The 64651-nt window shown below is 44.0% G+C and overlaps 2 protein-coding genes across 2 annotated transcripts; one reads left to right on the plus strand and one right to left on the minus strand.

Annotated features, from left to right (window-relative positions):
• Positions 1-10829: 10829 nt before the first annotated feature.
• On the minus strand, positions 10830-26985 carry LOC311233596 (peripherin-2-like; the record flags this gene model as incomplete). Its single annotated transcript, XM_084320563.1, has 4 exons — positions 10830-11031; positions 19170-19421; positions 21448-21635; positions 26965-26985. 4 exons carry the CDS (start codon positions 26983-26985, stop codon positions 10830-10832), a joined length of 663 nt encoding a protein of 220 aa, XP_084176689.1.
• A 767-nt stretch (positions 26986-27752) lies between these two features.
• On the plus strand, positions 27753-39806 carry LOC311233823 (N-acetylneuraminate-9-phosphate synthase-like). Its single transcript, XM_084320855.1, has 6 exons — positions 27753-28060; positions 28214-28429; positions 29982-30081; positions 31104-31258; positions 32253-32519; positions 39465-39806. Exons 1-6 carry the CDS (start codon positions 27929-27931, stop codon positions 39648-39650), a joined length of 1056 nt encoding a protein of 351 aa, XP_084176981.1. The 5' UTR covers positions 27753-27928; the 3' UTR covers positions 39651-39806.
• Positions 39807-64651: the final 24845 nt, after the last annotated feature.

Here is a 64651-nt window from a genome sequence, read left to right on the forward strand (position 1 = left end):
TTTTGTCAGACCATTTGTGCAGTGTGGAGTTTTCTCCTGATTGGATACAGTGGGAGCAGGATACCAGGAAATGTATTTTATTATTTGTATTATTATTATTATTATTTATTTTTACTGCAGAGTGGAGGGACTGAGAGACCCATGTTACTGACCAGACACACTATATCAGTGATGGCTGTTTACTGCAGAGTGGAGGGACTGAGAGACCCATGTTACTGACCAGACACTCTATATCAGTGATGGCTGTTTACTGCATAGCAGGAGGGACTGAGAGACCCATGTTACTGACCAGACACTCTATATCAGTGATGGCTGTTTACTGCAGAGTGGAGGGACTGGGAGACCCATGTTACTGACCAGGCACTCTATATCAGTGATTGCTGTTTACTGTAGAGTGGAGGGACTGGGAGACCCATGTTACTGACCAGACACTCTATATCAGTGATGACTGTTTACTGTAGAGTGGAGGGACTGGGAGACCCATGTTACTGACCAGACACTCTATATCAGTGATGGCTGTTTACTGCAGAGCAGGAGGGACTGGGAGACCCATGTTACTGACCAGACACTCTATATAGTTCTTTTTACATAATGCAGAGCAGTTGTGCCTCATCTCTCTATAATCAGCTTTTTACAGTTGCCTTATTTTGTATGCTAAATTAATAACAGGTATAATTAAGAGGTGGATCTCCTCTCATTGTAAACGAGCTTGTGTTCTTCACCCTGTACAATATCAAACATAATCTCATTATTTGTTATTAACAGGCAAATACTTTTTTTGTTTGTAGGGTCTTGCCGTTAAATAGCAGTGCCTTTATTTACCATACCAAAATAATGTTATTGTAGACACATGTCAAGTTGTAACAAAATAGAACTATTCAATTACATAAATGCATGTGAAAGTAAAACGTGGATACAGTGTACTAATTATTTTGTTACCACAATTGTTCATTTGAAGGGTTGAAATGTAACTTGTCAATTGTTCATTTGAAGGGTTTAAGTGTAACTTGTCAATTGTTCATTTGAAGGGTTGAAATGTAACTTGTCAATTGTTCATTTGAAGGTTTGACATCTAACTTGTCAATTGTTAATTTGAAGGGTTGAAATGTAACTTGTCACTTGTCAATTAAGGATTTAAATGTAACTTGTCAATTGTTCATTTGAAGGGTTTAAGTGTAACTTGTCAATTGTTTATTTGAATGGTTGAAATGTAACTTGTCAAGGTTTAAATGTAACTTGTCAATTGTCCATTTGAAGGGTTGACATGTAACTTGTCAGTCATGGACCACATGTCGTGACTCATGTTTGGGGTTAAGATTTAAATATACTTGAGCCTCAGAATAGAATGTACTGCAGGGATCTTATCCATTTTGAACTTCAATCAATCAGAAATGTAAACAGAAATGGCTATTTATGAACAGATCATTCATCATTACTCCTCCTGACTTGATTAAATGGAAAGTGAATTGACCTTGATGTGTTCTTCTCACATTCACATAATCACGTACAATAAAAAAGAATGCATTGTGTAGAAAATGCAACCATTCAGAATGAGGACTGTTACGAAGGATCAGATTAAACCGAATATATATATTTATTGATTGATATATATTGCATAATATTTGTATATCGTTTGATATCCCTTGTGTATTCCTTGTACATATACACGGAATATCCCTTTAGCCTAGTACAGACCATAATATTTCGTTCTCCTATTGGACAGCGGTCCCTTGGGCGCCATTGCCATACCTCCAAGGTCTGGTTCAAAGTCACCGCCAAAGACTTGCTTGGACAGGAACGGTTCTGCGCAAGGATATGAGACAGGAATAAAGCTGGTACTAGTTTGTTCACCTAACGTATAAATACGGCGCAGGTGAATACAGAAGCACTTAGTCTAAGAGTTACCCAATAAGTTGAAGCCTCACCCACGATACAACGTGCGGTGAAGTATGGCCTGTTTGGCCCCAAATAGAGCATTGAGACCGCGTGCGAATTAATAACTGAAGTATCAGAGTTTAACGCTGTACCGTCGAGTTCGACCTATTCTATTAATTCAGTAATAGTCTATTTATGTATAGTGTATCGTGCGGCTACCGTTCTACAGTGACCAGCATCACCAACGTTTCCTCGTACCAGCTAGTGTGCTTATCCAGGCTGGGCTGCTTACCCTGGCGCTTTCACCCGAGGAGCCCTAGACAAGGACCGTGTGGATCATGTACACTGGATAACCTACCGACGACTGCATAGCCCTTTTCGGCTGGATTATATTTGCTTTTGGTCCTGTAATTGATGGAGCGGAGAATCGCCTACACCCACAATTGTGTGGGATTTACCCTGTGAGGAGCCACGTCGAGCCCGCCTCTCAGAAGCCTGAGGCCGGCTAGCTTTCTTCCATGCGGAGCTGCATGCTACGGAGAACAGCTGTATTCGTCTGCGGATCAAGAGATTATTGCACCGTCTCCTGTACTTGGAGTCTCTTTATCATCGTTGACCCAGACTCTACTACCGACAAATCCTCTCCCCTTGCTGGCTTACGACCGGAGGGACCCTACCAGTATCTCCCGCTATCTTACCAGAGTACCATAGATATAATTCCTAAGATTCAGGTTGTATTATTATCTCCTGCGTAATATGAGAATGGACATACGTTATTGATTTGCCTACGCACATTCCTTTGCCTTATAAGTGCATCCAAAGTAAAGTATATTATGTACTATCATTGCTGCTAATAAATACTTAAACCCAGTTTTGTGTGGAACCGAGTCATTGTGGGAAGTGTTCATCATAAGATTCCTGTGTACTGTATGGCCAGTAGTAATGTACATAAGACAGTAGTGGTTTAATGATACCATACTTATTAATACAGTCAGGGAATTGTACCCCTCAGTTACAATTGGTCCTTCGAGCCGGAGGGTAACTAGCGTAATATTAATATAGTGGTATTAATATTGACATGGCCAATGATGAACACTCCACAAAACGGTTCTCCTAAAATAGATCGCCCGCAGCGTAGACGGCAGACACCTCAGTACTTAGAGGATTACGTTGCCAGTATACTACCTAGCTTTCTACAGACGTTAAACGCGGAAAAAGTAGATAGTAAAATTATGTCCGACCCTACCGACCAGGCTACCCCGCCAGTAGAGACCCTAGTGGGTTCTAACGTAACTGACCAAGCTCACGGTGGGGACCAGGAGGGACCTGACATGACTCTACCCCCCGCCAAGACCGAAGAAGTAGTCCCCGGAGAGCTCCAGGATAAAGAAAGCCCTCCAGGGATGGAACCCGACCCACCACAAGAAGGGACGCGCACCCCGGAGATGGATCTCCTCGATACGCCACAGGAGAACGGATCTCCAACGAGTACTACCAGGAGCAGATCACCTCAACCAGCGTCTTCCCCCAGCGATGCGGACAAGATGCTGGCGCAGGCCTTTAACGCCAGCCTGGCAGCCTCAACCGAGCGCGATCGACTCCAAGCACAGACGCTTAGCGAGCGCGAACATTCTTCCATGGAAAGAGAACGCCTTCAAGCGCAGCAACGGAGTGACGAAGACCGCATACGCCTAGAGATTAGACGCCTCCAGACGGAAGAGAATATGGGAAGAGACCGCGCCGAAGCCCAGCGCGCCGCCGCCGAAGCCCAGCGCGCCGCCGCCGGTGCCCAACGAGAAGCAGAGCGCGACCTCGCTCTCACCAAGCGCGAAGCCGAGCGCGACCGATTACAAGCGCAGATAATGGAGCAGCTGATTACCAGGGCAACCCCCCCTCCCTCCGCACGGGGCTCCAGGGCCTCGTCAAGACAAGGGTCAAGGGCACCCTCCCCTACCCGATCAAGCGACCCTGAGCCCGACCACCAGAGAGAGCCTATACCCCTCTCCGAACCCCTTCCCCGACCGGTCCAAGCGAGACCCAGCTACAGGGAAGAACCGGTCTATACCGCGGAGAGGCTAAATAGACGACTACAGGATCTAGATGACCTGCCAGAGGAAGAAGAAGAGGGAGAGGAGGAGAGTCAAGCCCAACAGCATCACAGTACTCCACAGGACCAGGAGGTCCAGTACAGCCCAGACTTTACCCCCGCGGCTCTGCGCTACAGACCCCCGACTCAATTCACGGGTGAGCTTGACGCATGACCAGCCTCGAGGAACAGCACCTGGGTACGCGGGCCTTGGTACCCAGCAGGTACCAGCCCACCACGACATGTAAGAGGAGACTCGCCTAGGAGGCCTCTCCTCCAACGCTCACCGATGTGCCAGCCATCCATGGCATCGTACCTTGGCACACCGACGTTCCCGGACTTCACACACGAGAACAGAGCACAGTACACAGAGCTACGAATGTGCTTAGAGACAATGATGTCCGATGTAGCTGATGAACCGTACAAATATGCTATCCTACTCAAGCACCTCAAGGTGCCCCGAGCGCACAATATAACGCTGGCATATTCCACCTCTACTACCCCATACACCGCGGCTCTAGCAGCACTCGACCAAAGATATGGACGCATATGGGACTACGTAATACAAGAGATAAGGAATATTGACCGTCTACCCCCAGCCACAGACAATCGTTCACTAGATGACCTGTCTATCAAGGTACAATCCCTGGTAGGGATGCTGGGGGCGCAAAAGGAAAAGGGTATGTACGAACTGCACGCAAACTCTAATGTCGAGAGGATTTTAGAGAAGCTTCCGCCCGCCCGACAAGAGCGCTTCAGGCGGCAAAGAGACCACCGTGATCCTAACGGTCCCGAGCCATCCCTCCTAGACCTAGCCGACTTCCTGGCGAGAGAAGTCAACAGCCTACGGTTGGATACGTTCGTGCGGAGCACACCAAGCTCCAGAGAGGGACCTAGGAGAGCAAACGATGGCCGCAGACTGGTGACCGTCATGCACCAAGCAGAATCAGTACCGAGCAACAAGAACCACAGTACCCCCTCGATGAAAGAGAAGTGGAAGATGGTGTGCCCGTACTGTGAAAAGGAACACTGGCTGTCACACTGTGACACGTTCAAGAAGATGACCACCGACGAGGTGAGTCAATGGATAAAGTCCAACCGACGCTGTTACCGATGTGCGCGCAGTCACATGGCAGCCGATTGCCGCTTAAAGAAGAGGTGTAGTCGGTGTGACGGAGCCCACTTGGACGTCCTACATGACAGTAACAGAAGAAAGCCTGCACCCTCAAGCAGCACAAAGGCAAGTGTTATGTTCATTGACCCCGCCAGCAGCGGGGGCGCCCGGGTGCTCTTGAAGGTGGTCCGCGTAACATTGAGTTACCAAGACAAGGTCATGGACACCTACGCCGTCCTTGACGACGGGTCAGAGAAGACCCTTCTCCTCGCGTCCGCTGCGGCCCAGCTGGGGCTGCGGGGGAGCGAAGAAACGATGACGATTCGGACAATAAGAAGAGACCTAAAGACGATAAAGGGCGAGAATGTCTCCTTCACTATCGCAGCAAGCGGGCAGCCAGAGAGACGGTATAGGATCACTAACGCTTTCACCAGCCAAGACATAGGCCTGTCGCAGTACACCTACCCCATCGCCAAGCTGATGGATAAATATGTGCACCTGCGTCAACTACCTATACCGCTCATAGACGGTGCCACCCCGACCCTGCTGATAGGATCCGACCATGCACACCTCATCGTCCCGATGGACCGGGTCCACACTGGGCCCAGAGGCTGTCCTGCAGCAGTCGAGACCCGCCTAGGATGGACACTACAAGGCCCCCTCGCTAGGTCTCCTAACCGAACAGCAGCCACTAGCTGCCTCCACTCCAGAGTGACAGAAGAAGACACCACCCTCCTACAGCATGTCGAGAGGCTATGGACACTAGAGACAATGCCCTTTAAGAACGAAAAGAAAGACATTCGTTCCAAGGAAGACATTTATGCTATAGCCCTCCTCGAGCGGGGGACAAAGAGAGTCAAAGTCAACGGAGTGATGAGATACGCAACTCCACTCCTGAGGCGAGAGGGTATGCCTACCTTCCACGCCCCAAAAGAAGCGACGGAGTGGTATCTATTGAACACAGAGCGGCGCCGAGCCAGAGACCCCGCTCAAGAGACTGTGTACTGCGCTGAGATTGACAAGCTAATCACAGCGGGACACATAAAGAAAATTGACATTAAAGAGGCCGATCAGACGAACGAATCATGGTACGTGCCGCACCACAAAGTCCACCACAACGGCAAGGATCGTATTGTGTTTAACTGCAGCTACCAGATCGGATCACAAAATCTGAATAAAGAGCTCTTGCCCGGCCCAACACTCGGCCCCTCTCTACTAGGCGTGTTACTACGTTTCCGCCAAGACAAGGTCGCCATCAGCGGCGACATCAAAGGGATGTTCCTGCAGGTGCGACTAGTGGAGGAGGACAAGCCCCTGCTGCGGTTCTTATGGAAAGAGAGGATCGGGGACGAGCAACCATCCATCTATCAATGGGAAGTTCTCCCTTTCGGAACCACATGCAGCCCATGCTGTGCTACGTTTGCACTGCAAAAACACGTCGCAGAGGACCCAGCAGCTGATGAAGAGGTCCGACAGAGTGTAGGAAATAGTTTCTACGTGGACAACTGTCTGCAAAGCGTCTTGACGCCAGAAGAAGCCGAGGCCCTCCTACTCAAGCTCCGCGCCTCCCTGATCAAAGGCGGCTTTGATCTCCGGCAGTGGGCCAGCAGCGACCCTCAAGTATTGCGCAGCCTCTCCCCCGAGGACAAGGCAGCAAGCAGCGAGACCTGGATGGCGACCATCCCAGGAGAAGCCCAAGAAATGACATTAGGACTAGTCTGGCGCTTCAAAACAGACTCGCTCCATTATAAACACACACCCCTGACCAAGGAGCAGGGAAGGTCGACTGCACTACCGACCACAAGACGGAGTGTATACAGAACACTCGCCAGACAATATGACCCGTTGGGATGTATTCTACCTTACACCACCAGGGCAAAGATGATTGTAAGAGCGTTATGGGACAAGGACCAGGGCTGGGACGACCCCATACCCGAACACCTTGCCTCCACATGGAGAGAGTGGGAGACAGAACTCAGCTCACTCCCAGGTGTCAACATACGCCGCAGCTACTTCCCACCCACAGTGAGGCCGGAGACGTGCCAGATGGACCTGCACGTCTTCAGCGACGCCTCCGAAGTAGCCTACGGTTCGGTGGCCTACTTGCGTGCCCGAGAGGAGGGAGGAGAAATACATACTGCCTTCATCCTGGCTCGCTCAAGAATAGCCCCCCGCAAGCAACAATCTATCCCGCGTCTAGAGCTCTGCGCAGCCCTAGCAGGAGCGCAACTCGCCACGTTAATCCAACGTGAACTCACCATCCCGGTGCAAAGAACAATCTTGTGGTCAGACTCCATGACCGTACTCACATGGATCCAGTCTGATTCGTGTAGATACAAGGTCTTCGTGGGAGTCAGAATCACAGAGATCCAAGATTTAACAGAAGCAGCAAGCTGGAGGTATGTGGACACAAAACACAACCCAGCTGACGTCATCACCCGGGGAATGTCCCTGGATGACCTCACCCGCCACAATCTATATAGTGACGGGCCCGAGTTCCTCAATCTCCCGGAAGAAGAGTGGCCTACACCCACCCCACGGGAGGCGAGTGAAGAGGAGGCAGAGAACAAGAAATCTATGTTCTGTGGGTTGACACACACACTCGTCCCCACAGACCCCAACATAGACGACTGCCTCACCCTTGAGAGTGCGCAGCTAAAGACATTCCTGTGGCACCACCCAGAGGTTCAGCCCACTACTGACATTACTGCAGCTAACTACAAAGAAGCAGAACTTCTTCTGCTACAGCGAGCCCAGAGAGACTCGTTCCCCGACGAGCTAGACTGTCTACAGGGATCAAAGCCAGTCCCGTCAGACAGCAGATTGCTCCACTTAGCCCCTGAGAGCGACGCCCATAATCTCATCAGAGTGGGTGGTCGTCTGAGGAGAGCCCCAGACTCACCGGATGACGTCAAGTACCCGATAGTCTTAAACAGCCGACACAAGGTCACAGAGCTTATCATAAAGAAATACGACGAGGACGTGCATCACGCCGGGGCAGAGAGAGTCTTCGCGGAGATCAGACGCCGTTATTGGATACTGCAAGGGAGAGAAGCAGTACGACGTTTCCAGCGGACTTGTCTAGACTGTCGTAAATGGCGAGCACAGCCCAGTATACCCCGGATGGCTGACCTACCCCCCTGTCGCCTCCGACTCGGCGACAAGCCTTTTCACTCCACCGGTATGGACTGTTTCGGCCCGCTGTATGTAAAGAAAGGAAGAGGGACCGAGAAGCGGTGGGGTATTGTATTCAAATGCATGACCACCCGAGCGATACACATAGAACTCCTTCCAACCATGAGCACAGACTCATTCCTTATGGCCTTCCGAAGATTCACATTGCGGAAAGGGAAACCGTCTATATTATTGTCTGATCACGGGACAAACTTCAAAGGCGGAGAAAGAGAGCTGAGAGAGAGCTTCCAAGCTATGGGCCCAGAACTTAAGACCCACCTCGCTCCATACCAGATTGATTTCCAGTTTAATCCCCCGAATGCACCTCACTTCGGTGGAACTTGGGAACGAGAAGTACGTTCAATAAAGACAGCCCTGTACGCCGTGCTTGGGGCCCAGACCGTGGCGGAGGAAGTCCTAACGACAGTGCTCACGGAGATCGAGGGAGTATTGAACTCAAAGCCCCTCGGTTACGTCTCAAGTGATGTAGCAGATGTCGACCCAGTCACCCCCAACACTCTCTTGATGGGGCGGCTGGACCCCGCGCTACCACAGACAGTGTACAGGCCTGAAGAAGCGAACGGCCGAAGAATGTGGAGGTACAGTCAAGTATTGGCTGACAAGTTTTGGAACAGTTTCCTACTCCACTATCTACCGTCTCTACAGACCCGCCAGAAATGGGTGAAAGAAAGAGACAATTTGACAGAAGGAACAGTCGTCATGATTATCGACCAGTCACTACCCCGAGCTATGTGGCCGGCCGGCCGCGTAAGCAAAGTGATCACCGGTGCCGACGGAAAGGTCAGAGCGGCAGAAGTGCTCGTCCAAGGGCGGATATACACCCGGCCCGTGGCGAGGCTAATAGAGTTGCCAAGGCTCCCCGACACTATTGATGATGACCATGACCCCCTGACTTTGTGAACTGCCCTACCCTCACAACAGACATTGAGTAGTGGACAGTGCGGTTAATCTGTCTCTGCTTATCTAATTAGGTGGGACTAATTAGGAGGCGGCTGTTACGAAGGATCAGATTAAACCGAATATATATATTTATTGATTGATATATATTGCATAATATTTGTATATCGTTTGATATCCCTTGTGTATTCCTTGTACATATACACGGAATATCCCTTTAGCCTAGTACAGACCATAATATTTCGTTCTCCTATTGGACAGCGGTCCCTTGGGCGCCATTGCCATACCTCCAAGGTCTGGTTCAAAGTCACCGCCAAAGACTTGCCTGGACAGGAACGGTTCTGCGCAAGGATATGAGACAGGAATAAAGCTGGTACTAGTTTGTTCACCTAACGTATAAATACGGCGCAGGTGAATACAGAAGCACTTAGTCTAAGAGTTACCCAATAAGTTGAAGCCTCACCCACGATACAACGTGCGGTGAAGTATGGCCTGTTTGGCCCCAAATAGAGCATTGAGACCGCGTGCAAATTAATAACTGAAGTATCAGAGTTTAACGCTGTACCGTCGAGTTCGACCTATTCTATTAATTCAGTAATAGTCTATTTATGTATAGTGTATCGTGCGGCTACCGTTCTACAGTGACCAGCATCACCAACGTTTCCTCGTACCAGCTAGTGTGCTTATCCAGGCTGGGCTGCTTACCCTGGCGCTTTCACCCGAGGAGCCCTAGACGAGGACCGTGTGGATCATGTACACTGGATAACCTACCGACGACTGCATAGCCCTTTTCGGCTGGATTATATTTGCTTTTGGTCCTGTAATTGATGGAGCGGAGAATCGCCTACACCCACAATTGTGTGGGATTTACCCTGTGAGGAGCCACGTCGAGCCCGCCTCTCAGAAGCCTGAGGCCGGCTAGCTTTCTTCCATGCGGAGCTGCATGCTACGGAGAACAGCTGTATTCGTCTGCGGATCAAGAGATTATTGCACCGTCTCCTGTACTTGGAGTCTCTTTATCATCGTTGACCCAGACTCTACTACCGACAAATCCTCTCCCCTTGCTGGCTTACGACCGGAGGGACCCTACCAGTATCTCCCGCTATCTTACCAGAGTACCATAGATATAATTCCTAAGATTCAGGTTGTATTATTATCTCCTGCGTAATATGAGAATGGACATACGTTATTGATTTGCCTACGCACATTCCTTTGCCTTATAAGCGCATCCAAAGTAAAGTATATTATGTACTATCATTGCTGCTAATAAATACTTAAACCCAGTTTTGTGTGGAACCGAGTCATTGTGGGAAGTGTTCATCATAAGATACCTGTGTACTGTATGGCCAGTAGTAATGTACATAAGACAGTAGTGGTTTAATGATACCATACTTATTAATACAGTCAGGGAATTGTACCCCTCAGTTACAAGGACCGTGTGTAGACTCAACCACAATTATGTTGGAATAACCGCATCATTTAGTGGTCGAGTCTATATGGGCCTCATTCGACACGGCCCTGCGTCCGCTAAATTCCCGCGCTTGTTCCAACGTGATGGTGAGCGGCTGAGTCTACACACACGGTCCTCATTCTGAACAATAGGACATCGCACACAGCGGGTTTCGCGCTGCGGAAAAAACCAAAGGTTCGCTTCCTGTCCTCCTAGCTGGCGGGAGACTGGGCCTCGGGGGTGACCTCCTCGCCCAGCAGGAAGAACTTCAGCACGGGCTCCAGGTACTCCTTTAGGGTCTCCTTCACGCCTCTCTCCAGCAGGTATCCCTCCGTCTCCATCTCCGCGTTCTCCTCGCCGGACACGGCCTCCATGGCTGTCTGCAGGTACCGCAGGCCAGGGACGTGCACAGGACTTTAGAGGGGCAGGTGCTCAAAGGCTGAAAAGGGCACTACACTTGTGTGTATATATTAACCGAGCGCGCGTAGCGCGCAAGCACGATTTTTAAGGGCCCTTTTCGGGCGGGGGGCCCCCTTTTTATGCTTTTTTGGGGGGTTTTGGTGATCAAATATTGAATATTGAACTATAATAATCAGTGCAGGAGCTCACTTATCCTTGAAAGACACTTTTATCACTGACTTAAAAGGCCCATACATCTCCATAAATGTCCAGGGGGGAGGGAATAAGTGCTTACCCTACAGCCCCAAGAAGTGCTGTATATTCTGTATTGTTTAATATAAATGCATTTTTTATTCCAATCCCGATTTGTATTTGAGATTCCCAAATCCCATCGGACTTGACTTCTTCGTGTCCCTCAATGAGTGTAATACCAGCATTCAACTGTATGCGCCACAGTGGTTTCTATCATCATCATCACCACCCACGCTATGCATAAAATATATAGGTCCGCGGAGGAGGCCGTGCAAACTGCAATGGAATATGGGGCATCTCTCTCTCTGTCCCTAATATTTTGATTCTATCCTGACATTTTTCAGTTGGAAGGGCAGTCTATATGCGTAACGGTAAAAAAAAAAATATATATATATAATTTTTTTTTTCAAAAAGGGCACTTTTTTGATGAGGCTCAAAAAGGCAGGTGCTCAGGCACCCCTTGGCCTCTATGTGTGCACGTGCCTGCCGCAGGCTCACCAGCACCAAGGCCTGGGGGGGGGGGGGGGGGGGGGCAGGTTATATACAGAGTATAACTACGCTACAGAGGATATAGTCTATTTGCCAACACAATGAACCCGGAAATTTTGGAACCACCAAACTTTTATGATAGATATGGATAGTATGGGTCACCAGCACTTAGAAACTGCCGGATGCTAAGTTGTACATGTTGGGCAACTTTTTTTATTTGCATAATTAGCATACGTTTGTATAATCACCTAAATGGTCAAATCTCGGAAACTACTTGATCAATTTCAACAATGTTGGAGTGGTTTTGGGGGTTATTCGGGATGCTGAATCCATTTATGATACTCAAGAGTTTCGGAATTGCAATATTTACTGGAATTTATCAAATTTCAATTTCAAGAGAAATTCTGCTGAATAATATTATTGGGAAACTTACTCCTTGCTTACAAGTCTTGCTTATCATAGACTCAGGTCTACTGTAAGCTTTAAGTCCCACATTAACAAGGTGACAAAAACATAATTCTTCCACCTTAGAAACAAAGCTAAAGTACAACCATTTATAAATCAAAAGGATGCTGAAAAACGGATCCACGACTTTATTCCAAGCCGACTGAAGAAAATACTTCAGCTTATTCAACTCTCAGCTAGGCTATTACTGTAACTAGAACCAAGAGGAGAGAGGACATTAGTCCAGTGTTAGCTACCCTGCACTGGCTTCCGGTAACATTTAAAATTGATTTGAAGGTCCTCCTCCTTATGTACAAAGCCCTAAATGGAACCAGACCAAGCTATATTGGCAATTTTCTTGTCAACTACATGCCCCCAAGAACACTACAATCATCTACTTCTTTTTATTTTCTGCATTGCATTTATTCTGTCTATTTTATGCTCATTTGGTGTATTCTAGTGTATTTTCTGCTGTGAAGCACTTTGGGCTGCAATTCTTGTATGGAAGTTGTACAAATAACATTTATTATTATGATTGCCATCCATAGTTATTTGCTACCTCTATCTAGCAGGGCTAAAATGATTTGAAATGGTTTTGTTAACCCTCCTGTTATCCTCAAATTGACTTTACACTCTTTATCCTTGGGGACATTTTGACCCCAGCAGTTTAAACCTCCAGAAAATGATCATAATCAAAAGTGTTACCCAAATGTATGTTTCAGGTGCTTCATGTTACTTTGTTGATTACCTAAATAACCATTTAAATAAAACATTACCCCTACTCCCCCCCACCCACCCAATTATACATACATAATATATATTATGTTGTTCAAGTGGGGAGTGGGACCATGATAACTTTCCGTTTTTGGAAAGTAACGTGTCTGCTTGTGGTTGAGAGACAACAGGAGCATCTGCACTAAGGGTCTCATTCTCATCAGAGGAGGACGCCTCATAATCAGGGTCTCAGACACATTCTCTCCTAGACTTCCTAGTCACTTTCACCGTCAAATATCTGTGACAAAACTTCACTGGCAGAAAACCTTTTCTTCAAGGTAATTTTCAAATTAGAGTTTAGAAGGCTGCTATGCAAGCTATGTTTGCTCCTCCCCTATGTTGCGTAAAGTTTAGGTAGTCAAAAATCACAAATAACAATAAAAATACAGTCCGGGATATACATTCTAAAATATATACATTCTAAAATATACAAATGTTTAAGTGTATATGTAAAAATAAGAAGTCAAAAGTCCAGGAAGATTACCGGAGTTTGTACTGTCACTCTGTGGTGAGACAGTGAGGCACAGTGATGCATTGTATACTCTGATGGCTGTTGGAATTAAGGACTTCCTGTGCCGTTCAGTGTTGCATCTAGTCTAACACTGAACATGCTCCTTCTATCAGCCAAGTCTGTGTATAGCGTGTGGAAGGGGTTGTCCATGATGGTGTGGAGCTTAGCAAGGCTCTTCCTCTCTGACAGAGGAAGAGTCTAGCTCCACTCCCACCATGTTACTGGCCTTCCTGACCAGCTTATTTGTCACATATAAGGTACATGACATTACAGTGAAATGCTTGGTTCTGTATGAGCCCCCTGAGATTGTGCTTCAGACAGTAGAAAAGTAAAAAGAATAAAGACCAAACACAATACAAAATATGCAGTACAAGTACACAATGCAAACAAATGCAAAGATGAGTTAGAGAGGTAGTGCAAATCGTTTACTAATAAATAGATACAATATGGTGTAGTGTTAAAAAGTGTTTAAAGTGAATGTTAAAGGTGAGTGTTATTCCATACACATGGAATATGTATCTTGATACGATAGAGGGCACACATTGTGAAAACAAAGAACAATTTACCGCCTAATAGAGGCCTTGCACAGAGTGTTTAGAATGCCCATTTCTCATTGTTAGGGACCAAGCAGTGAGACAATGAGGAAACACGAGTTGTAGATGAAAACTGAGTTTTATTTACCCACAAGGTGCAAAACCATTGCAAACCAAGAATTTGATAACTAGGCCTATATATGGGTTTCTCGTCCACGTCAGACTCAGCAAGGAGGCCAAAAGGAACGTAATAATCCTTGTCAGAACAATGGGGCAGACTGTATAGAGGATACTTTGTAGGACATGACCTCGAGAACATTTGAACCTGTTTGGGGAGAGATTTCACACAGACACAACCAGGAATGAGGAAGATATGGATTGTGGTTTACCAAAGCACACTTTGTTCCTGGATTAGCCAGCTCTTCATAACAACTCATCGACAATAGTCTGGCACCCTTCCACCCTCATGACAACTACAGCATCACCATAAAAGTCACACAAGTATCTGCTTACTGCAGAGAGGTGCCCGGAGTTGGCTACATATATATCATGTAACTCTGACAAATGTTTTTGAAAGATGACTTTCCTGGTCTCTCAACAGTCCGGCATTGTTTCACTGGCTTCCATCTATCAGGGTGATTGGTGTCTTTGGGTTCGCAAAAGATACCACAAAACAGACATTGTTTAGAAAATTCAAAGGCATGAGAACGAGACATACGTTTCCCTAGCTGAGCTGAGCTTGCGTTTGGTTGCATTTCTAGACTTAGGTATATGAGCTATAACATGATTTGTGACAAACTACAGAGGCGGACACACCATGGGTAGCAATGATGTTCGATAAAGTCTCAGTTGTAGCTGAATCGTCAAGCTCTTCACTCCTCTGAAGCAAAGCTGTAATGCCTTTTGGTCCAGATGTCTTGAAGTCATTGTCCTTGCCGTTACAGGGCTCGAATAGGCATTTCTTCCTTGACATGTCAATCTGAAATTAACAAGAGAAGAATGCACTATTTGTATCCTCCATCTCTACACACTCTGGATACATTGCCAGGATGTACATTTCAGACGGGCTGTTCACTATTCTAATGAAAACATGTATTTCCCATGTTATTGGTATCCTACATGAACTTGACTGGTATTTGCATTACCTTTTGGGTCTCTTTCTCTGCCTCAGTGCCTCAGATATTCTATCACACAATTCTACATTAAGGAGAGCAAAAGTACCATATGAATACTTAGAATCAAACTTGATGCTTCTCTGTGTGACGAGGGATAGAGCCTGGTGATGCGAGGCTAGGTAATAACAGGTTATAATCACACATTCATATCATGACATACATTGCTAACATAGCTAACTAGCCATGCATTAACATTAGTTACTGTCAGATGGCTAACGTTAACCCTAAGAGCTGGCTTACTACAGCTTGTGATCATATTATATTCAGTGTTTGTTATTGGATAGTAATAAAACCACAGTTTGTGTATCTGTTTCTATTTTCTCAAGTTACTTGCACAACAACAATCCTTGAAAATCAGGGGTCTGTATTTTCTGCAGCTGCAGTTGCTCGTTGCCACAGTAGGAATGAGATCATGGTGCAAATTAGCCACTACTCACTTGGAAGTTTTGCGTTAACAATTAGCACACTGAAGTCTCAGTCAAGGCTAGGAACTGGGGTTCTGAGGACATTTTATAAGGTAACAGTCACATACAAAAATCCAATAGAATAGTTTCTAGTTGTGGCAGCAAACTGCTCCGCTGCCACGTGAACTCATGGCAGAGCTCAACTGCAGCAGTTACCCCAGTAACCAAGCATAAGCACCTAGAGTACCCCATTAGGCGCTCTACAAATTGAAGTTATTATTATTATTATTATCATTCTGTTTACAATTGAACATTCCATGAAAATTATCTATAAATTCTGCATCTTCTGAAACATTTATAAACAGAAAATTCATAAAGGATTGCACCAAAATATGGTAATTTCCAGTAAATATAGCAATTTTGAAACTTTTTTTCTTCTCTTAAGTATCATAAATGGATTCAGTATCCCGAATAACCCCCAAAACAACTCCAACATTGTTGAAATTGATCAAGTAGTTTCTGCGATTTATCCATTTAGGCGATTATGCAAATGTATGCTAATTATGCAAATACAAAAAGTTGCCCAACATTTACAACTTAGCATCCGGCAGTTTCTGAGTGCTGGGGATCCGTACTATCCATATCCATCATAAAACTTTGGTGGTTCCGAAATTTCCGGGTTCACAATGGGGCTCTATGGGATGGCAAATAGACTAATAGGTTATATACAGAGTATAACTACGCTACAGAGGACAGGTTATATACAGAGTATAACGCTACAGAGGACAGGTTATATACAGAGTATAACGCTACAGAGGACAGGTTATATACAGAGTATAACACTACAGAGGACAGGTTATATACAGAGTATAACGCTACAGAGGACAGGTTATATACAGAGTATAACGCTACAGAGGACAGGTTATATACAGAGTATAACGCTACAGAGGACAGGTTATATACAGAGTATAACACTACAGAGGACAGGTTATATACAGAGTATAACGCTACAGAGGACAGGTTATATACAGAGTATAACGCTACAGAGGACAGGTTATATACAGAGTATAACGCTACAGAGGACAGGTTATATACAGAATATAACACTACAGAGGACATGTTATATACAGAGTATAACACTACAGAGGACAGGTTATATACAGAGTATAACGCTACAGAGGACAGGTTATATACAGAATATAACACTACAGAGGACAGGTTATATATTTTGAAAGACCTATTCCAAATGCTATTACACTCATGTAATTACAATTACCTATGATTAATTATGAGTCATACCGAACACATCGGTGTTGAAACTCTAATGCATGAAAGCTTATTCCATCTGGTGCAGTCTTCCTATTCTACCGCTTGGTGCCACCGCTAACCATAATAACCATTAAATGTTCAAATGAATATTATGATATGAAACACGTTTGTCTGTAATAATCACTGATCTTCACTGTGTGGCTAAAATGGGGGGAATCCCCAGTGGAACCTCACTCCAGTGCAGAAGTGTCCCAGTGGAACCTCACTCCAGTGCAGAAGTGTCCCAGTGGAACCTCACTCCAGTGCAGAAGTGTCCCAGTGGAACCTCACTCCAGTGCAGAAGTGTCCCAGTGGAACCTGACTCCAGTGCAGAAGTGTCCCAGTGGAACCTCACTCCAGTGCAGAAGTGTCCCAGTGGAACCTCACTCCAGTGCAGAAGTGTCACAGTGGAACCTCACTCCAGTGCAGAAGTGTCACAGTGGAACCTCACTCCAGTGCAGAAGTGTCCCAGTGGAACCTCACTCCAGTGCAGAAGTGTCCCAGTGGAACCTCACTCCAGTGCAGAAGTGTCCCAGTGGAACCTCACTCCAGTGCAGAAGTGTCCCAGTGGAACCTCACTCCAGTGCAGAAGTGTCCCAGTGGAACCTCACTCCAGTGCAGAAGTGTCCCAGTGGAACCTCACTCCAGTGCAGAAGTGTCACAGTGGAACCTCACTCCAGTGCAGAAGTGTCCCAGTGGAACCTCACTCCAGTGCAGAAGTGTCCCAGTGGAACCTCACTCCAGTGCAGAAGTGTCCCAGTGGAACCTCACTCCAGTGCAGAAGTGTCCCAGTGGAACCTCACTCCAGTGCAGAAGTGTCCCAGTGGAACCTCACTCCAGTGCAGAAGTGTCCCAGTGGAACCTCACTCCAGTGCAGAAGTGTCACAGTGGAACCTCACTCCAGTGCAGAAGTGTCCCAGTGGAACCTCACTCCAGTGCAGAAGTGTCCCAGTGGAACCTCACTCCAGTGCAGAAGTGTCCCAGTGGAACCTCACTCCAGTGCAGAAGTGTCCCAGTGGAACCTCACTCCAGTGCAGAAGTGTCACAGTGGAACCTCACTCCAAAAAAGAAAAGCAGAAAAGTGTCCGCAAACTGTTGCGGTGGCTCAAGTCTAAAAGGGATTCTGTCGCCGTGGTTACTGTGCCTGGATGAGGAGGTGTTACTGTACCTGGATGAGGAGGTGTTACTGTACCTGGATGAGGAGGCGTTACTGTACCTGGATGAGGAGGTGTTACTGTACCTGGATGAGGAGGTGTTACTGTACCTGGATGAGGAGGCGTTACTGTACCTGGATGAGGAGGTGTTACTGTACCTGGATGAGGAGGTGTTACTGTACCTGGATGAGGAGGCGTTACTGTACCTGGATGAGGAGGTGTTACTGTACCTGGATGAGGAGGTGTTACTGTACCTGGATGAGGAGGTGTTACTGTACCTGGATGAGGAGGTGTTACTGTACCTGGATGAGGAGGCGTTACTGTACCTGGATGAGGAGGTGTTACTGTACCTGGATGAGGAGGTGTTACTGTACCTGGATGAGGAGGCGTTACTGTACCTGGATGAGGAGGCGTTACTGTACCTGCATCAGGACCACAGCATTACTGTACCTGGATGAGGAGGTGTTACTGTACCTGGATGAGGAGGCGTTACTGTACCTGGATGAGGACCACAGCGTTACTGTACCTGGATGAGGAGGTGTTACTGTACCTGGATGAGGACCACAGCGTTACTGTACCTGGATGAGGAGGTGTTACTGTACCTGGATGAGGAGGTGTTACTGTACCTGGATGAGGAGGTGTTACTGTACCTGGATGAGGACCACAGCGTTACTGTACCTGGATGAGGAGGTGCTACTGTACCTGGATGAGGACCACAGCGTTACTGTACCTGGATGAGGAGGTGCTACTGTACCTGGATGAGGACCACAGCGTTACTGTACCTGGATGAGGAGGTGTTACTGTACCTGGATGAGGACCACAGCGTTACTGTACCTGGATGAGGAGGTGTTACTGTACCTGGATGAGGACCACAGCGTTACTGTACCTGGATGAGGAGGTGTTACTGTACCTGGATGAGGAGGTGCTACTGTACCTGGATGAGGACCACAGCGTTACTGTACCTGGATGAGGAGGTGCTACTGTACCTGGATGAGGACCACAGCATTACTGTACCTGGATGAGGAGGTGTTACTGTACCTGGATGAGGAGGTGTTACTGTACCTGGATGAGGACCATGGCGTTACTGTACCTGGATGAGGAGGTGCTACTGTACCTGGATCAGGACCACGGTGAGCACGACCAGGCCGATGGTGACCATCAGACCCATGTAGTGGTGGACCAGCGCCTCCCTGCAGCCACGCAGGTAGATGTTGAGCTCCTCCGCCTGGTGCTCGTAGTTGTAGTGGGCAGAGTTGTTGGTCAGCTGGTACTGGAGACACGGCCGCGGGGAGCCAGGGTTACAGCAGCTGAACGGAACACCGTCCACCAGGTAACGGCCGTCTACATTACTCTTGATACGACTGTGAGAGAGGAGGAGGAGGAGGAGGAGGAGGAGGAGGAGGGAGGAGGAGGGAGTAGGAAGGAGGAGGAGGGAGAAGGAGGAGGAGAAGGGAGGAGGAGGAAGAAGAGGGAGGAGGGGGAGGAGGAGAGAAGAGGAGGAAGAGGGAGAGAGGAGGAGGAGGAGAAGGAGGAGGAGGAGGGAGGATGAGGGAGGAGGGAAGAGTAGGGCGAGGAGGAGGAGGAAAGAATCACATCCATGAGTTTGACAACAAGAACATGACCTATAACCTCCCTGTGTGACATTAGTTGTGACGGTTATTCTGTGACATTTAAATGAGATGGCTCTCTCTCTGTCTCTCTTGATAATAACTCACTCACTCTTTCACCTCCTTGATAATAACTCACTCTCTCTCACCTCCACAGAGTTGAATAATAACTCACTCACTCTTTCACCTCCACATAGTTGAATAATAACTCACTCTTGTAACGTCTGGGCTTTCTCTCCCTATTCAGGATTGGAAGCTCTGCTGTCATCCTGGAATTCTCACTCTGTCTCTGTAATTATCTTGATTGTCGTCACCTGCTGTCTCTGTAATTACCCTGATTGTTGTCACCTGCCTGTGTTTGTGTCACTGGTTCTGATTGAGTCTGCTGGCTGTATTGAGGCCTTTATAGTAATACTTTGCCTCTCTCTTTCTGTCGGTTCTTCAGCAGTGTTACTGGGAACAGCCGTCCATGGGCAGAAGTCGGATATCTCGCCGGTTATCATGAAGTTATCTTCGCTTAAGGTCGAGAACTCGGATCTCTCACCGCCCTTTTCTCTCTTTGCTTCTTTAAGTTGTTTATCTAAGTATCTTTCCTTGTATTACTATTGCTTTACCTTGTAAAGTATTGTTATTGCTCAAAGTGGTTCTGATAATAAAATAACACGTATTCGAGAAGAGCAGCACCCTCTCCGTCTCCATTCTTTCGTGCCACACTTGAACTCAACATTCTTACCTGGATTCCTAACACACTCTCTCACCCCCTCAGAGTTGAATAATAACTCACTCTCTCTCACCCCCTCAGAGTTGAATAATAACTCACTCACTCTTTCACCTCCACGGAGTTGAATAATAACTCACTCACTCTCTTACCTCCTTGATAATAACTCACTCACTCTCTCACCTCCTTGATAATAACTCACTCACTCTCCCACCTCCTTGATAATAACTCACTCACTCTCACACCTCCTCAGAGTTGAATAATAACTCACTCACTCCCTCACCTCCTTGATAATAACTCACTCACTCTCCCACCTCCTTGATAATAACTCACTCACTCTTTCACCTCCACGGAGTTGAATAATAACTCTCTCACTCTCTCACCTCCTTGATAATAACTCACTCACTCTCTCATCTCCTTGATAATAACTCACTCACTCTCACACCTCCTTGATAATAACTCACTCACTCTTTCACCTCCTTGATAATAACTCACTCACTCTCACACCTCCTCAGAGTTGAATAATAACTCACTCACTCTCCCACCTCCTTGATAATAACTCACTCACTCCCTCACCTCCGTGATAATAACTCACTCACTCTCCCACCTCCTTGATAATAACTCACTCACTCTTTCACCTCCACAGAGTTGAATAATAACTCACTCATTCTCTCCTCCTTGATAATAACTCACTCACTCTCTCACCTCCTTGATAACAACTCACTCACTCTCTCACCTCCTTGATAATAACTCACTCACTCTCTCACCTCCTTGATAATAACTCACTCACTCTCCCACCTCCTTGATAATAACTCACTCACTCTCTCACCTCCTTGATAACTCACTCACTCTCTCACCTCCTCAGAGTTGTTGAATAATAACTCACTCACTCTCTCACCTCCTTGGTAATAACTCACTCACTCTTTCACCTCCTTGATAATAACTCACTCACTCTCTCACCTCCTTGATAATAACTCACTCACTCTCTCACCTCCTCATAGTTGTTGAATAATAACTCACTCACTCTCTCACCTCTTCAGAGTTGTATAATAACTCACTCACTCTTTCACCTCCACGGAGTTGAAGTCCAGGTATCTGTTGCTGATCCACTGGACGTTGAACCAGTCCCTGTAGTCCGTGTTGCCGCAGCAGTGGAACTCCATCTGCAGCCGGTCGATGGTTTGCTTCTGGAAGCAGCGGCCCGGGGTGTCTGTGTCCCTGTAGAAGCGGATGCCGTTCTTCAGGCCCACCTTGAATGAATGAATGAATGAATGAAGTTTTTTTTTCTTACAGACAAATCAAACACACCCGTGTGGACTTGCAAAAGAAAAGAAAAAAATCACTAATGTACATATATTCAAGGCAAGCTCACACACAAAATCCAAAATCAACGACAGAAGAAAAGGAATAGGCTGAAGCACATGCTTATTTTTGCCTGTCCTTTACAAATTCTTAAAAACGAAATATATTTTAATATAAGAAAGAAAAACTAAAAATATGCTGCAAGATATAATTCTTTGAAAGAAAAAAACAAATGTTTGATGTTTTACTCAAAACTATCCTTTAAAGGCCAACTTGCAGGTTGTATTTTTGTTCAATAAACAATGTGGACTAGGCCAACGGTGACTTTCATGAAGAAGAAAAAAGATATATTGAAATTGACCCAGTTTTAGCGTTTTTATCAAAGATTTTGTCTGCCCAACACAATCACCACGCACGTGGATATTTTAATCAATGGTTCATAACGTGCACGTGTAATCGAAATGATGTCGTCACGGCAGGTGCAGGGCACCTGAGAGTCACACACACACAGAGAGTCTGAGAGTCACACACAGCTAGTGGCAGGCAGAGAGCCTTGCTACTACTAGCCGAGGAGTAATGAATGAAAAGTATCTGTTTCACCTAACAACACTATTGCTCCGTGATCATAGCCATCCATCTCTAAAGCTAACCACTATTTGTAAAAGCCACAACCATGTTACCATATTTGTATTAATGAAAATCATTGTGTCGTTGTACATATTGTGTATACACCGTTAGAAGCTAGCTAAGTTAGCTAACGTAGCTTAGCTTAGCTTGGTAGCCGAAACTCATAACATCACCCGATTTAAAATGGTTCTCTCCTCTTTGTATACCTTTGTCATCACAAGTATTGTGCCAAGGAACTTATGGACACGACAATAGTAGTAGTTATAAGGTGTTTGAGCTTGTAGCGTTAGTTAGCTCATAGCTATCTTCACTGATGCACCGAGTGCAGCTAAAGGGGCTACTATCGTATCAACATGCCGGGGCGCATAGCTTGCTAGCCGGCAGGATGTGTGTGGATGTGTGCAGTGCTTTGCCTCACAGGTCTGAGAAGAGGACCTACACATTTTACTCGTTCCCAAAACTATTTTACATGCACGACAGTAGACATAATGCTAACGTTAGCGGGGTAACGTTAGCCACAGCTATATAGCCAGCTTGATATATGACCCGGGGTCGGGGATACGGCGACAGCCCACAGACCAGTAGCGCTGCTGTACTGAACAACAGGCTGCCTAGTGGTAAATGTAGTTATTTTTTACGACATTAAAAACATTATAACTACCTTGTTTCAACCAGTTGTAGCTGGTCCATCAAAGTCTCCCGACGATTAAACCCATTTGCGTCTTGTAAGGCGTCCATTTGGATCAAGGAAATAGCTTTCTGCACTCGTCAAAACTCCTTGTAGTGGATCAGAAGTAGGGGAAAGATACCCGACGTGACGTCATGGCCCTGATAGCTCTGATAAGCTTTTTTGATTCGCGCGTGCATGTTATTCGTGCGTGGACCTTTTTACCCCTTTCGGAGTGGCATTTCCGGCGTCAAATGGAAAAAAATTAATAATTAAATTAGATACCAATGATGTAAACTACCCATAATTGAAGAGTAGGGTTTAACCTACAAGTTTATTTTTTTATTTTTATTTTTTTATTAATTTCTTTTTATTATTATTATCTTTTCCCCCCTCCTTCTTTTTCCGATTTTTCTCCCATCCCACTGTTAGTCGTTATGCCAATTCCCAACCCCCTTCCTGGTTGTTGCGCACTTCCCCCTACTGTTGGTCCGAGAGGCCGGAGACTGTCACATGCTTTCCTCCGACGCATGTGCAGCCAGCCGGCAGCCAGCCTGGCCGCGCAGATTCTCACCGGGAGAGTGTAACGTGTGGAAGGTCGCACTACCTCTCTCCAGATCCTACCCTTGCTGAGCAGGCGCCCCGACCGAACTGTAGGGGTCGCTGTCCACAACGCCCAGAACCCACCCACGGCTCCCCTCCCCCTAACTCAGCCAAACGAGTTAGTATAGCGATCAGCCCGAGCCAAGGCAATGCTGACTCTCCGGAAGTCGAGACCGCAGCCTCTTGCATTGGTGATGAGCACAATCTCCGCTACGCCACCTGACAGCCCCCCCTTTAAGGCTTTTTTAAATCTCCCCTGAGAAGTTCTTACCTTTTTACATGTTTTAAGAATACATAACCCTCTTACATTATACTTTCCTTCTCTTGGTTGAAAGAGACATTGGGTCTCATTCCTGAATGGATTTACGACAAGAAATTTGCTCTCAGGCAAATTTCTGCCGATTTAAAGGAAAACTCCAACATTTTGGGAAATTTGCTTATTTAACATCTTCCCTGGAGTTAGACAAGAAGATACATAGCTTTTTTGTCTCTGTGCGTGCATTTAGCTTTGGGAACAGTCGCTCCATTAGCGTAGCTTAACTTCATCACTGGAAGTGGGGGGGGGCCGGAGCCTGACGTTCCCTACAGGGTCTTACAGTCACCAAATACAACTCCAAAACGTTCCTGTAAACATGTTGTGACCTGTGTATTCACCACGTGGAGAAATAAAAAATAATTGAATTAGACAATTACGTTTTATAAGCAAATATACTCAGAACTATTTTTTGCTAACCACTCGAGTCTCTGGGCGCAGTCAGTGGTTTCAACGTGAAGCCGTGTTTGTTGATATTCTCATTCCTTCAAAGGATCCAAACCGATTGAAGTTTATGGATACCATGACTTAAAATCCTCTTACCTTGACAATTAAAAGTCTCCCCAATTTAGAAAACAGTAATCCAATGGCTGGTATTGATACTAACTACTGCACGCTCGGAGCTAACCGGAGCTAACACAGAACAGGATGGTAAAGCAAATATAATGACTTCCTTTCTGGGGTTTTCAAAATAAAAGTGCGACGCTTATAGCAGCAGAAAACGTTTATTTTGTACATTATCTAACGTTAACACGAACCTAAACTAACTTTAGGTTAGTTGTAACGTTAGTTTCGTACATGTTGACTGGAAGCAACTCACTGATAATCAACGGGTGTATTAGACCCATAGCTATAATTTAAGATATATTTTAAGCACTCGCAAATCTCGCAGTGCCCCCATTGACTTACAGTGGTGGCGTACTAGCGCCATCTCACGGATTAAGCTCTGGCGCTGAATGAGTTAATGGCTTTATTTGGGAGGAATCATAGTGATTCCTTCATGTCAACCCTACAGGCCTCCTTGGAATTAATTACTTAATCATAATTCAAATAAATATGACAATATTTGTATGATAAGGGCAGCTGGATTAACCATATCTGAACCAGCTATTTTGGACAAATGTATAATTACTTTAATTACTCAGATATTATGCAATTATTATGAAATGATTGAAAATAATAATTATTTAATGCCTTCTGTGGAATTTGTATTTCTTATTTGTTACATATCTGTTTTATTGATTAATTATACATTTAATTACTGCATTAATATTCCATAAGTCTTGTGTGCGCCAGTATAGCCTACGTGTCTAATGAATGAACAGTATACTTATATTATTCTAAATACTTGTTTCATTAGGATTTAGTAGATACTATATATGCTCTGCCCTATACAGTAAGTACAGTACACATATTAAGGCCGCCAGAGTCGGGCAGCAGACTGGTGGACTGTATCTGCGATCTCCTAATAAAACAAGTCATTAGAATAATATAAGCCTACTGCGTTCATTCATTACGCACGTATATACAGTACTGCGAGCGTGTGTGTGTGTGTGTGTGTGTGTGGGGGCGGGGGGTGTGCCCGCTGCGGCAGGTGGTCACGAGTAGTAGCCTGTATTCTGTATATGATGACAATACATTAATCTAATCTCATTTTGAACGGTCGCAAAGCGCTTCCGCCACCATTTTCACACGGCTGCATCATTAGTTGCATTTAATGAGCTGGACAGGTGTGTCTAAACCCTCGACTTTTCTCGATTTCATTTGCACACGGCACAGAGCCTGCCTTATAAGGAGCTCTGGAGGCGTTGTTTTGTATGCAAATGACCTAGATGGGGGACGCGCGTTCATGTTTCAGAGCGGTGACATTCCTCATCGCGGCATCTCAGCTGTGATAGTTTGAGGCAGTGGCGTCCTTTCACTAAAAGGCAAGGTATGGCGAGGAGGGGGGGGGGGGTGGTGAAGGGGCGGTTTCCCCCCCTTGGTGGATTTTTTTTGTCAAATCAGTTGTGCAATAATCACTTTTGGTGAGTTGTTTCTATACAGTTCAGTTATATGACATTTAGGTATGACACAGGACTACACAAGCATTTTTAGTATAGAAATGTGTCAACAGACTAAAGCAGGGAACCACAATATTTTTCATACGAATTATGCAGAATGTAATATCATAACTGTCTATTACTTTTCTTGCAATTGAGCCAATTTTCCTTAGGTACGGTTTTGAGGTGTGTGTTCAACAGAATGTAGTATCAAAAACACATTCACAAAAAGTATGGGTTACTGAATGCTGAACTGCACTATTATAATCACTAAGCCAGACCTTACCTGTGTCCCTGTATCACTTGTCTCTGCTGCCCTTTGATAAAAAAAAAAACGTCCCTATGTCCATTTTCCTTTTTTTTGGCATATTACAGTTAGTCACAGCAAAAGTCACCTAGTAAAAGTGAGATAATTGACAATAATCTTTTTTTTTTTTTTTTTTTACATTTTTATTTGCCAAGGTATGGCGAGTGCCATACCTTGCCATACCAAATGGACGCCCCTGGCGCAGGAGTGTGATAATTAGAGCATGCCTACTAGGGGTGGTTGTTAGGCCGCACCTAGGTATGCACCGCAATTACTGTACATTACATAGCCTAGTCTAACCAGTCCGAGTGCATACATAGCACCTGGCGCAAGCTGTTTGTGTTTGTTTGCGCCACTTTGTCGGCAACACCTTGGCAACATGTGTACAATTAAGTTGAACAACTTTATGTTCACTCGTGCTGCGGCTGAAGGAAGTGGCGAATATGGAGGCGCCTGTTGGAGTGAGTTGGGGGCTGCTGCTGAAGACCCCCAACCTGACCCAGCTGGCTTCATTCTTCCTGAGCATCCCCTAATGCGTTCGCGCAGAGGCTGTTCTCCCTCATGACTGGTCCGTGGACGGACCAGAGAAATAGATGCAGCATGGGGAGTGAAATTCAAGTCAAAGCCAATTTCTCTCTGACATGTCAATGTTTTTATGTCTTGGTAAGAAGGCTCTACTTGAATTTGCATTTTCCAGTAATAAATATAAGTTCCTCACGTGCACTATGGTGCTCTCCATGGTGCTGGAACCTTCGGAGGTTTGGGAGGAGTAATGAAAGTGCAATTTATATTGGCCTACAATTTATGCATTTTCTTGTGTTACAGCCATTTGTTTAGCATTTGTAATTTCAGGATAACACACTTTGTAGGCCTATAACTCATGCTACTCATGTTATTATACATCCTGTATATAACTGTGATATATTAACATTTTAAATGTTAATTCAAGTTAAAACATTTAAATAAAAGTTATCATTTTAATAATTGTAAAATGTTGTCAGATTATCATTGAATGAAAATGTTTTACTTTGTAGTGTTCTGGACAGGTTTAGAATCAAGGAAGCCGGTGTGACAATGTATGCACTTCAGTATCACATTACAAGAGAGATCACATCATCATTGACTTTAGGAAAACCACACACTAAAACACCCATGCTCATCAACAATCAACCCATTTCAGCCACAGACACATTCAAATACCTAGGAACAGGATCAGCAATAAACTAAACTGGGACCATCACACCACTCATCTACTCAAAACAGCCAATCAAAGACTATTTCATCTGAGACAACTCAAGAAATACAAGGTTAGGAAGAACTTAATGGTACAATTCTACACAGCCATAATACAAAACATTATTTCATCATCCATCACTGTATGGTACGGCAACACACTGAAAAAAAAATCTCAGAAAGGCCGCACCCCCTGCCAATTTAAAGTTCCAACGTGCCTGGTTTTGGGTGAAACTGGATGGACTGGCTAGGTCGGCAGAACTCCTGTCCACTATAAAGGTTGGCGGCTAACATCATTCAAGCCCCTTTCACCTGTATCATTTCCTTCAAGCATTTGGCCATCTTTAAATTGCTCTTTTTTATCGCCTTTTTGGTAGATTCTAGACTCGTAATATTCTTGCTATTTACTTTCTGTATCATCACTTATTCATTCACCACATTACACCAAAATGCCTCTGCAGTTTGAACTGTGTCCTGGTAGAATGATCGGGGGCTCCAACCCATGCTTCGTCATTGCTGAAATTGGACAAAATCATCAGGGTGACATCGAGATTGCTAAGAAAATGATCAAGATGGCAAAGGTAGTATATAGATGAATTTATTCCATGTATGTAATATATTGTAAATATTATGTTTGGGCTGATATCAACATGAATTCAGTCATTGTCACTCTACCCCTTGACTCTTGTCTTTCTCCACTGCTCTAACGTTTCTCATCTACTCGCCTCACACAGGACTGTGGAGCTGATTGTGCCAAATTTCAGAAAAGTGAACTGGAGTGCAAGTTCAACAAGCGCGCTTTGGAGCGGCCCTACAACTCCAGACACTCCTGGGGGAAGACCTATGGGGAACACAAGCGTTATTTAGAGTTCAGCCACCAGCAGTACAGAGAGCTGCAGAAATACGCCCACGAGATAGGGATTTTCTTCACGGCTTCAGGAATGGATGAGGTAAATTAATCACTTGATTGGTTCAAAAGTATAGATCCTTTTCAAAAATGTCATTTTAACTCATCTTTGAATTTGAGGTGGGAATACTTGAGCATTTAAAATACTTTATGTAAAATAAATATTTCCTTTCTTTATTGCATGCTGTCTAGTCTAAAATCAAATTTTTTCACCAAGAAGTTTAAATAATTTGTCAATACTGCATGTCAATTAGTTATCCTCGATAGCACACTGTCATTCAAATCCCACATAAATAACATCACACGGTCCGCTTACTTCCACCTATGCAACATTAGGTGCCGCCGCCCCTGTGCCTCAAATAGATCCGCTATCAGCTCTATCTTTAATCTTTCAAAATGTTCAGTTGCTATCGCTATTTGCTTTATCTTTAATCTTTCAAAATGTCCAGTTGCTATTGCATGCACTCATCTGTGTTTCACTACACACATGAGTGCATGCTTACCAACTGTCCGTCTGCAACACTACTATCACCAACATCTAAGAAGGGAGATCCCCCCTTGAATGGCCCTTCTAAGGTTTCTCTCCTCCACACTGCCTGTGGAGCTTTTTTCCCTATTGGTAGGTTTTAGTGAGTTTTTCCTTACCTTCGCGTGGGGTATGTCTGGGAGTGCTTGCATTCTTTAATTTTTTATTTAAATTTTTTGCATTCATCTAAAAATGTTTGGACCTTATGGTGTTCTTGTTCTGTTCTTGACTTATTGTTATGTTTTCTTCTTGACTTGTTTAAAGAAGACCTGTACGGCCCATGGGGACATTAACGTGTGTTGTCGGGCCTTATAAATACATTTGATTTGATTTGATTTGATTAATCGTCTCCGTCCCTCACTTACACCCACCAGCACCGCTATTCTTGTTCACGCCCTGGTCAAATCCCGTCTGGATTACTGTAACTCCCTCCTCATTGGTCTCCCACACAAGTACCTCTATAAACTCCAACTGGTCCAAAACTCAGCCGCCCGAATTATCACCAGAACTCCCTCCACCAACCACATCACTCCTGTTCTCCACCAACTTCTCTGGCTGCCTGTCAAGTCACGCACTGACTACAAAGTATTACTACTCACTTTCAAGGCCCTCCATAACCTAGCCCTTCCTTATCTCACGGAACTTCTCCAGTCCTACACTCCCTCTCGGTCACTCAGATCCTCCTCTTCCTTCCAACTTGTCACTCCCCCTTCCTGTCTGACTACCATGGGATCCAGAGCCTTCTCCCGCTGTGCCCCCCGCCTCTGGAATTCCCTACCACAAGAAATCCGTGAAATAGATAACCTCCCCACCTTTGTTTCCCGTCTCAAAACACCTCTGTTCATTCTGGCATACTCACTTTCATTTAAAGTTTATTACAACTGCTCCCCTATGTAACTATGTAACTCTGTAATACTGTGTTTTTACTGTGAAATTGTATTTGTTTTTAACCCTGTACGGTGACCTTGGGTGCTCAGAAAGGCGCCTTTAAATAAAATGCATTATTATTATTATTATTATTTTATATGAATGTTCATATTATTTCTATATTTAAATTTGTTTCCCATAGATGGCCGTGGAGTTCCTTCATGAGTTGAATGTGCCTTTTTTCAAAGTGGCTTCCTGCGATGCAAACAACTTTCCCTATCTGGACAAAACTGCTAAGAAAGGTCTGACCTAATCTATTGATAATTATTATTGTAGCGTGATGAGGTGTGGCTTTCTTATGCTCAGCGTGTCTGATGCCCCTGACAGGAAGCTGGTGTAACCGGTCTTATTTGACATGCCCTGAGTGGGAGTTGAACCCAGGTCTCCCGCGCCGCGGGCGACATTGCAGACCACTATACCAAGAGGTGAACTCACCTCTTGGTAATGGGTCTGGATGCCTCTGGGGAGTGAGTTTACTTGCAGTACCGCTTAACGTCCACAGCCACTTCACTATACATTATGATGAATTGAAAATGGGGGGCCCTGATGTAAACAAGACGAAAGTCTTTCTCTGGTCTGTATCCCCTTAACAATTGTATGTATTGAGCTGTACTGTACTCTACCCATTCTGCAATCTGTTAATAAAGTTTTCAATCAATCAATCAATCACAGTCCATCGTGACTGTGGATAGACATGCGGTACCTCCGTTACACTGGGGGATAAGGTACTAAGATAAGATAAGATATTCCTTTATTGATCCCCTTCGGGCGTCATATCAGCATGGGGGAGGAGGTAGGGGAGGTACTGGTATGGGCATGGTAATAGTACAAAGACATAAATATAGAATTCGATCTGAATATAAAATATGAGAAAAATAAACAGTGTAAACAATATGATTAACTCTGAATATAAAAAGGGTAATGCATTAAGGTTTTCAAATGAATCCAAAAAAGAAAAATACGTTAATAGTTAGTATACGTTAATATTGACAGTCCTACTTACAACATAACTACTCTCTTCACCCACATCTTGGAGTTGAAAGTTATTATTCAGGCTAATCTGGTAAAACGTCAGCTTCAAGCCTCTTACTTTCTAGCCTACAATATTCTATAAAAAGTTACGTTGCAGTGACGTGGAAGCCATTAGTGGTTCATCCAGTAAACTTGAAGACCACTTTACCTCAATTATTTGGCCCATTATTTTATGGCCCATATATGGGTAGTGGCTGAGTCTTTGGCAAACCCTGTCTTACTGTATCTGCAGGCCGTCCCATGGTGGTGTCCAGCGGGATGCAGTCGATGGAGACCATGCGTCGGGTTTACAAGACGGTGAAGCAGCACAACCAAAACTTCACCATCCTGCAGTGTACCAGCACCTACCCGCTGGAACCTGAACATGTCAACCTCAAAGTTATTGCGGTGAGTAGAATATAGAATACAATACAATAGAATTGAATAGAATTTAAAGACTAATAAACTGGGCAGTTACTCTGAATGTGTTGTTACTCTCCGACAGAAATGTATTCATTCATTGGAATGAAAGAATCCGTTACCGATGCGTTGTTGCATTTCAGCTGTCTCATATGTTGAAATTATCCTACTTTTGCGTTGAAATGCAAAAGCTAAACCAGATTGTTTTCAAGCATCCTTGACATCCAAGGACAACGATGTAAATAAGTCATTGCGCCTTTTTCGTTCCTATCCTTGACAAAATAAATAAATAAAGTTTCTATCTATCTATCTATCTATCTATCTATCTATCTATCTATCTATCTATCTATCTATCTATCTATCTATCTATCTATCTATCTATCTATCTATCTATCTATCTATCTATCTATCTATCTATCTATCTATCTATCTATCTATCTATCTATCTATCTATCTATCTATCTATCTATCTATCTATCTATCTATCTATCTATCTATCTATCTATCTATCTATCTTATGTTGAGTTTTCAGGGATAATACCCCAAATCTAAAAACAAAATTTTAATTCAAGAATAACAGCACATTTGGTTTATAACCATGTCCTGACCTGTTTTGTGGTGATCATTGTTTGTCATTGTCATGTTTGAGACGTAAGTTGCCTTGTGTTTTGATGAGCCTTGTATCTGTTTCTCATTGAATTCTTGTAATTTTTTTATTTTTTCGTCTTTTTGGAAACCATTCTGTTTATTGCATATTTTGACCAGTGAAAAATAAAAGGAAACACTGTCTACAACTTCTGTGCTCCTATAATTCAACCACTTGGCCAATCCTTCCAGTGATGGGCAGTAAGGTTGTTACATGATATTCCTCATGGAATGCAAAAAAAATAACAATATCATATATATAATGTTCAAATTATGTTATTTCTAATTCCCATTCAATAGTGACCGAAATGTGACTCTTTTTGCCCTCCTTCTACAGGAATACCATAAGGAATTCCCTGACATTCCCATCGGATATTCCGGACATGAGCGGGGAATCTACATCACTGTGGCTGCTGTGGCGATGGGGGCAAAGGTTGTAGAACGCCATGTGACCTTGGACAAGTCTTGGAAGGGAAATGACCACGAGGCATCCCTGGAGCCCTCAGAGCTGGCAGAGCTGGTGCGAGCCATCAGACTGGTGGAGAGGGCCTTTGGAGCCCCTACCAAATTCATGCTACCCTGTGAGAAGACTTGCCATGATAAGGTTGGTTCAGCTTCAAGGCCACTTTTTAGTCAGTTACATTTCAAGTAGTTTATGTTTACATTTAGTCACATTGAGGATGTCCAACACAAACGGTCTGAGGAACGCACGCAGTATTGTCAAGGACACCTCTCACCCCAATCACTGACTGTAGGCTGAGTAGCAGACTAGCAGTGCATGGAACTTAAGTAAGGTATATAATCTTGAAATAACCAATAGAAATGCTAGACATTACATTTACATTTACATTTAGTCATTTAGCTGACACTTTTATCCAAAGCGACTTACAAGTTCTGTACGACAAGTCATCAAGAAGGGCACAACTCTATAACAATGTTCATCAAAGTAGCTGAAATGGTCAAGTGGGCTGGGAGAACCAATAGAAAATTCCTATTGTTTCGCAATAGTTTAGTGTGCTCTGCAGATCGGGCCGTCAGACAGACTTGCGCTGGTTGTGCAAGGGAGGATATAGGGAGCAGTGGCGGCTCTACCACTAGGGGCGCTCGGGCGCCGCCCCCCCTCAGCTCCTACCCTGGTTATATGAGAGAACAAGAAAAATAAGTTTTTAGTTTTTTGTTTTAAAGCCCTATAAATAATATAAACATGTTTAAAATTAATAATATTTACTCATTTTAAGTATGTTTGTGTTTCCAATGCACAATATAACGTTATTATATTAAAAAATAAATACTCGTTTTCTTGAACAGGAAGTGACGTTTTTTATTTATTTTTTCGTATTTCTCGCCCGGGCTAGAAGCGATAGCGCTCTGAGTGCGCGTCACAGTTTGATCGCTGTCTCCGTCACAGCCAATCAGTGCATACGGCGTTGTGCGTTGAAATATGACTATTATGTTGGAATCCGAGCGCGATTTGAAGCGGTCTAGCCAGCAGCGTGAACTTCCGTGAAGAATTTCCATAGCCGCATTTCGCGGAGACGCTCTCTGATTGGCCGACGCCAGTATTTTTTTCCATGGCAGAATTTCACAGAGACGATCTCTGATTGGCCGAATCCAATTTCTAATGTTCCAATTCTAGCTTCTAGCTTGGTTCCTAGGTTGGTCCTAGGTTGGTCGGTGGAGATAGTTGTGTTGTTGTGAGATGCATGCAGCTGTTTGTCTTAGACGAGCGTGCCGTGACTGCAAGTTCTTTAGACTGTTAAGCTTAGGCACTCTTTCAAAGTTGGTTAAGGTTAGAGTTTGTCTTAGAGCATGGCGATAGAACGCCAGGTAGTTTGCAGTCTGTTCGAGCGGAAATGGACAAAGGAATGTACTTGTTGAGTGTTGTGCTAACGAGCTCAGCTAACACTTGGCTAACAAGCTATATGGCGGATTATACACGTTTATCAAGCTCTCCTGCCCTGGACGTTTCAACTAAACAGTGAGTCTCTCTCTCTCTCTCTCTCTCTCTCTCTCTCTCTCTCTCTCTCTCTCTCTCTCTCTCTCTCTCTCTCTCTCTCTCTCTCTCTGTGCTTAACGTTAACGTTTGTAAATAGTTTTTTTTAGGAGCAGTACTACTGCTGGCCATTCATGAAGCGAGACATTGCTGATTGTTTATTTATTTTATAACACAAGACTATGACTACCAACTGCCTAGCCAGCCGTGTATCAATCTTGGATGCAATAATAACGTTACTTACCACACTGACTATGTCGATGGCTCATTGATTTAACTACTGCAGCTCTCTCGGATTGAAAATACGTGGATTATGGCTTGTTCAATATCGTCTATGTTTGAATGAATGAATGAATGAGAACTTTATTAACAGATTGCAGAATGGGTACAATACAGTACGGCTCAATACACACAATTGTTAAGGGGATGCAGACCAGAGAAAGACGTTTGTCTTGTTTACATCAGGGTCCCAGATTTTCGATTCATATCGATAGTTTAATAGCTAGCCTTGGCTCGTTTAACAATATGCAAAATATGTGTACAGCCCTGTACTCATACTGAAGTTATTCTTGGTATATAATAGGTCTGATTGTGTAACGAATCGATTCCACGTCGCGCTGTGTGTGAGAGAGAGAAGGAGAGAGGGAGAGATCTGCCTGTGTTTGTAGACGGGCGAGTTTTGTTTCTAACTTTTCTATTTATATATTGTGTTTCAAGTTGTGAATTAGAGTCTAGACTATACTTTATTTGACTGGTTGTGTGTTGTTGTAGTAACAGCTGAGCGACTCGTTCATAAGAGCCGATTCATTGCCGTGAGCGTGAGTCGAATCGCGCACGTCTTGCCATGAGTGTTGCGTGGTACTGTACTGTACATGTTTGCATTTTGCAAAATGTTTGGTATAGCGCCCCTAGTGGCGAAGTACCCAGCGGCCGCCACTGATAGGGAGGCACTTGTCCCTGGTTTTATAATAAAATGGCAAAAAGACAAAGAGGTATAAATTGGAACTTGTTATGGATGTTGAGGATAGAGCTATATGATGGAGGTTTCTTTGTGTGGGGAATAAATTACCGGGAGATACTGGTCCAAATATGAAGGCAACACCAAAATGTATGTATTTTCACATTGTCTGCTAAAAAAGCCCAGAACAATATCCAAATAAATGACTGTCACTGAGGAAAAAGTGTATTTGCACCAGATTTCACATGGAGGTTCAAAACACCTAAATATAACTTACATTATTTTTTAAAGATTCCTGGTAAATTGTATTTAATTGTATTAAAGGTCTCATGTCTTGCTATTCCTTGCACTATTTGGGCAACTTTACACAATTCTTGTGAGTCTATGGAACACATCTGTAAGGTTTCTTTAAAAAAAATCATTGTTTTATATTTCTAATCAAGTACTCAAAAACAGCATTTTTCTATTTCAAGATTTCAAGCTGTTCTGGCCTGGCTCCGCCCAGCCTCGGAATGTGATTTGAGTGACAGACCCCCACCTGTAGCTCCGCCCACACTACTCTACTAACGTCAAAGTGAACCTAATACACAATCAAATATGGCTCAAGCATAGATTTTCGAATACAATACAATCCACAAAGGGATGACACCGAAGCAGGTACCCATGCCATACCATTTTGGGTATAGAGAAAAATGACAGGAAGAAAGAATAAAATTGCTCTCTCACTCAGTCTAACTCACACACACACACACACACACACACACACACACACACACACACACACACACACACACACACACACACACACACACACACACACATACACACACACACACACACACACACACACACACACACACACACACACACACACACACACACACACACACACACACACACACAGTGCTTCTACTAACGTTAGATTTTCTTGGCGCAATAAACAGAGCTAAGATAACCCCCCCCAAACACACACAAGGAACATAATCATTAATTCGCAATACACACAAGTAGGTCTACATACAGTATATACAATGAAGCACAGAGCTAAGATAACGTTAGCTAAGCTAGCTTGCTCTCTCACTCCGTCTAACATACACACACACACACACACACACACACATACACACACACACACACACACACACACACACACACACACACACACACACACACACACACACACACACACACACACACACACACACACACACACACACACACACATGCACACACTGTGCTTGCACTAACGTTAGACTGTCTTGGCACACACACGGAAGAGTACCGTAATACACAAACTGATGAATGAACGAGGTCCTACTGCTAATTAACTAATTACGACGTACTGTATGTACTTACTGATTCGATGCTTTCTTTCTGTCTCAAAGACTTGGTACAGGCTAGCTCCCTTCTTCTTTAGCAACAGCCAGGAAATCACGGCAGCATAAAGTCCCTCATCTTTGCAAAAATCCAAAAACGAACTTGGCCTATTGCTTGTGGAGCACGACAGCATTAGGAAAAGTGTGCAAAGACATATTAGCAGCTTGGCAGCCAGGAACAGCACATTTCTTGCCCGTGTTGCTCATACTTTTTAGGTTAGGCTAACTCACTGCACTTCCCTTGTGGTCTCTGGTGTCTGCACTAAATAATGGTTGATTGTGGGCGGTGGAGGTGACTACAACCAGGGGCGGTGATATGCAAATCAGTGCCTTATTCACGTCAGCAAAAGAGTGAAATCAGAATGGCTTAGTTGAGTGAGGGAAGATCTCGTGAACTCGAGACTAGACTGATGAGTCAATATGATAATTAGAGACACAGACCACATTGATATAATCAATACTTTATTATTCATTTTTTTATTATATTTGTAATATATTTGTATATATATATAATTTTCTTTACATTGTTATTGCTTTATATTTATTTTTCTAAATACAACTGTTCATTCATTCATTCAAAAGTAGTGTTTGAAAGGTAATGTATGATTTTTAAATACTTGAGCTGCAAACATTTCACCTGCTTAGTTCAATCTAATTGTTTGTAACCAAGAGGAACAAATATCGCTTTTGTGCATATATCACTAGTTTATCAGTTTTTTAATATGCATGTGGGGCTTGTTGTGTCATTGCCCGTGTTGTCAGTAATAACGATCTTTAAATACTTGACCTACACCTGCTTAGTTCATACAATCTAATTGTAACTAAGATTTGCTGCAGGAAAAAAAACACTTTTGTGCATATCACTAGATATATCAGCTTAATATGCATTCCATGTTCACATTTCCTGGTTGAAGGCAGATGATATGGCGAAATGGACGTTAAATGTCACGTTTAAATGTCTGATTAAATACTTAGGCTACAAACGTAGGTATCATCAGAAAATAGTACTACTCGACCACAGGAAGAAAGAAAAAAGGTACATAATGTACGTTATAGCCATACGTAATATATTTACTTATTGTACAAGTAATCTTTACATTTTGTATCAGCGGAAACATGTGCGACCAGGAGTCGAACTAACAATGATTGTGTGGTCGCAGATGAGTGCTCTCACCACTAGACTAAGCCACCCATGCACTTACCTTGATACAAACAGCAATCCTATGATGATGATTTGTTTTAAGTTATGGAGATAGAAAGTTAGGGTTATTATGATTAGTTTAAGGCATCGGCGTATTTAGACCACTATCAGTAGGGCACGTGCCCTACTGATGATCATCTGTGCCCCACTGATTAAAAAAGATTTTTTATTTTTTTTTACAAATGATTTTTATTTCCCCTTTTTTAACATGATCAAATGATCATTTAACATGATCAAATAATTATTATAATATTTTTTACTTCACTTTGAAATATTATAGTGAAATATTTTGCAATGTTGTCGCATTTATCTTGTTGAAATCCTCCAACAGGCTCTTTTTTGTAAGTTGACTGGTTTGCACACCAATAATACAGTGCAATAATAGAATAGTAGAATAGATAGTAAAATTATGCAATAGAATGGCCAGAGTAAAATAGTGCTACAGTACAATCAACAGCGGGGTGTATTAGAAGGCTATGGTGAAGAGGTACGTTTTTAGCTTATTTCTGAAAATATTAAGAGATGCTTCCCTAATGTCCATAGGTAGTGTGTTCCATAACTTTGGTGCATAGTTACCAAAGGCTGCATCCCCGATTTTCTTTAGACTGTGGCTTGGAACCTTCAATAGTAGATGATCGCAATGTTTATACTTTGTATATAAGGAGGAGGACCTTGAAATCAATTCTAAATGTTACCGGAAGCCAGTGTAGGTTATTTACTTGTAACTTTGGGTTTGATCCAAGGAGTAAGTTGCCCCATATTGCTCTGTAACATTTCTCTTTTTGTTATAGGACCGACTAGTAGGATTTCAGTTTTGCCCTCATTTAATTTTAGGAAGTTGTTCGTCATCCATTTTTTTATTGCTAAGAGACAGGCGGAAATGGAGTTTATAGCTGTGTGATAATTTGGTTCAGCGGAGATGTACAATTGTGTGTAATCTGCGTAACTATGGAAACATACATTGTGCTTTCTAATGATGTCTCCTCAATGTTCAATGCAATGTTCAATGCAAGTAAAGCACTTTAAACTTTAAGTATGACTAAATGCTTTCTTGACTATATATATAGTAACTGTTCCAAAATGCATAGATTTCTATGTATTTTAGGGGTTTGGGGGGCTAGCTCTTTTTAATATAAATGTCAGATTGTTTTATTTATTTCATAGATTTCTATGCATTTCAGGAGTTTGGGGGGCTGGCTCCCCCAAATAATTAAATAACATAACCCTAACCTAACCCTAAAACCGAAATAAAGTTTAAAAAAAATAGTTACAAAATCCACCCATTTTCGCCCACAAACCGGCCAAAACCGGCCAAATTTTTCTCGCGGTCGCGCAACGAGCTCCCGCTTCATAGTTTTTGGTGCCCTTCTGTGCCCTACTGAAGTGCTGGGTCTAGATACGCCCCTGGTTTAAGGTAACAGTGTGGTTAAGGCTAGGGTTAGGGTTTGGGCTAGGCTATCAGAAAAGTGTCTTGGTAGGGCGGCTAATTGGCGCAGTGGGCAAGGCACTCGCCACTAACGCAGGAGATGCTGGGTTCGAGCCCAGCTCTCTGCGTTGCTACCAGCTTGGCTGGTCGTTCATACTAACACAATTGGCAGTGTTAGGGGTGGGAAAGCTGGTGGGTGGGGATTGGATGTTGTGGTGCTTGCCTCTGCACTCAATGTGGGAAAATGTTATTAATGCATAGCCTTTAATGCTGCGAATGGTGCCTGCAAGCACCACCCCCCAAAATTCCTGGACTTCGGAAAAGTCCTACACAAACAGAGTTTGAGGGGTAAAATAATCTCCCAGGACTTCAGTTTATACCCTGGTCCTAAAAATGTCCCTACTGTAGTTCCAGGGGGAAGTTCCTGCGATGCAAACATTCTTTCTAGCAAGTCAAAAAAGTCAGCGTCAAATTATTTTGTTTGAATTTGTTCTTAATGTCTGGAATTTGTCCGTCTCCCCCCCCGCACCCCCCGTCTCCCCCCCCCGCACCCCCCCCCCCCCCCCCCCCCCCCCCCCCCTCTTCAATTCTTCAGCTGGGCAAGTCGGTGGTGGCTAAGATGGCCATCACTAAGGATTCGGCGCTGACCTGGGACATGCTTGCTGTGAAGGTGGCCGAGCCGAATGGCATCGCTCCAGAGGACATGGAGAAGATGATCGGCAAAGTGATCAAAGTGGACGTGGAGGAAGACGACAGTATCGAAGCTGACATGATCGAATAACCGAGACAACAAGGACAGGGGGGAGAGAGAGAGAGAGAGAGAGAGAGAGAGAGAGAGAGAGAGAGAGACACACACACACACACACACACACACACACACACACACACACACACACACACACACGCACACACACACACACACACACGCACACACACACGCACACACACACACACTGAGAAACAAACTAGAACTAGACAACTAGAACTAAACAAAGGAATGCCAGACAGAGATAAAACAGAAAAAATTTTATAAATTTTTTTATGAAGAATTGCAAACAAATGTCCAATTCTTTTTATTTACAGACTATAATGTGAATTGTGTAATGATTACCATCTACAACCATTGTTTTGTTTTGTGAAATTATGAATTATGATAGATGACATTTAGTCTATAATTTCACATTCACACAGCTTTGCACTAAAACAATCTAATCTTTTTATTTATTTTTACTGATTACTGTCATATTATACATGTAATAATCCCCAACTCACCATATACAGTAGCTGGATTTATTCTGTTTCTGAAATGTTTTTCGTGTATAATAAAAAGTTTCAAAAAATAAATAATAATAATGATTATAGTTTTATTTGAGTGAAACATGTCTAAACATCTAAATATATATATCTTGTAGGAATGTAACAAATCATCAGCCTAAAAAGTTTAATTGGTGCATACTGCTTATGACCGCAAGTGGGCGTTTCTTTATAAATAAAAAAATATATATATATACATAAGTAGCTTACTGACAAAAATGTAGTTGCATTTTCAAACTTTATTTAACTTTAACTTTATCTTAAATAGTTCCATTTAAATTTCAATATTGTAAGTCAGAAATGTAAGGAAAATGCAGTACCTGTCTCATTTATGTGCATTGTGGAGATGTTATAATGCAGGTTCGGTAAATCCTGTACGTTTTTAGGAGTTTCTTGGTATAGGGGAGCCCCAGTGTTTCCTATTTATTATAATTTTCTGTCATTGCTGGCGTCAACTTGAGATGTTTGATTTTAATTTGTGAGAAAAAAAGATATACGTTTTTTTCACTGATCTAGCCTCTTTTCCTCTTAACTCATTGAGCGCCAATAACGAGATATCTCGTTTCTGAGAGCCAATGCTTGATCGCCAATAACGAGATATCTTGTTTTTCGTTCCTTTTTCCTTTTTTTTATATTTTCTTATTCTAAACACTCACGCGGGCCTTTGTGGGTGTGCCTGGGACCTGCAATGACAATTGAATCCCGACAGGTGGCAGTATCGCATACCTTATGAACTAGGGCCAGTTCAGTGAGAGCAACCAAAGCAATAGGGAGCACTAGTAGGCAGAGAGCCAGTTCCACCCCTCAGGATGTTTTTTGCTACCTTTTTTTCAGTATAATTTCCTGTTATCCTATACATTGGGCCATCAGTTGATAATGACCACCCCCAACTCATCCCCGTTTGGCCTCAGGGGCCAAAAAAAATTGTTTTGGGAAAAGCTTCTGGCTAAATTATGTAATTGCAAATATTGGTACTGCAACTGCATAAATGGTCAGATAAGTCTGAACCTTTGCATGGTGTATCCTGACACAGGGGAAAGTACCAGAATAATACTCTCTGGCTTACTACCTTTCTATTGTCAAATATAACCCTCAGAATACCTCAAAAGACAAAAAAACTTCTGTCTGCCTGACAAATTGTTTCAAGTATTTTATTATACATGTTGCTGCCTCACATGGATATGAAACACTTCCCACATTTATAAGCTTCAATTTAAGTCTTACACCTGCTATGACCAAAGTTCTCCACACTGTACCTCAAATTAATATGAGAAAACTGAACTTGCAGCATTACCCTTCCAAATGGGATTAAGCGTGTTTTCTTGCATCTAAACAATATCTTAAACAAGAGTTGAGACTTTTTATGTATTGTTACTATCTGAAGTGAATTACATGAAAAGTGAATAATGTTACGCCCCCAGGTGGACCAAGGTATCAGGGTGCAACATAAAACAGATTGAGCAAATGAGGGTTCAGTCACAGAAAACCTGGTAACCAAATATGAATTTTATTGAAGAACAAAGTCCAGGCAACACAATGAACAAAATGACTAGTGTGCAGTCTGTTATCAAGAAGTAAATATAATCAACATTACTAAACTGTAAATAGATATTCTATACAGCCAAATGGAGAAAAGAAAATACAGCTCAAACTAAAAATAGAACACATTTCTTTGGTTCTTAAACCCTTTTTTCTGCTTACTCTATTTGCTGCGATCCATTCGCTGACTATAAAATTATGATGATGACTTTCGAGATGGAGGTAAGAATAGAAACAGGGCGGTAGTTGCCTGGGTCTAATTGCTGCCTTTTTTGTGCAGGGGGGTCACTCTCACAATTTTGAAGTCTTTGGGGACGTGTCCCTGTTTTATGGAGAGGTGTATTATGTGTGTGATGACTGGGGTGATGGCGGCTGCTGAGTCTCTGAGGAATTTGGAGGGGATATGGTCATGGCCAGTGGCCTTGTTAGGTTGGAGGGCGCTCAGTTTTTTGAGTACCTCATCTTTTGTTACCATTTCAAGTTTGAAGTCGTCTTTGCGGACCCCTAGGTTTTTGTATAGGCTAGTTAAGCATTACATCACGGGCAGGCAGGCACGTTGGAACTTGGTTCCGTCAGCGCTCAAGCCAAAGGATGCTTTGCCTCTAATTTGTCGCTGAATATCATGGGCATATTTGCATCACCCCTCAGTGGAAGCCCCTGGCGCCCGACGAATCGTATGCAGCTGAACTGCAGCTCTAGCATTTTCCTCGCTGTCATTTGTTTTTTTGCAATCGTTTCGGAAACCAGTGCATTAATTGGCTTACTTTTCAGCGCTGCAAATTTTTTACTCGCATCTGAATGAATGCGAGATTTCTCATGGTCCCGTAATTTCTCCATTGCTTTCCTCCAATTGGAAAAGCCTGTCTCCTTTACAAAGGCGCTCTCGCTCTTGGGCCAATAAATATAAAGTGTGTTTAGGTGTTCTAAAGATGTGTAGAGTGGGTGCTGCATTGAGTTGTTTGTTTAAAGTGAGTGTGTGCGTGTGGATGTGTGTGCTGTGAGTGCTTTTGATGGTTGTTGCATGTTATTGTTCGTTGAGCAACCTGATGGCCTGGGGATAGAAGCTTCTTCTGAGGGCCCTTTCTCACTCACTCATTCTGTCCGTACCGGTCGCGTACCGCCCTCATTCCGGGTCAGAGTGCGAACCCCCCCCCCTCTCCCCCCTCTAGTTTGTGTACACACTGCAGTCTTGGTTCGCTTCGGGTTCTGTTTACGGTTTGCCTTTTGAGCGTTTACGCTTGCCATAGGCGATGATGTCACGTTCGAAAATGTAAACAGGAATGTCTTAACACGACTGCGGACTCTGGATGCTGATATAAAATGAACAAATTGCCAATATGAAGTTATATTTGAACCTCTGTTGTCAAGCCTTGTCCAGGCCCGGACTGGCCATCGGGAGCACCGGGAGTTTTCCCGGTGGCCTGGCCTGCACAGATAAAAAAAAAAAAACTATATAAAAAAAAAATATATATATATATTTTTTTATTATACTTTTTTTTTTTTTTTTTTTGCCAGGCCATTGTTTCTAGTTGTGGCGGCGGCGCGGCGCGATAGTTAGATAACCTAGGTGGGTGGGGAACAACCAGGATTTCACTGTCTGCGACAGAGTTGGAGAACTACTCTCTCTCTCACACACACAATGGAGCCGTGCTGCCGTGATTGTGATTGGTGGAGGCGGGACCAGGCGATAAAACTGATTGACAGCGGAGGCGGCGAATGGAATGGCAGATGGCACACCCACTTTTCTGAAAGGAGTTGTTGATTGATTGATTGATTGAAAACTTTATTAACAGATTGCAGAATGGGTACAATACAGTACAGCTCAATACACACAATTGTTAAGGGGATGCAGACCAGAGAAAGACTTTCGCCATCAGGGTCCCCCATTTTCAATTCATCAGGACATGACATACATGACATACAGATAGACAGTACTGCTACATCTATACATTTATGACATACCAGATTTGCAAATACAGTACTGTTTGTGATACAAAAAGAGTACAGAAAAGGGAGTATATACATTTGACATGAAATCTGTACATTGGAGGAGGTTGGGTGGGGTTGTGTGGTGGGGGTTGGGTAGGGAGGGGTTGGGGGGGGGAAACACTGTACAACTGTTAAATCTGACATTACAAAAAACAATATGTGGTGGTTATGATTGGGGCTGAAGTTGAATAAACAATGTATGAAAGAGAAAGTCAAAATAATTCCAAGATAATTCAAAGATTACACACCTTTGCCACATTGGCTACAAACATAATCACTGCAAAGTTATCAAAAAAAATAAGAATCTGATCAGACACAAGGGTTAAGTTGTTGTTCCCTTTCTAATTTCCTCAAAAACATCTAGTCTAGTTAATGTGATCAATATTATTTGACAGTTGATGCTTTTTGTTGGAAATTTCAGTCAGTGATCTCATACTTTGAGCTAATTTTATAGTTAAAATGATTGAGACAACGCAATCTTCTGTCTTCGTTGTGCATGCATGCGTGTGCTCACCACATGCGATACAATAATAGTTATAGTCAACCTGCACTGCAGCCATCCTGAGACAGGGGGGCCCTAAATAATAGTTTGCTTAGTTGAATCGTTGAGACGAATTCTTGTTAATCCAGTGAAGATGTACTAAACTATATGACTTCATTTGACTGGGCTATATTAATGTCAGTAGATGATTGGCCCGGTACGATATTTATTTCACGTCATAAATAGATCAATACAGTCTGTATTAAGTAATGTTGCATTTCTTTTTCAAATGTAGCCAAGAGTAAAGACCCTAACCCTATCAAAACAGCAGTGAAAGTGTATATTTTCAGCACTACATTGGTTTACCAATGATTGTAAGTGTTATTAGGGAAATATGGAGCTTATAGAAATCTCTGCGCATTGCACCGGAAAATGGACGATTTAGACGCAAGAAGAAAAAACACTCATGAAATCGTTGTAGTCCTACTGTAAGAAAGAAGAGACCCAGGGTGTGACATCCTCGGCACGACGCAAAACACAAGTTGATTTCTTGGACTGATGTTAATGAAGAAGCTTGATCCAACCTCATCCAAACCGTAAAATCTGTATGAAATACAAATGCATACAAAAGATACTATTACTTGAGACAAAACACACTGTATCCTATATAATTGTATTTGAATTCACCTTGTTTTTCTGTTTTTCTGTTTATTTACATTGAGTACAGCTTGTGTTATATTACGTTTTATTGTATTTTCTTGTATTTTTTTTATGGCCATCTTGGTCTATGTCATTTGTTAAGTAATTGGTAAAGTATATTATTATATACTTATTGTTATGTGTCTTGTAGGCCCATATGGGCTGGGCATACATCTGTATGTAAGACACGAAAATAAAAAATATCAAATCAAAAAAATTACTATCACAAGTCCATTACCAATAGTCGGAACGTCACTAAACATATACCACATTATTATCTCCATCAATCAATACCTTATTGGCTGCGTGCCAGTACATGAGAACATCGATGTGTTACTGTAGTATGTCTTCTGTCAGTTTCTTGGAAGATTGTCTTGTTACGTTGGCGTGATGGATTGTTCTTTACTTATTAGAACGCCAGGTAATTCCATTACCATTCAAGTTCATGGTCCAACGCAAGAGAGAGAAGGCGGAAACACGTCACCGGATACCAGGTGTGTCAACTCTCGTGAGATGTGGTAATTGCACAAATAAAATAGAAAACAGTGCGCCACTAATATATATCTTATATAAAACAAATAAGAAATACATTGAAAAGCAATTGAGTGTATTATTACTATTATACAAAATAAGCATATCAATTGTAAACATAAATAACTATATTAACCAACTGTTAACCATAGCTGCAGTTACATTCCCACCAATTACACATACCAATAAATGTGGAATGTCTTATTGCACATACTTATAGAATGTGGAATTTCTTATTGTGGATACTTCAAAGAATATGTCTCTAGGATCAATTGGATTCAACCAGGTAAGTATCTCCCTTTAGTGCAAAACAAAAAACAAAAAACAAACTCCTATTTTAGAGTAAAGGCAAGCAGAAAATGGGTAAGTGCCAAAACAACTTAGTGTTAAATGACTCACTAGTGCTCTAGTCTGCTTCAATGTAATTATCTTGTGTATTGGTCTCTCTAAATACACCGTACTGGTTGTAGCTCTCCCTTTGCTATCGTATGTGGTGTGGCTTACTAGCAGCTTCAACTTTCTGACTCTACCATCTTGTCCTGGGTAGACTTCAGTGACTCTTGCTAGTCGCCATTCGTTGCGTGGTGTCAATTCATCTTGGAGAAGGACGATATCGTTGACTTTGGAGTTCCCTCTGGTTTTACACCACTTCTGTCTCTGTTGTAAGTTGAGAAGATATTCTTACCTCCATCTTGTCCAAAACTAGTTGGTGCGTTCTTTCAGACCTTTATGTTCTTTGGCCATTCGTTTTAACCTTGCCACTGCCTTTACAGCTCTTGTCCAGTCAGAGAACTTCTTCAGGTTGTCTAGTAAAGATCTCTCTTCTTTTGTCTCAGTGTTACACACGAGAGCCTTGCGAAGTTCTGGGTCATCTTCGTTGACCTCTCCCTTCTTGCATTCTCTGAGGAGTGGACCCTTTTGCCAAAGAAACTTTGGTCCGGTGAACCAGTTTGAGGACTTAAGTTGATCTGCAGTTAAACCTCGAGAAGCGTGATCCTCAGAAGCAACATAGAACCACTGTTCAGGTTTTGTACTTGACTTAATTCTTTCGATGCGGTTGGCTACAGGTTAAACCCTACTGATCAATTATGGGTAGTTTACATCATTGGTATATAATTTCATTATTTATTTTTTTCCATTTGACACCGGAAATGCCACTCTGAAAGAGTTAAAAAGGTCCACGCACGAATAACATGCACGCGCGAATCAAAAAAGCTTATCAAACGCCGACGTCACAACAGGTCAACAGGACAACAGGTGCATATTAATGAGCCGAATCTAAAAGCTTATCAGACGCTAGCACCTAGCACCATATATCTATGCCTAGCACGGCCGTGACGTCACTTCAGGAAACGTATGCCTTATGTCCGTCCGGGTCATAGTACTAGATCAATGGTGGCTCACTCGGTGCATCACAGTTAGCCTATATCTCCGCCGTCCCTGCTACACGCAGTCGGGACCACTACACTCACTGACGTTAGCCTATAGCCCGCCGTCCCTGCGGGTGGTTCTCTCCTCTTTGTGTGCCCCCGTCCCCGCGGAGGAGCTTGTGGACTCGACGGCGGCCGCGGGGCGCCGGAGCCCGCAGCGCTAGTTAGCTCATAGCTATCGTATAACACTAGCCTTTGCGGGCTCGGGCGCCCTGCGGCTGCCGCCGCCGTCGCGTCCATGGGCCCCCCGGCAGCGTGAATATTAAAGGCAACCAACTTGTGTTCGGCTTTTCTCTGATTGGCCGCGCCCCCCCCCGCCCCCACGCGCAGGCAAGCGCAGTCGTCCCACGTCCCAAATGAAATCCAAGGAGCGCGCGCGAGCGGCAGCGCGGGCATCCAACTTGTGGCTGCTGTTCCAACGCACTTGTGTTGGGCTGCGGTAGCAGTGGAGCGCTATGAAATGCGCTGAACTAGAAAGCGTAACGTTATTATGTTTCGCGTTTTTAACAACCAACTACCAGATTCACTCGTGTATAAACAAAGCCCATACAGTTATGAAATGCGCTGAACTAGAAAGCGTAACGTTATTATGTTTCGCGTTCCATTGATTAACGCCATTACCTGCTGTGCTGTAGGAAGCAGAGGTACAGTAAGTTACAGTAGGTGTAGGTTACATGTTTAATCAAAGCCCATACAATTTTTTAGATGAATGATTGTGGATATAATATAGAAAACACATCATTATGATATTATGTCTCTATGATACACAGCGTGGATGGGCTTTCAGAAGGAGAGGCATGACTTCGCGACAGCCATATTAGACACTCACTGTACATCAGTGTGGAACTGTAACGTTATATGTTATTTCGCCCGTGGAGGCTGCTGAGCCTGAAGCGCCAGCGGGGCGACGCGGTGGTTTATCCCCGGCTTCCGTGCGCCGCCGCCGGCTTGACTCGGTCCAGCTCCAGCAGCAGCGGCCGTGCTCCGTTGTAGAACGAAGCCCTTCAATGACGGAGCTCTCATATTTTGCGAATGCATAAACTATATCTTAAATTATGGCTATGTGTCTAATATGGCTGTCGCTTATCAATGACTTCGCGACAGCCATATTAGACACATCTGTTAGGGATTTCCTATCCCTCGTGAATTCTTAATTGATATAGTTGTGGACCAGTCGGCCGAAAGACGAAGCGGAAGACAGAGTATTTCTCAAACGGAGCTTTTATTCATTAGAGAAGAAGACAGTCAGTCACCCCGCGCGGGCACATCACCAGTAGACAAAAGAGGCAGAATGTCCATATTACATGTCACTTTATACACTCTTGAGAAAGGGGAGGGGGTGTGTGTGTATGTCTCTGTGTGTGTATGTATGGGTGTTTGTGTGGTGTGTGCTTGTGTGTGTGTGTGTGTGTGTGTGTGTGCTGAAAGGGAGGGACATGATTTTGCATGTATAACTGCCAGAGAGAGAGAGTGCCAAGGGAACTAGGATTTTGCATGTTCTGCTACATGATTTTGCATGTGTGTGCACGGGGCCCTGTGTAGAAGGAACCTCTAGCCAGAGGTCATCAGGTCACGCCACATGCAGGGGGAGAGAGACACAGAGAGCAGTGTGCAGTCTAAGTGTAGCGTGATCCAATCTGCGTTGTGTCTGGTGTGAGGTGGACGTAGACTCAGACAACGGTACTCAGTTGATGGTGTTTTATTGGTGATTCCCTGTTAGCAAACCAAAACAGCACGTACACAAAAACATGGCGTAAGCGACCATCATCACGTAGTCCACCTCTGCTCTCGTTCTCAGCAAACTCAAAGAGAGCGCGCGCACATTCAAAACAGCGCGCCATCCACAGTTACAACAATTGTTAGCTACTATTAAATACATGTAGCTCAGTACAAGTCAACTTCAGCAAAAACATATGAAATAATATGAAATGAAAGACAGTGTGTAAGCATTAATTAAACCGAAATACAAAAACAACGGTTCATACCTGTTAGCAAACCAAAACAGCACGTACACAAAAACATGGCGTAAGCGACCATCATCACGTAGTCCACCTGTGATCACCAAACAGAATACGAGTTAGCCCACAACGGTACTATGGCTGTTTTACACAGGGCGAATTAATGTTATTACACAACAGGGTATTTCAGTACCAAAACCAAAATATAAATCAATTTAACAAGTTATACATAGCAATTAAATCCAATATTAGGTAACCGAAAGCGCGTACCTCTGCTCTCGTTCTCAGCAAACTCAAAGAGAGCGACCACTTCCGCCGGCGTCTACCTTGCCGACAAACCGGCTAAACCATTTTCTACATTGGTTGAAAGTATTTACAATACAACAAATATTCAATGGAAAGATATCCTATCCTCTCTAAACCCATTATAAAAGACCCAAAAGGGATTTCGTTTGGAGAATCAATAACTCAATGTGAGGAAATTAATATAAACTAGTAACCAAGGCACCCCTCCACAACACTAGAGTGAGCTCGGTCCACTTTGTTCCTTCAAAGTAAGAGTGTTTCCGTCTTGGCCTACTTATTTAAGATAAAAGATAACAGTTTCTGTCCATGATTCTAGCATAACAACTTCACTCTGCTACATTCTCCCCTACTGTTTTATGCCAGATCATGGACAGTGTTCCCTTCAATCAACTCAACAGCGTAAGTATAAACCAAAGAAATAGAAAATAAATAAAGAAATTACAATGAATCAACGCGTCACATGTAACTCGGTGTATTCCCTTAATTCCAAACCTAGAAAATAGGTTGACCAGCTCAAAAGCTATCCGATGAAGGATCAGGAAAAATAAAGGGTAGCTAATCCCTCATCCAACCATAGACAAAAAAACATGCCATGTACATATTTATACCATGGAATACACCAAAATTACCAAATCATGTCTAATGCAATAGACAACCGTAACTACTAGTATGACTCAAAGAAAATCAAACAGCAAAATCAATGAAAGGAAAGAAAAAAAATTATAAATAAAAAGAACCACTAAAAAAGAAAAAAAATCAAGACATCTTTTAAGATGACAGCAGCGTCCTGACTCTCTGTACAGCCATCGTCTGAATGAGCCTGTTAACTGGCCTGATGAGCCTCCCCAGCCTAGTGTAAACCCCTTGAGGTACCTCAACTACACTCGGTTTGACAGTGACAACGGCCGACCCAGGTTCACACACTGGAACAAGTAAGGATGAACTACAGGGAGCCTTCCCCGGAGCCATCATGTCCTCAGTGCCTGACATGACCGACTCAGGTTCCCACACTGGAACAAGTAAGGATGAACTACAGGGGGCCTTCCCCGAAGCCATCATGTCCTCAGTGCCGGATTCCACAGTCGTCGTGTCTGACGACTGATCACTGTCCTGATAAACAATTACAGAGTATGACTCCTCTGATTCAACATCTGCATCTGGTCCCTCCATCCAAAAATGGCGTGGTTTCTTCAGTTTACACTCCTGCTCCTCACCATTATGTGTCTCAAGTGTAATTCTTTTTTTTTTTTGTATTTTATTTTTTTATTCTTTTTTAAAACAAACATATAAACAAACATGACAACACACGATAAGATATACAAGCATTAATTGTCAGGGCACATCCAATGAGATCACATTTTGGTTAGTTGTTTTATATAAGATATACCCATAATACCTGTTATCTAAAAAAAAACCCTACATACGTATGCTCAGCTCGAAACCCCCCCTCCCGGACCCCACCTTGAGAAGTACCTCCACTATCCCTCGCACCTAACCAGACACTACCATTATAAGCTAGCTTTTATTCTCTCCACCACTTCTAACCACATTGACATTTTGGATTCATTGAGACCCAGAATTCTTGCTGTAGATATTTCATGGTAAATTACATCGAGATATGTAAGAAACCAAACTTTACGGCACATTTTTTCCGGTTGAAACCAGCGTGATGCGATCAGCTTTTTGGCTACTGTGATACCCGATAAAACCAATCTCTTTAGCTGTGGATTCACTGCAAACTCAAAAACATCATTCAACAGCAATACCGAGGGGTGTACAGGTATATTCCAAGATACGAGTTTTGATATTTGTTGGGTCACATCTTTCCAGAATGCCTTAACTGGTGAGCAGTCCCAATACATGTGCATAAATGTCCCTTCGTCCCCATTTGTACATTGGGTGCATTTGGAATCTTGTTTGAGCCCCATTCGGCACAGTCTTATAGGAGTCAAGTATGTCCTGTGAATATAGTTAAGATTGATTTGTTGATGATCCGGGTTCCTTGATGTAAGTCGGACATTTGCCCAGGCTCCTTGCCAATCAAAGTCATTTTCCAGGTCTGGTATATCCCTCCTCCAGACAGAGTCAAGTTGGAGGGTTTCATACGAGGACGTTAGTAATTGATGATAAAATTCTGAAACAAAACCTCTCGATGTCTCTCTTGAGTAGAAGAATTTGTGGTATCTGTGGTGTTCAATTGGTCTGTCTAATGGAACACCGTGAGACTTCAAACATAGCTCTAACTGTTTGTGAAAAAGCCATGTGGACTTGGTGAGATTAAATTTTTTGCGTATTTCTTTATCACTACAAAAACCCTGTTTGTTAAAAATATCCCCTAATGAGTGTATGCCTTGCTTTTCCCATATAGGGAATCTTATAGGTCGTTTTCCAATTAAGAGAGCATTGTTATATCAAGTGTAATTCTATGATGATGATCACTACCCATACTTCCCACCTGCTCCTCTGCTGGCTCTGATACACCCATCCCTATCCTGGTATCTACTACCCCCTCCACACTGGACTCAGGAAGATGAGCAACCCACCGGGCAGTTCTCAGCTCATCCTGAACAGAATCATCTGTCATTTCCTCACTAGGAACAGTGCCAGGAATAGACACCTCAATCTCTGGCTCATCCCATGACGGCAAAGGCAGGAAATTGACGGGCATAATCAAATTCCTATGAACAGTCTTAATCCTCCCTGTGACAGGATGACGGATACTGTATATGTTCAGCACACTGTTTTTACACACAACAGTATAGACAGCACTCTCCCAACGGTCAGCTAGCTTTTTCTTGCCTCGCTCCCCCTTATTTGCCAGTAAGACCCGATCCCCCTTCTCCACCGAATGTCCCTTTAGCTGTCTGTTATACACCTCAGCTTGCCTGGTCTGTTGCTTCTCAGCATGCTTTTGAGCAAGTGCCATTGCTTCCCTCAGATCCTTTCCCAGTGACTGGACATACTTATCCACATCCACCGTATCTCCATCCAAAAGGACACTCTGAAACATAACATCGACAGGTAATCTTGGAGTGCGACCAAACATCAAAAAGAAGGGTAGGAGCCCTGTGGTCTCATGCACTGTGCAATTATAAGCAAACGTCAAAGTGTTCAACATCTGAGGCCATTTCACCTTGGAACGAGGTGGCAAAGCACGGATCATACTACCTAAAGTGCGATTTAGACGTTCTGCTTGTCCATTTCCCATAGGATGGTATGGCGTGGTATGGGATTTTTCAACCCCTGCCATCTGAAGCATCTCTGCTATGAGTGCACTCTCAAAATTAGCCCCTCTGTCGCTATGAATGCAGGCTGCAAAACCATAAACAGAAAAAGAATTATTCCAGAGCACCCTAGCCACTGTCTTGGCAGACTGATTGGGACACGGATAAGCACACGCTAGTTTGGTAAAATGGTCAGTTATAACAAGCACATCAATGGACTTATTATTGGCATCCTCAGCCGACCAAAAGTCAATACACACCAACTCCAGTGGTGCAGTGGTGACTATAGATACCAGCGGAGCCCTAGCCTCCGGCTCAGGTGCTTTGCTCAGTACACATCTCTTACAATGACTCACATATTCTTTGACATCCTTTTCCATGGAGTCCCAATAGAAACGTTGTCTAGTGAGCCACAATGTGCGCTGCTGGCCCTGGTGACCAGCCTCATCATGTACCCCTTTCAGCACCTGTCCTCTCAGAGCGCTCGGTACAACATATTGAAAGACCTTCTTCTTACTCACAGCGTGTTTGGAAACACGGTACAACACTCCTAATTTGGTGGTGAGTTTTCCCCACTGCCTCAGTGTGCGGTTTGTTTCTTTTGACTCATGAACTCTTTCTCTTCGAGATGGGCGGCGGCCTCTATCTACAAAGAATTTGACTCTACCAGTAACAGGGTCCTGGCACTGCTTGTCGTACAATTCCTCATGAGTGATGACCGGCAATGGGCTCTGTCCCATGGACACCAACCTTTCTAACTGCTGCACATGAGAGACTGCTCTCATAGCTGCGCCATCCTCCCAACAGCGATGTGTGTGGAGTACAGCAGATACCTCTTCACGGGATATGCTCCCGCTGTCACTACCCACCTCACCACTGGCCTTAAGGGAACTCTGAATGGACAACCCTAGGCCCTTCCTCCTCACCTCTGGTTCCTCACAGGTAAGACGGAACATGTTCTGCACGTCATCCACCTCCAAACCCTTAGCCTCCCTCAACAAGACATCATACGAGGTCCTTGTCAGCCTGTGCATCACCCTAGGCTTAGTAAAAGGCTCCCTGCTCAGTGCATCAGCTACTGTATTTTTAGGCCCAGGAATGTACTGAATGTCAAAATCAAAAGGTGCCAGCTTAGCCACCCATCTCTGCTCGCATGCATCAAGTTTTGGCTTTGTGAGGATGTACTTAAGTGGATTATTATCTGTCCACACTGTACATTTATGTCCTTGCAGCCAATGGCTAAACTTGTCGTGTATAGCCCATTTCATGGCGAGAAACTCAAGCCTATGAGCGGGATATTTAGACTGAGCATGATTCAAAGATTTACTAGCAAAAGCTATGGGCCTGGCTGTGCTACACCCTTCCTGCACTTGTGAAAGCACAGCTCCCAGTCCACTAGTGGATGCATCTACAGACAATAAAAATGGCTGAGAAAAGTCAGGGTGAGCCAACAGAGCTTGTCCCACCAATGCAGCCTTTAACGCCTCAAAGGCCTCCCTACACTCCACAGTCCAGTCTGCTGCACTAAGCCTACGAAGGGGGGCAGCTCTCTTCCCTTTTACTTTGCCTCTCCGTGGCTTTTTCACACCCGTGGTCAACTGAAACAGTGGTCTTGCAACTACAGAGCAGTTCTCAATGTAATGTTGATAATACACCACCATTCCTAAAAATGACCGGATCTTATTGGCAGACGGGGTGACCCCATCCGACTCCATAATATCGCTCTCCGTCACACCCACTATAGCCTGCACCTTATCAGGGTCTGTGGCTATCCCTTCCCGAGAAACAATGTGTCCCAAGAACTTCAGTGACTTTCTCAGAAACTGACACTTAGACGGAGACAACTTCAGATTGTGTTCTCGTAAACGCTGAAATACCATCTCCAGCCTCTGCAAGCTCTCTTCTTCAGACTTGCCAAAGACCAGAAGGTCATCTAAATAACAGAGAAGACTCAGTGAGTTCTGATCACCAAAGATTGTGAGCATCATTCTCATGAACGTAGCTGGACTATTACAAAGCCCCTGGGGCATACGGTTATATTCATGTAAACCGAGAGGAGAGGAGAACGCAGTGTATTTCTTATCATCCTCATGCAGGGGGACATTGTAATACCCGGATGTCAAATCCATAGAACTGAAAAAGGCATTGCCTCCCAACGCTGCAAGTACATCTGCTTGATGAGGTAATGGATGTGCATCTTTTACCGTGCGAGCGTTTAACCACCTGAAATCTGTGCACAGTCTCAAGTCCCCATTCTTTTTCCAACAAAGAACAAGGGGGGATGCATACTCACTACTCGACTTCCTAATTATCTCCCTGTCCTCCATCTCGTTCAGAGTCTCTCTCAACTTTTGGTAATGGGCGGGGGAGAGCCTCCGGTAAGGTAACCGAAAGGGCCGATCGTCAGTCAGTCGGATACGGTGACAGAAGCCACTAGCCTCACCACAATCCAACCGGTGTCTAGAAAACACATCCTCATAGTTCTCAATTAGATCAGTCAGTCTATCTTTCCAGACTGGTGAGACCTGACAGTCATCAACTGGTTCTGGAGCCCTAGACTAGCCAGTCTATCATTCCCCCTAGCTACATTGTTGCTAGCACAACTCCTAGCTGTCAGACTGCCGTGAGAGCTGCCACTACTCACTCTACCGGCATTCTGGTGGACTGACGTGTCCGTATCACTGTCAAAATCTTCTAATGCAATGCATGGATATACGTCAGCCACTTTTGCATTCCGTCTCAAGGTGATAGCTTTGGTAGTCGGATTTATAATCTTGACAGGAAGCCACCCATCCCCCCAGAGAGGTGTAACTACCCTGCCAACTAGTATGTTACGGTGCACACAACGAGAGGCGCTGGGCTCAACAATAACGGTACTTCCCATAGAAAGTTTTGTCCTGGGTGGGAGACGACCCCACACTACATGCTCACTCATCGGTTCAAGTGTTACGGCCTGTTTCAACTTGACTGTTCCCACTTTGTCAGGAATTTCCTCCCCCCTCCATCTCTCAAGATTGGCCATGAACCTGATAAACTGACTGTTTTCGTCCTGACATGGTGACTCAGCTTTTCCCAATATGCGCCAGTAGGCCCCCGTGGATTTGAACTGTCTGATTAAGGGCTTCATCACATTGGTGCCTATAATGAGCTCATCAACCTGACCCTCCACTATCAAGACTGGTACTATGTATTCAAAACCGTAAAGCTTAAGTTTCAGCTCACACGTTCCCACCGGGCTAGTTTGTTTCCCACCACACCCCACAAGAACAACATTGGTAGTCGATATCAAATCACCCGTCACTACTCCTGCCTCCCTCAGCCGAGGAACCACATCAGCGCGCAGAGAAGTAGCCATGGATCCGCTATCTAACATCCCCTGTAACTCAACCTTGTCTCCTGTTAATACGGTGATGTTCTGGTCACATTCTGCATAATTACTGTCTTGTCTTTGGGTGCTGCTTCACAAACGGACGTGTATACAGACTGAATATCATCATTGCAATTGGAGGAAAAACCATAGGGGCCCACATTGTCCTCCTTTGAACGAGGGCCGGCTAGTTTTCCTGAGGAGGACCAGCCTGTCTCTGACCAGGGGGCTGTCTAGGAGTGGTCTGCCCACAATGGATACCAATATGCCCTGGACCCAGACACTTGAAACACAGCCTGTGCGTCCTACAATGCGTCCTAGTATTGTGCTCCAAACTGCCACAAACCTGACATTCTTGAGAAGGTTTGGGGACTTGTCTATGGGGGCCATTTTGTACATAAGGACCATTTTGTACATAAGGACCATTTTGTACAGACTGAGTGTTGTTGCCTAACGCCATTTCTAACACTCTCAGAACTCTATCCATTGTGTTATTCTCAGATACAGGCAACAGCTGCTCTAGCTCTGGACTACTGACAGCCATAGGTGACGCGCTTTCGTGATTAACAACCACCCTCTCCTGTGATGACTCAATGGCGACCACTTGTTGTGTCAACCGACCTCGACTCGCTCTATGTTCTCTCAAATATTCATCCAAATGTCCCTGCACCTCACCTGCTGTCCACTCACGAGATGGCTTACTTTTGAACACTAAGGACAACTCCTTATCGGGGCAGTTACGGATGAACATGAGAACTAGATGCTGGCTCAGGCTAGTCTGAGATTCCCCCTTACTAAGAAGACACTGCTCTGTGGCTTCTGCTGCTTTGTTAAGCCTAATCCAATAGTCAAGAGGATTCTCGCTTGCATATGCTTTGACTGCATAAAAGTCAGCTAATGGAAGTTCTGAATGAATAATATCACCAAAATGTTGTCTCAAAATGCTAAAAATAACACCCACCTCACTGACAGTTGAGTTGCTACGCAGCCATACTTTGGTAACGTCCCGGGCCCTCCCCATTAGCTTGTTCATAACCTCCTCAACTTGTTCAGCTCCAGTACAGTTATTTTATTTTTCTTTCTGATATACGTCCTCATGAGTTCCTCCCACTCAAAAACAGAGCACTTATCTGTGCTGTCCCCTCTAAAATAGGGTGGGGCATTTGCATCTGAACGTAACACAAGATTCATTTTGGATGCATCAATCACAGTATTCCCACATTGGTCAGGTTGGAACGTCTGTTGGGGATTTTGAGAAGCTAATACAGGTGAAGTCCCCGTGATTGTGTTCTGCATTAACGTCATTCTAATAGCTTCCCCTATTTCTGACCCAATGGATTTTATCAAATTGGCCATTTGACTGGGGGATGTTTCAACACTAGTGTTGTTAATTTCACCAGGTGAGGGAACAACCGGAGTGAAAAGTAACGATTGGGCATTTCTCTCTGAGTGACCCTCTACACTCCCCCTTCCAGGACTAGAGGAACCTGAACCACCTGGACTCGCCGGAGTAGACTGCATGACCGGTGTGTAACTTAGAACCCCTCTCCCTCTCCCCACAGTCAAGTTCCCTGTAGGAGTGTTTCCTACATTCAAAGTCATTTTCAGTATCAAATGGTACTTTTACCGTTATACTCTTCAGCGTGTTTTAGGTAACACACTCGAAATCAATAAACTTGATTAGAGACTATATCTTTTTCAAAGGATTCAGTGCTCTCCAGCCTCCTCAGGAACAGACCTCAGGAACAGACGGCGAATGCAGCGTCCCCGTGACCAGGCCGCGCCAGCAGCATCCACGCGTCTAGGCCGCACATGAAGCCTCCACGTCTCTCCAGCAACACCGATGGTCGGCCTCCGCTGACCAGTTGATCCGGGTTGTCTCGGCACCAGTTTGTAGCGTGATCCAATCTGCGTTGTGTCTGGTGTGAGGTGGACGTAGACTCAGACAACGGTACTCAGTTGATGGTGTTTTATTGGTGATTCCCTGTTAGCAAACCAAAACAGCACGTACACAAAAACATGGCGTAAGCGACCATCATCACGTAGTCCACCTCTGCTCTTGTTCTCAGCAAACTCAAAGAGAGCGCGCGCACATTCAAAACAGCGCGCCATCCACAGTTACAACAATTGTTAGCTACTATTAAATACATGTAGCTCAGTACAAGTCAACTTCAGCAAAAACATATGAAATAATATGAAATGAAAGACAGTGTGTAAGCATTAATTAAACCGAAATACAAAAACAACGGTTCATACCTGTTAGCAAACCAAAACAGCACGTACACAAAAACATGGCGTAAGCAACCATCATCACGTAGTCCACCTGTGATCGCCAAACAGAATACGAGTTAGCCCACAACGGTACTATGGCTGTTTTACACAGGGCGAATTAATGTCATTACACAACAGGGTATTTCAGTACCAAAACCAAAATATAAATCAATTTTACAAGTTATACATAGCAATTAAATCCAATATTAGGTAACCGAAAGCGCGTACCTCTGCTCTCGTTCTCAGCAAACTCAAAGAGAGCGACCACTTCCGCCGGCATCTACCTTGCCGACAAACCGGCTAAACCATTTTGTACATTGGTTGAAAGTATTTACAATACAACAAATATTCAATGGAAAGATATCCTATCCTCTCTAAACCCATTATAAAAGACCCAAAAGGGATTTCGTTTGGAGAATCAATAACTCAATGTGAGGAAATTAATATAAACTAGTAACCAAGGCACCCCTCCACAACACTAGAGTGAGCTCGGTCCACTTTGTTCCTTCAAAGTAAGAGTGTTTCCGTCTTGGCCTACTTATTTAAGATAAAAGATAACAGTTTCTGTCCATGATTCTAGCATAACAACTTCACTCTGCTACATAAGCACAGACTTCAAATATTACCAGGAATCAATGAACTAATCTATCAATTCCCCCTTTTGACGTTAAATAAAACGTCAACACACAGTTCATTGATCTGTATCCGTCGATTGTCACCTCATTACATGCATCACATCCAATCCCAGACGGGATAATCAACATCAGGAGAGCAGAGAGAGAGATAGAGGGAGGGGGGAGAGCGGGAGAGAGAGAGAGAAGAAAGAGAGAAACACAATTCTGGCAACCTAACAGAAGATACCGTAACCCCGTTGGACCCCCCTTACTCATTCACCTAACCCAGGGGAACCCCCCCTCTATTTACAGTGCACCCCTGGTCCCGTCTTCTAGGGGATGTGGGTCTCCTCCTGAGCTGGTTCCCGTTCCAGGGTGCGGTCCCCTAGGCAAACGTGCCTCCTCCGGTCCGCTGCCTTCCCAGTGTCTCAGACTGTCCCGTCCACCTCTCGCCGGCCGGCCCCACCGTCACTCCAACTCAGCTCAGTGTCTCCCCTGCGGCCGCTTCCCCCGTTCTAGTCGTGGACGAACTGCGTGTCGTAGACGACGATCAGCGGTGATTGATCTGCGGTCTCCGCGGTGCCTGGCTGCGGTGTTCCTCTCCGGCCTCTCGCACAGCTGCCATCTCCTCCGGTCCGCCTCTCATCCTGGCCCATCTGTCCTTCGTCTCCTCCTGCCTGTCATCCGGTCGTCTGGTGGTCTGGTCACGGACGTCTGAGGGGCTGCTGGTATCTCACCCCTGGTTCAGACGCGCTGCAGACAGCTGGTAGTGACTGCTGGATCCTCTGCACCGTCTCCTCCTCCTCCGCGTCTCCATTCCCCGTTCCGTCCTTGGTTGCGGCTGGCCCACATCAATTCTCACTCCGGAACCTCCATTTGTTAGGGATTTCCTATCCCTCGTGAATTCTTAATTGATATAGTTGTGGACCAGTCGGCCGAAAGACGAAGCGGAAGACAGAGTATTTCTCAAACGGAGCTTTTATTCATTAGAGAAGAAGACAGTCAGTCACCCCGCGCGGGCACATCACCAGTAGACAAAAGAGGCAGAATGTCCATATTACATGTCACTTTATACACTCTTGAGAAAGGGGAGGGGGGTGTGTGTGTATGTCTCTGTGTGTGTATGTATGGGTGTTTGTGTGGTGTGTGCTTGTGTGTGTGTGTGTGTGTGTGTGTGCTGAAAGGGAGGGACATGATTTTGCATGTATAACTGCCAGAGAGAGAGAGAGTGCCAAGGGAACTAGGATTTTGCATGTTCTGCTACATGATTTTGCATGTGTGTGCACGGGGCCCTGTGTAGAAGGAACCTCTAGCCAGAGGTCATCAGGTCACGCCACATGCAGGGGGAGAGAGACACAGAGAGCAGTGTGCAGTCTAAGCACAGACATCAAATATTACCAGGAATCAATGAACTAATCTATCACATCGCCATAATTTAAGATATAGTTTATGCATTCGCAAATATGAGAGCTCTGTCATTGAAGTGGGTGGTGGCAGCATAACAGTAGCGATTTTTATTGTTTTGTCATGACCAAACATAATCCCAACATAGATAGGAGGTGTACTGTATGTCAAATGTCGGTCATGTGGTGGAAGAGTTAGTACAGTCACACAACAGAACACCGCTGTAGTACAGTCACACAACAGAACACCGCTGGTTCGACCAGCGCTTCTGCCGCGCCGCAAGGGCGTGTGCTAGTGGATTGATTGATTGGCCATGTGGCCAATCAGAGAAACGCTGAACGAAAAGCTGAACACAAGTTGGTTGCCTTTAATATTCACGCCCCCCGGCAGGGCACCCGTGGGGACGGGTCGGGGTGTACAGAGAGGAGAGAACCATTTTGGGTCGGCCGTTCATGCCGGCCAGCGAGCCGGATGTCGGGATATGTTGTTAGCACAATAGCTACCAAGCTAAGCTATGTTATCTACTAACGTTATAAACACAATATGTGTACAACGACACAATGATTTACATTATTACAAATATGGTAACGTGGTTGTGGCTTTTACAAATAGTGGTTAGCTTTAGAGATGGATGGATGGCTATAATCACGGAGCAATAGTGAGGTGAAACAGATACATTTCCATTCGGCTAGTAGTGAATGAATGAATGAAAACTTTATTTAACAGATTGCAGAATGGGTACAATACAGTACGGCTCAATACATACAATTGCTAAGGGGATGCAGACCTGAGAAAGACGTTTGTCTTGTTTCCATCAGGGTCCCCCATTTTCAATTCATATAGACATTTATGACATACACAACATACATGACATTTATGGCATAGGGACATATAGGTATTTAGTACTGATACATTTGTGACATAGGCGGTATTCAAATATACAGTACTGTTACCCCTAGATCCTGACAGAGTATATACATATGATGGGGAGGGGACTGTACATTAGGAGGGGGTGGGTGGGTGGGAGGGAAATATACATACGGCGGGGAGGGAATATATACATGCGGTGGGGAGGAGACTGTCTATTAGGAGGTGGTGGGGGTTTTGGGCATTTACGGTGGCCAGTTTCGAATTGCAGCCTCCCGTAGGTGCTCTTTAAGAGCGGTTTTGAATGTGGGCAGGGATTCACATTCCTTTACAGCTTTGGGTAGGGCGTTCCACATTGTTGTGGCATAATTGCGAAACGTGTTTAGTCCCTTGTTTGAGCCGAATCTGGGTTTAACATGATTTGTTGAGCTTCCTCTGGTGTAGTGGTTGTGGTATTCACTGACCTTTGGGAAGTATTTTGACATGTACATGGGCACCCCGGTCGTATAGTGTATCTTGTAGACCAGGCCCATTGCAAGTTGCTGTACTCTGTTGTCTACTCTAAGCCATCCTAGGTTGGCAAAGTGGGCAGGGGTGAGGTGGGTTCTTGGGTTCAGGTCAAGTAGTAGTCTGACCAGTTTGTTTTGTGATGTTTGTAATTTTGTTTTAAGCGCCTTTGAGGTGCTTTGGTACCATGAGGTGCACGCATAGTCATAGTACCCTTGAATGAGTGCTCCTGCCAGAGTCTTCAGGGTATTCTTGTTTACCAGAGAGGAGATCCGGTACAAGAATCTAGTTCGTTGGTTGACTTTTTTTATTACATTGGATGCCATTTTGTCACAGGAAAGATTTGCCTCTAGGATGGAACCCAGGTAGGTAATTTCGTCTTTCCTTGTGACAATATTGTCATCCACTGTAACTGAGAATCCGTCGGTCTTGCTGAGTTTGTTATTTGAACCGAAGAGAATGGACTCTGTTTTGCCCATGTGTAATGATAGTTTGTTATCAGCGAGCCATATGCAGATTTTGCCTAGTTCCGTGCTGAGGGTTTTTTCAACCTGCAATTTGTTCTTGTCAGAGACCAGCAGGGCTGAGTCGTCCGCAAACAGGAACAAGTTGCAGTCACAGGCTGACGACATGTCATTTGCATAAATTAGGAAGAGTAGCGGTCCTAGTATGCTTCCTTGTGGAACACCACAGCTCACTGTGAGGGGGGGGGATAGAGTACCGTTTACCTCTACCATCTGTTCTCTCCCCTCCAGGTAGGATTGCATCCAGCTCACTGATAAGCTATCAAAACCAATTGCTTTTAGCTTGTCCATTAGAATGGAGTGATTGACAGTGTCGAAGGCCTTTTGTAGGTCCAGCATGACCATGCCGCAGTATTTGCCCGCGTCCACCTCTTGTTTGATGTGGTCGTTCAAATAGAGGAGGCATGTGTCAGTGGAGTGGGACGTTCTGAAGCCAGATTGGAATTCGTAGATTAGATTTTTTTCCGCCAGATACTTTTCGACCTGTTCGTAGACTATTTTCTCCATGACTTTCGAGATGGAGGTAAGAATAGAAACAGGGCGGTAGTTGCCTGGGTCTAATTTGCTGCCCTTTTTGTGTAGAGGGGTCACTCTCGCAATTTTGAAGTCCTTGGGGACGTGCCCCTGTTTTATAGAGAGGTTTATTATGTGTGTGATGACTGGGGTGATGGCGGCTGCTGCGTCTCTGAGGAATTTGGAGGGGATGTTGTCATGGCCAGTGGCCTTGTTAGGTTGGAGGGCGCTCAATTTTTTGAGTACCTCATCGGTTGTTACCATTTCAAGTTTGAAGTCGTCTTTGTGGACCCCTAGGTTTTTGTAGTATTCTACTATGTGTTCTACCCCATAATGCCCTGAGTGGGAGGGTAGTTTGTTTACCAGTGTTGTGGCTATGTTTGTGAAGAAGATGTTTAAGTAATTGGCTACATCCAGCTTGTCTGTGATGAGCGTGTTGTCCGTCTTTATGTTTATGTTTGAGAATCTGGTTTTAAGTTTTTTACTGCAGCCTAGCTGATTATTGAGTAATTTCCAAAGTTCGCGGGGTTTGTTTTTGTTTTCCTCGGTTTTGTCGTTGATGAAATTTCTTTTTGCGGTTCTGATCATGGTGTTTACGTCATTTCTTAGTCTGTTTCTTTGGATTTTTAGTTCAACCACGTGGGCTTGGAGTTCACTGTTTGAGCTTTTGGAAAGCTTTGTCTGACTTTTATGAAGTTCAGAGCATTTTTTGTCTCTGGTTTTCATAGCGGCCAGTATTTCAGTGTGCATCCATGCCTCAGCGCGATTTTTAACCCTGGTGGTTCTTATCGGTGCCATGTTGTTGAGTATTGCTGTGAATTTGGTTTTGAATCCAAGCCATGTTTCTTCAACCTGTGTACCACTGAGTTCCTCTGACCAGTCCAAGCTCCCCAGTTCTAGGTTAAAGGCCTCTCTAGAGTAAGTTTTGAGGTCTCTAGATGTGACTGTTTTGTGACAGCCGGCCTTCTGTTTTAGCTTTTTGCGGGTACAGAAAATCATATAATGATCACTTAACCCGCATGCTATCACCCCTTTATTGGAGATCATTGACTTGTCAGAGGTCAAAATGAGGTCAATGGTGGTTTGTGTCGAATCGCATACCCTTGTGGGTTGGGTGATTAGCTGGCTGAAACCGTGCAGATCAGAAAATCTACTGAAGGCCTTGAAGACGGGTGCTGATTTACGCAGCATATCCGTGTTCCAGTCCCCAATAAGAATTTTTTCTACCCCCTCCACCCCAGCTAAACACCCATCAAGTGTGTCATAAAAGCCACTCTGTTCTGGTGGTCTATAGATTGTGCCTACTAGTACTGGTTTCGCCCTGTCTAATAAAATTTCAATCCAAACAGTTTCAATTTCATCATGGTTAAGGTCAGTACGGTTGATGTATTTGGTATCCTTGTGTATATACACACAGACGCCACCTCCATACTGGTTCCTATCCCTCCTGACTATTGAGTAGTTTTCACTTTTGTGAAATTAGTAGCAAGCATATATCTATGGTAGCAAGGCTCTCTGCCTGCCACTAGCTGTGTGACTCTCAGCGCCCCCTGGTGAGCCCCCTGTTGTCCTGCACCTGTTGTGACGATCATTTCGATTACACACGCACGTTATGAAACCATTGATTAAAATATGCATGTGCGTGGTGATTGTGTTGGGCAGACAAAATGTTTGATAAAAACACTAAAACTGGGTCAATTTCAATACTTTTTTTCCCCTTCTTCATGAAAGCCACTGTTGGCCTAGTCCACATTGTTTATTGAACAAAAATACAACGTGGAGGTTGACCTTTAACAGTACTGTATATTTGCATATCTTGTATGTCACAAAAGTAACAGTACTGTATACCTGTATGTCATGTATGTCATAAATGTCATGATTAGATTAGATGATTAGATTATTATATCTGTATATCTGTAGGTGTTGTGTGTGTATGTCATAAATGTCATTATGAATTGAAAATGGGGGACCCTGATGTAAACAAGACGAATGTCTTTCTCTGGTCTGCATCCCCTTAACAATTGTGTGTATTGAGCTGTACTGTACTGTACCCATTCTGCAATCTGTTAATTAACGTTTTCAATCAATCAATCAATCAATCAATCAATCAATCAATCAATCAATCAGAATAGTCGGTAAACATCCAGATGGTTTAAACTTTATGTGAGTGTAACAGTCAGTCCAGAGACTCTTCAGCATGTTATGTTTACACATGAAACATACAAAGTAGAGTGAGAACAACCG

This window comes from Notolepis coatsorum (genome assembly GCF_963971535.1).
Source record: "Notolepis coatsorum genome assembly, chromosome: 8".
Classification (NCBI taxonomy): domain Eukaryota; kingdom Metazoa; phylum Chordata; class Actinopteri; order Aulopiformes; family Paralepididae; genus Notolepis; species Notolepis coatsorum.

What these genes read in the sequence shown, in the direction of transcription:
- LOC311233823 (XM_084320855.1), top strand. Translation starts at nt 27,929, where the DNA reads ATGCCTCTGCAGTTTGAACTGTGTCCTGGTAGAATGATCGGGGGCTCC. An exon ending in AAATGATCAAGATGGCAAAG is followed by an intron (nt 28,061 to 28,213) that starts GTAGTATATAGA and finishes CGCCTCACACAG; the next exon opens with GACTGTGGAGCTGATTGTGC. An exon ending in CGGCTTCAGGAATGGATGAG is followed by an intron (nt 28,430 to 29,981) that starts GTAAATTAATCA and finishes TGTTTCCCATAG; the next exon opens with ATGGCCGTGGAGTTCCTTCA.